The sequence below is a fragment of the Poecilia reticulata genome, linkage group LG11 (assembly GCF_000633615.1).
Source record: "Poecilia reticulata strain Guanapo linkage group LG11, Guppy_female_1.0+MT, whole genome shotgun sequence".
NCBI classification, from domain to species: domain Eukaryota; kingdom Metazoa; phylum Chordata; class Actinopteri; order Cyprinodontiformes; family Poeciliidae; genus Poecilia; species Poecilia reticulata.
In genome coordinates, this window is record NC_024341.1 from 13706780 (window position 1) to 13771526 (window position 64747).

A 64747-nucleotide genomic window follows, 5' to 3' on the forward strand; every position below is an offset into this window, starting at 1 on the left:
TTCTTGTAACCCAGCTACACGAGCCTCGGTGCCTCACCAAATCTCTCCATCAACAAAGAAAAATAAAACATGCTGCCCTCTACAGAGTGTGGCGTGTAACTAAAAATATGTGCCTAAATGAAACAACAGATTAAACATTGGTTCCACTCTGGTAACCTTTGCACAACTTATAATAAACATAAAATATTTTACATCAGTTTATCTACACCAACTTAAACCAAACTGTATAACTGCCGCCGATGGTAGCCACATGAAATATTTAGGCAATGAGTAAATATTTTTATTTACTAACTACAATGATACACAATGTAAAAAAATAAATAAAATAAAATAATTGCCTTTTTACCTTTAATTGTAGTCTGTAATGGTATTTCGCATTATTATTTTCAGCCATGGGCTGCACAGTGGCGCAGTAGATAGAGCTGTTGCCTTGCAGCAAGAAGGTTCTGGGTTCAATTCCCAGCCCCTGTCTTTCTGCATGGAGTTTGCATGTTCTCCCTGTGCATGCATGGGTTTTCTCTGGGTACTCCAGTTTTCTCCCACAGTCCAAAAACATGACTGTCAGGTTAATTGGCCTCTCTAAATTGCCCCTAGGTGTGAGTGTGTGCATGCATAGTTGTTTGTCCTGTGTGTCTCTGTGTTGCCCTGCAACAGACTGGCAACCTGTACAGGGTGACCCCGCCCCTCGCCCGGTACGCTAGCTGGAGATGGGCACCAGCAACCCTCCCGACCCCATTAGGAGACAAGGGTGTAAGAAAATGGATGGATGGATTTTCAGCCATATTAACATTTACAAAATGTATAAAGATATGAGATCTTGCTTTCAAATTGAAAATGTAAGCTCTTAATATTTTGCATTTTAATTCACTCTGAGCAAATCTGAGTAATTTGCTGAATTTATAGGAAAGAAACAACTACATGAGATCTGACACTAGTACTCACCTGGGTATCTATAACATTGTTACTTAGATCAATACACCCAGCCCTGTTATTTTGTTTCACCTAAGGGCTGAATTCATGCCACACTTCTCAGATTTTTATTTGCAAAGACAACTGATAACGATGCATTATTTTCCTTCATCTATCGTTGAAATTTTACTTTTATGTAAGAAAAAGTGAAAATGTGTGAGCAGCATTGATACCGTTGCAAAAGCAGAACTATTTATGCAACTCCACAGTAATGGACTTGCTTGAAAGCACATTCGAGCAGACCTGCTGAGCTCTTCGTTTTCCAGACCCACAGTCATGACCTTCATTCTTCTAACTTAACTTCCATTTCAGAACTAAGAAGCAGCCCTGTCTGAGAATCTGGATTCCTCATTGAGTGTTTCTCAGCTTTAACGGTGAACGTTTTCTCAGAAACGGCCTTCCTATAGTGGAAAAAGAAAAAAAATATATATTTTTTTACAAGGTTGTGTTATAAGATTTTTGGTCTTCCACGCGCAAAGCGAATGTGACAAGAATAACCGTTCTTCTATTAAAAAACTCTTTAAAATACAGCTTTCATGAGTTTCTGAGGTGAGGGAAGTGTGGCCAACCTAAATAAAAATTTTCCCCTTCCAGGGCTAGACTACTTCATCAGCCAGTGAGAAAACACGAGGGTTGAAGGTAGCCGTTTCTGCAGAAAACATTTCTTGGGAGCAGTGAACTGTCTAACCTCTTATGTTTTCTGCATTATGCTCTCTGAACATAGTTGCTCCGGGCAAGTCACCTGATGTCACTTGATGGAAATAAGTTTTTTTTTTTTTTTTTTGGTCAATATTTTGGAGTTTCAATCTGAAGTTTTTTGCTGAATGGCTGTGTGGGGAGACGTGAGTTCTCACAGAATAGACGATGAGCTGTCAGTGAAGACGGGTACATCAGATCAAGATCAATAAGTTGTGAAGGTTGCAAGAGTAGCAGTGAAGTCCACATCTTACTTTGCTGAGAAGTGCTGTCTGTCCTTTGGGAATAAGGCTGTAAGAAGTGAACAGTGAATAAAATACACGGTTAAAATTTATCTTGTTGCATGAGGCTAAGATGTTAGTCATGACAGACCTCAGATGTTCTGATGTTGGGACTTGCAGCTTCTAAAATTGCACCTCATAGATGTAATTATTCAGAGTCAAAATAACTCTAGCCTTGTGAAGTACTAAAATTTTACTTGATACAACAAAAAATGCATTATGATCCCCTTTTGAGACACATTAGTTGCTCCTAGATTACAGTACGTTTTGTTTTTTTTTGTCTGTAATTTCTCCTCAAACAAAACAATATTTATATTTAATATGTTGTCATATATGAAAAGGACAAAGTTAAGTTTGATAAAAACAAGAGCACTGGTGAAAATCGCCCTGTTTTTATTAAAAGGAGTGATTGTGGTTAGATTCTTGCTCCGCCTTCCTCTGTCGTTTGTGTCCTCTTTGGGCAAGACGTTTCACCCGCCTTGCATGCCGGTGTTGGTCCAAAAGGCTGATAGAGCAAAACGGGAGCCTCTCTTCTGTCCGACTGCCTCAGGGCAGCTGTGGCGACTATCAAGTCGCCATTATCTGTGTCTGAATGTGCACGTGAATGGAAAAAGTCTCTGAGAACCCTTGGAGGGCTGAAAAGAGCTATATAAACTGGATTTCATTTCATAATTGTTCATAAACTTAAAACAGACGCATAAGTAACTGCTCTTTCATTTTACAATAAGCTTTGTCTTTATTTATGGCACATGGTATAGAATGTGATCATTTTTTTTTGTCCTTTCTTAACGCTCAGTTCTCATCGACCACATCAGACACGGTCGTCGCCACAATACACACATCGTTTGTCACACACCAATGTGACATGGTGAGCAACACTGTGGCCGTCGACTTACAGACAAGCTGTAAATCTTCTGCGTTGAGGTAGGTGTCTGCATTTTTTTTAAAAATGTTTTAACTGCATTTGAATTTATCTGAAAGTGCACCTCTGCACAAGTATGTCGGTGTGTGTCTGCCAACAGTCATCTCTGTGTTTCAAAGAAAGGAGCGTTGGTTCACATGGAAAAAAACAAGGACACAAAGAGGAGAGGACCTGGATCTTATCACTCGGGGGTTTGAACACAAACCAGACCACCTCTCACCAACTCCAAACAGCAAATTAGGAGCTGGGAGCTGCCGACTGCACTTGTGACAAAGACGTGACGGAGAGCAGACGGGCTGGACTGTGTCACAGGTCACATGGGCCCCGATACGAGAGGAATGCTGACCATGTACAGCCAGAATAAGCAGAGATGTCCATACGTTTGTTTCAGTTCAAGCAGGCCTTCATAATGCATTCTTATTAATGTAGTAAATTCAGTTGTATCCAGTTGTAAACCCGTCCGTTCGTTTTCTGTATCAAACGTTTCAATGTGGTGGGTGGAGGGAATCAACAGGTGAGAGACAGAGCTTATAAAGTACCAGTCCATCACAGGATCAGTGCTGAGACACAACGTGGCAACGTCAGCATGCAAAGGTTCCAGCTGAGGTTGAAACTCGCAACCTTCCTGTACGCCTTAAGAGTTCTTTTATTTTTTTTCTATAAAGGAATCTAAACAGTGATTGGCTCTTTCTGTTTTTGCTCAAATATGCTGGCACAACCGTCGGCGTCTCTGGTTCTATTTAAGTTGATGAGCCATACGTTTGTTTACTCATTCATCAGTTCACACAATTATGGGTGTGAACTCACTGACTGCTTCAATAGATACGCCTTGCTGGTTACAGGTTTGTAGCTTTACCTTAATAATTTCCCCAGATCAACGTGGCAGAGTTCAGCATTTCTAAAATGTGCCGATTTGTTGGCTTCACATATATTTTGCACTGTTTGCACGGTGACCTATTTTTGTTGATATTTCCTAATATGCACTAGGGACAAGATACACATACAGGAGGCTTTGGTTGGAGTATTTCTTGCAAAAGTCGGATAGAGATTAAACAAAGATCCCTTTCTTTGTACACTCAAACTTTGTGAAAAGATGTATTGGTGTCACCAATAATATAGCACCATGTACATTTAAGATAAATATTACTTAATGTGGGGTTTTCCCTCTGAAAGAATGTAAAATAATTAATAGTTGGATTTTCCTGAATGACTTAGCATGCTGCTAATAAAACATTATTTTATGCATCTTTACCAAAGGTCAAAATGTAGAGGGCACTGCAGTCGATCTAATAAAAACTTTGGAGCAAATAAATGTTTTGGTTGCTTATTTTTATGTTAATAATGAACTAGTTGCTTGCCTAATTTTCCACTTGAGATATGTTTTGATTTTCTTTAATCAGATGGGAGCTGTATGTGTGAGTTTTAAGCATGAAAGTGTAATTTAGGACATTTCTTTTAGAATGTCATCTAACAGCAATATGAATCAGATTTCATAGTTTAAGAAATGTGAAATGTTAAGGGGTATATTTTAAAGACGATACTCATGGAGGAAATTTTAATTACAGCAGTAAACGTATGATTAAAATGAAGCAAAGTGACTAATTTTAGATTTGTTTGTTTGTTCATTTCAGTTTATCTTCACTGTGGTAGAAACAACTATCATTATAATGATAATCCTGAATTCATTTTATTGTGTAATTTAGTTTGTGTCTCCATGCAAATAAATATTTTGTAATATATAGTCATTTATTACTCAGTTTGTACAATCGTTTTCTTTTTTTTTTTTCAAATAGCCCTTTATTTGGAGTAGCTTTAGAACAAAATGTCCAGAGAACATAAATCTCATGATCTGGGATTTAACTTCTGGTCTGTTAAAGAGCTAAGGCTGCTTGAAGAATCCTACGAGGTCTCCGAGAGATGAACGTAAATCAACGCAACGCCCTCTGAAGTCATGGAAACATGACCGTGCGAGCGCGTGGAAGTGTATGCGAGTGTGTATTTACTTAGTTAAACAGGCTAAAGCCCAGTCGCCCCGTGTATGATTCTCTGTCTCCATTCCTTATCAACAGCACTTTGTCGTCCCTGCCTCGCTGTCAGGGCTGTGTGTCTGAACCACCTCTCTGCCTGATAGCCAGCAGCCGCCTAAATACACCTGCACTCTGTCAAGCTGCAGCTGCTTCCCCTCCCCTCCTCACACTGACTCATCAGACACAGTCACATGTGACTCGGTCCTATGAACATGTGTTTTCTGTTCGTTTCTTAGTCAGATATGACGTCTTCAATCAAACATCAGAAATATAAATACTTTGCGGTGTATTTAAAATGAGCGACGCCACCGTTGCACCTCTGCTGTAGTCGTGTAAACACGTGGATTGCGTCATCGACTCACCAAAAAAACTGTCCCGTCTAAGACGTCGAAAACCGGCATACGTTTTCAGATGACGTGGAACTCAATTCAACGGGGATCAACACGCAAACAGAGCCAGTCATTTATTAAGTGTGTTTCCACAAATGTCAGCATTCTGCAGAGACAAATTGGACAATTAAGCGTACCTGCATGTCTCTCTGTTGTAGCTGGGACTTGATTGTGACGAGGAAAACAGGAAAACGATTACGCTGGATTCGCATGCAACGCTTTAAGGGCTCCAGCTGTTTTTCTTCATTTGGAGTTCAAACAAGAAAAAAGATCAAAAACAATGTTTGACAGCTGCCATCAGTAAATTGTTGGGCTGACTGTAATGATGATGTCTTTAAATTGTTAAAACAAACCGTGGATTTTTCTTCCCGTCTCTTTTCTTTGCTGTTTAAGATGTCCTCCTGTCTTAATTTTCTCCACAAAAATATGTCTCTATTTGTCTACCTTTTACTCCAAATCACCAATATCCTCATATTTCTTTCTCAGATACCAAGTGCTCTACTCCACTGTGATGTGTGTATTTTCTCTCTGTCTCTTTCCCTCCTGCTCTTTGCTTCTTAGCCTTTCCCTGCCTGCTTTTCATCATGTCAGCCCTCCCGGTACCATATTGACACCTACCAGACGTACAACTTAGTAGCCTGATAACGTGTCCCGAGGCTGGCCTTTTCTTGACCTGAAGACACACCCTTCAAACATACCAGACGGTGAATAGGATTGTCCAAATGAAAGAGCTTTTTTTTTTATAGCAGCTTAAGCTATTTAAAATTTTATGCTTAACACCGTTGCTCACAACGACTCAATCTCAACTCTGTGCTGGAGAGCACAAGGTTCTACCGAGTACAATGTGAAAACGGTTAGAATTTCAGGGTTAAATTTTACTCCAGTCAGAGTTGATTTGAGTCATACATGTCATTTACACTGACAAGTGTTAATATGTCTTCAAGTAATATCCGCAGTATTATTTAAATAAAACACTACCACTTTTCAATTTATCATGGATCACTCTTCATAAGTGTAATAAGTTTGAGTTATAATGCATGACAGTGATACATAATACATGTTGATATGTAAAGAATCTTGTCAGTAGCTTAAGAAATTGAATCCTTTGATTACTACAGGTTTTGTCACCATAAACACATTGTTCGTGTTTCTCTTTTTTGGCACCTGCCAGCACAACCAAAAGTACCGATACCTGCTTTGATGGCCTCACTGGGCAGCAAACTAACTTAACCTGAACTCAAGAGAAAAACTAATAAGTTATTTTGTCTGAAAGAAAATGAGAGACTTTAGATCTAATGTGCAAATGAGCTGAAAGCCACGTTAAGCGATCTGGGCTTCCTTAACATCTCTTCAAAGAATCGGGCTGACCTCACCCACTTTGCATTAATGCAGGAATTTATGCAGAATCCCCGATCAAGTATTAAGAGCGTTCAGTGAACAATACATAGACATACTTTTCAGTCGGCTGAGACTTCCGTACTGCAATTCTTTTTGTGTCATTAGTCTCATGTAACAAAATAATCTCCAGAGAAAGTAGATTTTGGATATTCATTGGCTGTAATCAAAGTCAACAGAAATATATTTCTGTTAACTTTAGAGTCACTTCCTTCAATGACTTTATACAATGTATGATTTATCTTTTTAAACTAATATGCAGAAATATGCAAGACAGGCCAAATTTTAAAGTTGGATTGCTGTGTGACTTCCTTTGTTTTTCTTGATCTGTTGCTGCCAAGAAACACAAAAGAGTTTCCTGAAAGTCATTGATTACTGAGTCAAATTGGACCCAATCAATATTAGTGTAGACTGAAGAAATGCTGTGGATTATTATGTTGCATTTCAAAACTCTTGAGTTTTCAGCATATATATGTCGCTAATTTTAATGTAAATACAGTAGTGGGATTTGAAGCAGAATTGCCCATCAGTGCCTATTAAAATAACTCAAATATGTTTTATGGAAAACTTGAGTGTGGCTGTTCAGTCTCATGTTCTCGTTGCATTTATCAACAATTCACAGTCATTTGCATATTAGATCCTAACTCTGTGAATTCATAAGATTTAGTGGGGAACAGTGGTGGAGAATTGTGGGAATGAAATAGCATAGGATAGCAACACATAATGCAGCAGTGTCCTTGTCTCATGAAATTCAGACTAGACTGTAACAAAAATAAGTTACAAGTCCAAAATGAATAAAAATAGCTATTCTTTTCCTTTTGGCTTAACATTGGTCAGGTGTCAAATAAGAGAGAAGAACAGAGAAAAATGACCTGATACAAAGAAGGTTTATTGGTATAATACCTTTCACAGGCAAAGAAAGCCTGAAAGGGAAAGAAAGAGCATAAAAAGAAAAATTGCATTAGGAGACAGGAAACAGATCAAATGGAATAATAGCTAAATTTAAGTATTACATCAAAAGAAGCAGAAAGGTGCTCATTCAAAACAATTAAATTGCTAAGAGCTGATAAAATAAACAGATAAAATAAGCTTTTGCCTTTTTTGGAAAACTGTGGTACCTAATAATGCTTTGCAGGCTTGGTCGTTTTAAACACTGTTAGATTTGGAAAAGGATTTTATAAGTCCATATAAAGAAACCCATCAGGTCATTTTTGACTTTTGTTTACATTGTTTTGGTTGTAGGTTTTCATGTTTTTGATACAGTACGAAATACCAGTGAGACATATTTAGTTTATATTAATAACTTCCATGACTGTGGATGATAAAAGTCAAGGCGACTTTGGCTGCAGTGGTAGGAATTGATCCTGTAACAGGTGGGTCACAATGTAGTGGCCCATCAGCATCGGCGTGTGAATGAGTGTAAAGTGCTTTGGAGTTCTCTGGTCCAGGTAAACCATTAAAGAAGAACAGGCCACCTTAATAAAGAAAAACAACAACAGGAAGGAAGCACAAGCATAAACACAAACAACGACGAGCAAACTAGTGAGATGTCAATAAGACCAACAAAACAATTTCACAGCAACTGACTGCAAACCAGGAAAACAAATACTTTGGAGGGTGATTATTGAAACAATGAGCAAGTGAGACTAATCACATTGATGTAAAACAGCTGCAAGTGAAGCAGGAAGCTGAGGCACAAGAGAAAAAAAAAAGATTAATAAATACAGGAGAACCCGGAAAAAAAAAACCTGACCTGGGGAAACGGGGAAAACTTAGGACTTTAATTAAACCCAAGCAAGCTTATTTGTGTGTTTTCTACAGACAGTTTTTTTTATTCAGTACTTCTCAGAGTGTATTGAAAATATTAAACTGATTGCAATGTGCTTGTAATTCCCAAGTAACCAATCGGTTACTGCTTACTTCACTGGTAAGGAATGGACAAAAAGAAAAACAGATTGGTTGGAAAATTTCCAGTGAGCATTTCTGAGTTGAAAACAAAATCCAAACTATATCTAAATCATAGATGTCTAGGCGAGAATTGACAGATACTTGGCTTAAAATGAAAGTTTTGGAAACGTGTAGAATTAGTTTTAGATGTAGACCTAAAGCTTCATTTACTACTCCCTTTTTTGTCTTGCTGAGCTACGTTCATGCTACCTACTTTAATGCAAATAACATAAGTCCAGGGCCTTTTAACACGCATTCTTTGGATTTTTATTTTTGTTACTATTACATTATTACCTAAACACAAATTTAATTCCACTCCTCATTTGCCTCAGCAACATTTTGTCAGCACTGGACCAACTCGAATTCTGTCAAAATGACGTTGTGTGTAGCTCTGCATGAAAATTAAAAGTCTAGCTGCACAACTGATGTCTTTTTAATTGCCGCTATATGCAAAGCTATAAAAGCTTTGCATATTTGTTTAAGAACGGAGGATGCAAGCCAGCGCATTCTTCACTGAGGGCAGTTTTATAAAACAGATGAGGACGTGGGAACATGGTCGCACAAGAACTGAGTTCAGCAGAGAGACGGGACTCGATTCACAGTCAGAATCAGTTTGTACAACACAGTGATGTGGCAACAAGATCGCCAAGATCGCTCAGTCCATGTGGGATAACATAACTGGCCACTGTGTTAACTAGACACTTTGTTGACTCGGTTATGAACTAAGAGTGTCTGGAGACATTTCTGGGAAACGCAAAGAGAAAACTGTTTTTACTCTGGATCTCTAAATGTTCATTCAAAGAAGATGTTTAATTAAGCTTCAGCTCTGTGCAGTATCAGCTAGATGACCTTACTGTCTTCACACCATCTCACTGCACTGTGAGATGGCAACCAACCTGACCCGGTCTTGACCCATAGAGTGTCCCTCATGAAAGTATTCAGACCCTTCTTACAGGGTCTGAGCATCCTCCTCAAAATCACAATGTTTCTGCCTCCACAATTTGGGCTGTCAGTGCGCATCCTGTACAGCTTGACTGTTTGATGACACTATAGATAAAAAGAAAAAAAAAATCATGTTTGTGTCCATCAGTACAGTGTAAATATGTAAATATCTGAACAATAGTACATTTTCCTTTTTTTCCCAACAGAAGTAGAAAATGCTGCACATTTCTACACAAGATGTTACAGTAGCAGAAAAGAAAAAGTATGAAATTTGTTGGTAATAATTAGTCAAATTAAGCTTTACCTTTCATTTGACTGTTTCTGGTATTTATTTTTATTTGCTTTGCTCATTGATTTGTCATAGACCTGACAAATTTTCAATTTTAAAATGAAGTTTAGACTGCTTTCGGAGGAGAAAGTTTTGCTTCATTCTAAGCCTAAAAGAAAAACATTGGTCAAATCATAACCAGGAATAGCTGTACCAAGGAATCACGCCAAAATTAGGTTGATGTAGAGCTTCTGCTCTGTTGCTGACTGGGATGATTCAGGAGTGTAAAATAAAATGTGAAGTTTCAAAGCTGTTTGTCCAAATGTCCAAAGTCACAAACCTGCAGGACAAAATCCTTTCTATTTAGCTGTCAAAATTCAACTTTCTCATCTCAAGATGAGTTATGTACAAAATTCTTGGAGTGGAGATGAAAAACAATCACTGTTTCAAGTTGTATGAACGAAAACATCGTCAACGATCAATGCCATTTCTTTGCAGAGGTTGATTTCTTTTTTTTTTTTAGTGTGTTTTCTCTTGTCATTATCTGCACAAAAAAAAAAAGAAATGATTCATAAACTTTCAAGAAGCAATTCATAACCCATTTTCAGTCTGAACCACCACTGACAACATAACCCTTTCCACAGCTAAGCTTCTCTTTAAAATCAATCATGTGCCCTAAATCACTCTCTCATGCTTTCCCCATCATCCTCGGGGCCAACTATTTGTCATTCTCTCATGCAAAACCCCTGCACTATATAACACCGCAGACAGACCTGAATAGAAGACAGGAAGAGCACACAGGAGCCGTGAGAGTACTTTAGCAGAGTTTGTGGAACAATGGCGTGCTGTCCAGGATGCAACTCTCTGCTTTCTGCACTTTCACCAGCTAAAGGAAAAATACATCGCATTTGCTTTAAGAGGTTTAAGATGTGCTTGGTGGGATGTGAGCGGAGCATGCGTCTACGTGTGGCTCGAAGAGAAAGAATCCAATTTTATTGAGAGAACTGACTGTGTACATTTTCTTCCTTTCTGCCCTTACTTTTAAGGGCCCACGCTTCTTTGCATGTATGCATATATCTGTTTGCGTTTGCGAAAGCAAGAAGTCGGCCTACGTTGCGACGGCCCAGAGCCAGCTGTGAGCTCCACGTGGAGGATGATGCATCGGGGAGGGGGGGGTCAGGAGCTGGCAGCTGGCATGAGACAGAGAGCATCCAGCACTGGGTGTAGTGGCTCCAGCTATTGGAAGCTGCTTTAAGCACACATTCAGAGCTGTGTGTGTGTGTGCTGAAATAGGGAATTTAAGACAGAAAATATAAAGAGAGGAAACACGAGTTGTGTCCATAAAATCAGATAAGCACTTTAACACATTAGCAGCTCAAAAGAAAAAAACAAGAAAAAAAAACACATGGCCCAACCTCAGAGGAGTTCGCTCCCCGCCGTCAGCGCACACGCTCGGCAGCCTCGCTCTGTTCTGAGCAGTCATTAACACCTTCCCTGGGTGTCTGGCTTTCCTCTGACAAAGTTGATGGTTTTGACCTCAGGAGTGGAGAGGTCACGCAGAAACTCACATGTGCTGTTTCCAGGGACCACATAACAGCTTCCCAGCGTGTCTCGCAGAAGAGACAGGATCCTCCAGAACATCTCAAATCCAGATTATCCTGACTTATCACACAACACGGATCTCTGAGCACAGAGCACGGCTGTGTGAAATGCACCCAGACCACCAGGAAATAGTTTGTGAAGAAATGAACCAAACAAAATAAGTCAAAGGAATTTGCAAAGACAGTAAACACGTTTTATTTGTTGTGGGATGGATAAAATGTTAAGGGGGAAACAAACTTTAAAAGCATAGATATTATTCAGCGTAGGCATGAGCTACTTTAACTTTTCTCATGGTATGATAATGTTAGAGCTAGAAAAAAAAAATCCTTCAATTTCATAGCATCTACCCAAACATTTAAACCAAAAACATATTTCGTGATACATGTCATGATAATCAAAATGTAATTCATATGAGTCTCTGTTGAACAGTCTCACCCTCCACAATGTTTAAGCATGGCTTCCGCATAAGTCTTCACATGCAAAATGGTTGAAAATGTTTCTGTAATAAGTCAAGCATATTGCTATTCATTTCCATTGGACCCTTTTTCTAAATCTGTCCTGATTTGGTAAATTACTTTTGGGTGAATGTGGAGGCAGCGGACATGATCCGGTTTCCATCATCAGGCTGATGGAGTTCCTCTCACTTTACTCTTCCTTACTTAACCCCATTGAAGATTTATTTTATTATTTTTTTTTAAGCAGGCATGGAAAGAATATGATCACCAGCCACATGCACAGACGATCCTTCTGGGTGCCGTGGCTGCAGCGTGACATGACATGACATCCCAGCAGATGCCTGCAGAGGCTGGATAAGACACTGAAAGATTCCTTTCACACTGCATTGCAAAAGAAGGTATTTTTTGTGACGTAGATGAGAATTTGTGGCCCAACTGTCAGCAACGTCAAGAGGTGTAGGAAGACTGGACTGTTAATTCCCACAACACTGCATGTACACTGAGAAGTGTTTCAGATCCTATCTTACAAATCAAGATGAAAAATAATATTCTTTATTGACTTTAATGGTATATACACCTCCAGTCATAAACCCCATAATAAAAACAGTGGCATATGTGAAACATATTAAATTCAAGTGATAGCTGCTGCATCATTATGCTGTGCAAATTGTAAGTTACAACTAAATGGACAGACGGTAAAAATGAAAAACGTCTCTCACTTTGGATCAGCGAATAATTATTTAAGATGCAAAAGACATTTCGCAGATAATACTGACCCAAGTAGGACTCCATGAAATCTCTACTTGAACAACAACGAGCACATATGGTGAAACTGTTAGCTACTGCAAGCAAAAGCTTCCATAGACGTGTCACTATCCGCAGCGTTAGTTCGCTTCGACATGGCGACCTGAGTGACAGAAACGATGAGTGTAAGTTATGGAGGAGATTCTACACGACTGTTAGAAACATTTGCTGATTGGTCGCAAGATGTTATACGAATAAATATCAGCGTAAATCTTGAGTGTTATGCAATATTTTGTAGCAAACCAAAGGATATTCCAGTCAAAGCACCTTTAATCATGACTGTCAGTCACTCCCTGAGGTGGAATGTATGCGCCTCGCTCTGTTATAAAATATGCCACAACATCTGTGAAGCTACTTGGGGTCCTAACATTTCAGCACACTCCCAGCTAAAGCAAACAATTGGGAAGCATATTGGGAAGGAATTAGGCACAGATTCGAGACAGGCTGTATTGTTAAGCCTCCGCTGGTGACATGTCTGTTTCAGTCTACAGATGGTCGGACCTGGCGGACCCCGCCAAGATCTGAAAAGCATCGACCGCGCAGGACCTGGTAGTTTTAAAAGTCCATCTATCAGGGAACAGTTTCAAGGTAACCTGTCAGGGTGAAATTTAGGTGGCCGTTGCTCAAGAGAGTATGGGACAATTCAAAAAGGGGAGAAAAGCAGATGACGTTGCGGGTACTTTTCTTCATGGCTTACTTTATAAGCTAATCAGAGTCGTTGTCCCATCCGATCAGGGCTATCCTCTCACTTACAAAAACAAAAGCTCCAGTGCGCAAGAACACACACACACGCATGCAAACCAGCAAACAAACCCACACCTGCTCATTTGCTCATTTTCAGGCTAAAAAAAACCTAACAGACGCGGACGTCTCCTTCCGGCACAGTGCCGGCCGTGGTGGCAGCAGCAGAGGTTGGCAGCAGCACGCTCATCATTCCGTAAAACCCCGGACAGATGTCCCAGAGCCTGGGAGGCAGGTGGGCCGGGCTGCTCTCCCTCCATCGCCCCTCTCTCGCTCTGCTCCGCCACAGCGATGCTGGCAGCTCTTCAGACCTGCTGGGTATAACCTTTAATTCACATGCTTTTCCTGGCACAGTGGGCAAAGGGGCTGCCATCTGCCTGGCCTGCTACAGAGAGAGAGAGAGAGAGAGAGAGTGGAGTGAGTGAGAGAGGCTGAGAACAAAATCAGAAGGGGACAAGAGTGTCTGCCTGGGGAGACGCACCACGGCGTGTTGTTGTGGCTGCCCATCGGTTTGTGGTTCACATGTTAAACCCCACATGTGACCAGAAAAAAAAAAAAAGACACATCACTTCTATGACGTTGTCGTTACTTAAAACTCTTACTACGCTGTTGACAGGAAAACACGTCAAACTTAAACATTATCCTGCTGATAGTAGCCATTAGGAAAGGGGATGACTGTTGTTACCTGCTGTGTTTACGCAATGCTCGAATGTTCAGGGGCTCAAAATGCTGGAAGAAAAATTTTCCACATCGTTGACATACGGACAAATGGACAAACTGTCGGACTGATAGAATGTAAGCTCAGCTTTAATCAAAAAGTACTCAAATAAGTATTGGTAAAAGGCCATAGGAAGCTACCCAGTCTGGTTATGGCAGCTTTTTAGTTTTTACGTTTGGTTGTTCTTTGGCTTTAAATAGAGAGCACTAAGTAAAATCAACTTTTTTGAGCTTTATATAAAGTTATTTCCTCATCAAAAACATACTTAAGTGTTGCTTTGCTTCTTTCACGCATGTCTAACTCTGACAGTCTTAGCCTGACGCTCAGGAGGATCGCGGCTCTGCCTTGGAGACTCCAGTTGAGTCTCGGAGCTTGGGGGCAGGTGCTCACAGAGCAGCTCCTGCAGACTAGCGGCAGCAGAAGTTAGTAAATACCTCGAGGAACTGTGGGTCTGCTGAGCTCATCATACAATCTGTTTCTCAATCCAACCTGCTTCTTAAAGACACAGATGTCCAATTTCAAGGCATCAAATTACAAAGTAACATTTCTTTAAAGTTAAGCCTTTTAAGTTTTACTACTGATTTTACTGCCAAAAAATGATGTATATATTTCTACTGTGGTGTCTGCCTGAATTTTCTCAGTTTAAACTAAATCTTGCCTTAAGCTTAATAAGACATTAGAGTTTTCAGAAGAAAAAAAAAGCCATCTCTGGTGAAGCGAGGAAAAGGGAAAAGACAGAAGATAGAGCATCTAGATTAAATATATTTTTTTGAACTAAATGAAGAGAAAGAATCACAAAGAGGAAGCGGGCGAGTCTGACAGAGGTTATAAATGATGAGCGATATGCAACGCATGCGACAGACAATGAATCGAGAGAAAATGTTCGAAAGAGAAAAAGAAACAAGGGAGACGCAGATTAAACGGCGAGAGGAGTTGGGGGAAAGGAAAAGAGGGGCGCTGCAGAGACGCAGCCACAGGCCCGCTGCGTGGTGCATGGCAGAGACTCATCATTCAGCTAATTATGATCAGGCTTTTCCCTGCAGGCACAGCAGCGCTGCAAATGGAAAGCCTTTGTTCTTACACAGCCCCGTGGAAGCGATGGGGCATGGCGCCATGCAGATGAGACGTGTGTGTGTGTGTGCAAACACATAAACACGTGCACGGAGGCGCGCACGCACGGAAACGGAGAAACACAAGCCAGCGTAGCGGCTCATTAACACTACGTGCACACTTTACATTCACTCCTACGCAAACACACCGAGTCCCCGTTCACACTGATGAACTCCTCTCTCAATGCTCCTTGCCAGTTATTTGCGCGCGCCGTCGTACGCAGACTCACACCTCTCCCTCTCACCCTCGCTCATAATCGCTACACAAACACTGAAGAAAGGCAACACACAAACATCATCATCATCATCAGATTCAGCTTCGGAACATTACGGCGATGCCATCAATTAAGTTTGCACCTACTGAGCCAAGTTATTCATCTCTATTAAAGAAGATGGGACTCTTCTAGAAAGACCAGCAGGGTATTCAATTAGAAAACGGAAGAAAACAAAAGATTTATATCCAACGAGGAATAAAGACGCAGTAAAATTAGTAGATTCTTGCTTTAAATTAATTAGGCAGACTTTTGTGCCAAGTTTAAGCAAAACTTGTGGGTCACATAGAAAGCAAAGCTTATTAAAAAAGGAAATGTGTTTACTGGCTTCTATTAATTGAAATCTTGGACATTTCAAAGATTTTAACAAAGACATTTGATACATAATCAGCTTCCTTGTTTCAAACATTTCAGTGGTTCTTTAAAACTTTAAATCAAATTTCATTTCCAGTATTTCTCAGTCCAACTCCCCCTTTATTTGGATCGAATTGTACAAAGAGTACAGCTCAATCCAAATAAAAATCTAAAAAAAAAAACCTCTGTTCATGAAAAGTTATCCCTCCAAAGGGGCTTTAATGAGTGCATCAAGTCATCGATTTCTCAGTAAATCCTCAAACCGAAGCATTCGACAAGAACCCTCAATCAGAACCGGGCTCAGTGTACAGCGATCAATCTGCTGTACCTAACTGGGGATTGAGAAAACAGAAAAGAAAAGGAATGCGGAGTACTTTCTGCTAGAATGAAAAACAAAGAGTTCTCTGCATTTATGGCACCAATAGCTCTGTCAGTGGCTTTGTCCAGGAAAGTGACACAACTAAAAACAGGAGCACTGACCCACAAGTACTTCCTTCTGGACAAGAAATGCAGAGAACACAAAAAGGCAGCAAATGGTTCTGCCAGAGGCATCGTCCAGATTGTGACGGAGCTAAACGCACCGAGTCAGGGCTACGTTTTATGAGACAGAAAAATAAACAAAATACACAATGACATGACAGCAATGCCTTTACTAATTCGCCCCCCCAAAAAGAGAGCACACATAGTGAAACACACAAAGAAGCACTTAGCAAAGATTTCTTTCTGTGAGGCAGAAAAACAAAGTATGCAGAATTAAAAACAGCTTAAATTCTGTCCGAGGCTTTGTCCATTCGTCAGTCAGTAGAAACATGCAAATTCTATAGCTGTACAACAGAACCTTAATGTTTTTGTCATATTGAGTCGAGCTATTTATGAGGCCACTATTGACATACGCTCCCCGTCAAAACTTGTATTAGGAGTTTTGTTCTTTGATATCAGTGACTTATTTCAGCGCATGTTGCTACGTTTAAAGTCGTAAAAGTTGGAGGAATTTAACTGAAATCCTTGGACACAGAGAGAGAGTTTTTCAATGAAATCCCCCACATCTTAGTTTGACTGGGCATTTACAGGATGCACAAAGCAATAAACCAACATGGCTACTTTTGTAGTTCCATCCCCATAAATAACATGTGTGCTCCTACTCTAAAATTACAGTTATCGTAATTTAATCCAAGTTAGGATGGCTGCATGTTTAACTCATGTTCACATTGGTCCCACTGGGACGAATGCGATCTGGCAAAGAGAAGTATCACAGATATTCCCAGGCAAGTTGAATGTGAGAAACAGTACAATCCAAGGACACAAAGTACCTCATTATTGTACATTTAATGTGTTCAGTGCACAGTTAAACTTAAGTTAACATAAGATGGGTACACGGCTGAATGCTTTTGAAAAGAAAAAAGAAAAAAGAAATCATTACCTTTTAAGTAATGGTGTTTTTGTGTTTTTACGCATGGCATTCTTCCTGGACGCATTTTGGTGTGAAGCCCAGCACTGCAGCCCCTTGGCAGGCACAAAGGATCTCTTGGCATGGCTCGGCACTGCTCTTCGTCTCTCCTCTCTTGTTTACAGCATAAACACATCTGCCTTTCACGCACAAGTGGCTCCTCGGAGTTGTACAGCAGTAAATGATACCCCCCTTTTCTCCTCTTCAGCTCCCAGATAGAGCTGTGGATCCTAGAATAACGTCCCCGAAGCTGAGAGGAATTGGCAGAAACACACAGGTTGTTTTAATGAGCTGCACATCAGTGCTCGGGCGCATATTACTTGTCGTATGCATGTCTAGTGTGTGTAGTCATATAGCCAGCTACTCAACAGAGGGAGAAACATACAAATGCAATTAAAATTTTTAGCATTAATAGGATTAATTAGGTGAGCAGCATCATTTTATGCAGCAGAGGTGATAGATCTGCTATTTAAGCAGCATAATAACAATAAAAGAACTTCAGAATCGCTGCACTAATGGCTAAAATGCAGTAAACGAATGATGGTTACAACAGAAATGTATTAAATGAACAGTGACAGATTTTTTTTTTTACTTTCACCAGATCGTTGAACACTTTAATTTCCTTGTTAGCCAGTCATTTTGTTTAAAATGTAAAAAAAAGATGTGCTTAACATTGTTCGCCTCTGTCGATCTATTTAGAGACACGTTTAACTTTTGTTTAACACGTTTATTTTCTCGTGCAGAGAAGCTAATTCCATAGCGACAAGACTCCCATTTCCCAAGTTTGCAAAATGAGCCATAATCCTCTTTTGCCTCTCATCAGAGTCTCTCCGTCAGTCGTTGCACCCATTATGTCCAGTTACAGGAGACTGGAATAAACCCTGGACAGAATGTGACCGTTTGACAGATGTGTGTTGGATTTGGGTCACATGTAAAATTTATGACACTTCCAAGTTGACACACCAGGCCTTGCTAGTCTATTTTAAAATCCAGGTGTTTGCAGATGAGATGGTTGTTCCTCCAGACTTATTTTTTGAGCAGGGATGTCAAACTTCTGTCCTTCAGCGCCAGCGATAAGCAAACTTTACACCCGAACCAAATGGCTGGAATCCCTTATCAGCTGACATCCCCAGCTAAATGCCTTTTGACGAATAGTTTTTGCTTTGAATGTGATAACAAGCCGAATAGCCTCATTTAAAACCACTTGAGATCTTCTTGTTGCTGAGCAGATTATTAAACTTCAGGAAGTGTTGCTGCAAAAATGCCGGAACTGCTGTGAAACAGAATATTAGAAAATAATAATAAACCAGAGATCGAAACACTCTTGGAACTTAATCATGTTAAATCTTGAAGGTGAGGATCATCTGTCCTGTCCAAATTTAACCTGTGCAGAAATATTGAAAGTGAGGTGGGATAAGTTATTTGATTTAAAATGTTTAGGAAAAAGGATCCTCAACTTTCAAAAAAACTCAATATTGCAGCAGTAAAAGCACTTTTATGTTGTCCTATCTGACCAGTAAGACACCATTCTCACTATCTGCAAATCTCCACCATCTAAATTAACCAAGACCACCAGAGACTTACAGGAGATGGTGACATTATGTTGAACATTGCTGCTTTTAAAAAACGTTCTCGTCACTTTAACTTTGTCATCAGACCCCTTAATGTCTTTAATTAAATTACATTGCACAAGCCATTTCACAAATGGAAGTCCTTAAATCAACACTTAATTGATTGTAGGGCGATGAATGGTAAGACTGTAACCGAGCCGCCCGGCAACGCTGCAGACCAGATAGTTTAGTAGCTGTCTTCAGAGCAAACAGACCAGTCAGGCAGCCAGTGAAGCCGAGCGTTTCGTTCTCGCTGCCAGCTCTCTGTTTCCTCCCAGTAGCTTCAATGTGGGATTGTTTACAGCTCTTTTTATAGTCCAGTGAATAAGCCCTTATTTTCTCCCAATCTACCCCTGCTGGGAGAGCCAGCCCAGACAGTGGGAAGTAGCCCTGGGAAGTCATAATTACATTTGGCAAAGTGTTCACAGCCACACAAAAACATACACTTGTACAAATACATAGAGAGAAAAAACACACACACAAAGAAAGCAAGAAAGAATGTGTTTAGTTGTGATCCCTTGAATCATTGTAAAAAATAAAAACTCTGAGAAATATTATGTTCTTACAAGAACACCGTTAAGACGCTAGTGAAACTACCAAACTTTTCACTCGTGGGCGACATGAAACACTTCGCCAAAACCCATTCATCATATAATGAAATGAAGGCAAATTATGAAGGGGGAATTGACAACTATTAGGGGCTAAATCTTTTTTAACCAATTTTAACCAATATTGATTAACATCTTAAGACTGTGAAAAAAGCAGGAAATATTCACATTTTAGATGTTAAATTGTAACTCTCCAGAACCCAAGGCTATTCTAAGACACTCATTTATTGTACTCCTTGTTATGACTTGTTTCATTACAATACTTATTTTTTGTCAAGTGTCACCAATTAATATGGATTTCAGTTGAAGTTCTGAAACATAATTCTTGGGTCAGACTATTGCAGATCAGATTTGTATTCTGAGTCTGAGTGGGAAACAACATACAGCAAATAACCTCTTCTGGAAAATATGTCCAGGCATAGACTAATGTGTCTGATGGTGACTTTTGATTAGTGAAATGAGAGAAATGGCCAAATTAGCATTGAGATAGTACTTTATTGTACAAATGGGCATGACTCCAAAAACACTACGCATTCCTTTTAACGTACAGGGTGGTATCATGTACTTTTCAGGCACATTCTGCCATTTTGTGGCACAGTCAAGTAGCAACACCTTCATTTTGTTTATAAAAGTCTGATACATGTCAAGCATAACTCAAATGAAATTGGGCCTCTGCCTCTTTAAGAAGTTCCTGCTCTTTCCTTCAGCATGTCAGGCGTTTGCTAACTGCTGCTGCCACTAGTCTGGAGGAGCCGTGTGGAGAATGTGCACCTCCAGTGAGGTGGAAGCTCAGCTGGAGATTGCAGCTCCAAGAAGGAGCTTTGCATAAAAAGACAGCGATTTGTGAGAGCAAGTGTTTAGGCGCCCCCGAAAGGCTGCATGAGAGAATCAAAGCAATAAGCCAGGTATGTTTTGATGAGAGAATAACATTATACTATTATGTAAAGCTCAAAAAACTCAATTTTACGTAACAGTCACACTATTGCATTGCAGAAAGGATTACACTGTACACTACTTAATAAACTAATTACGGTAATTAATACATTTCTTCTGGATTTGATGTCATTTTTCAGATCAGCTAAGTTTACCTAAAAGTAAAGTGCAACAATGTATAAAAGAAAAATGACTAAAAGTACGAAAGTATGTATTGTGCAAGCGTTACCATGGAGTCCGCATATTAAACTGATTTGTGAGAAATAAGCTCAAGGGTCAAAGCAAACAAAGCAGGAATGTGAACTAATTTAGCTTTTTTACTGTAGCAGTAACTTCAGGCAAGGTCTCTCTCAGAATTTCTTTGTGTCTCTTTTATATCAGCAAATAAAGCATAATCCATTTTTATCAAAGCTGGCATTCAAGGTAACAACAGTAAAATAGATTAATAAGCTGTCAACTGTGACAATTAATCTTTTTTTTAAGTGTAGAATTGTACAAAATGTAATAGAAATGTTACTGAAATGCAACAAGAGTTGTTTCTTGTCTGTCTTCATCCACCCTTTGGGTCTTTGTTTAAAACCCCTTTAATAGATAAACTTGAAGAAAACCAAAGCAAATACAATAGAAGAAGGAATACATCTAGAGACTCGGCTGCTGCTTTAACACCACAATAGCTCTGGCAGAGAATCAATAGTTTCTACAAAGAAACTCTAAGAGCGAAAAAGAAATTGGTGCTTTTGATCATCTGCTTTTGATCTTTGTGGTACAGCTAAGATGTGATCCAAAAAAAAATGAGCTGATAAAGTAATCTATGACCTTTACGGGACCAAGTGCAGTAAAGAGTAATGTTTTCACACCTGATCCAAATGAGCCCAGTTTCTATGCACTTCCCAGATTTTCAGGAAGTTGGGAGTGGAGATAAATAACAGAGAAACCAAATACTGCTTCCCGAGGTTTAGCGCTGATCTTGGGAACATTTAAAAGAACAAGTTTCTGAAATAGTTCACGTCTGACCAGCAACAAATACTTTTTGAGCTGAGATCTTTCCGTGCTGCAGATCAGAAACGAGCAGCAGGAACTACATGTAGGGATTTTCTGGTGTTTATTAAGACTCATGCTGCAGGAATTTTGGATTTACTGAGCTGGAGCTACATTTGTTATTATTATGCTATTACATTTCTTATATGATTTATATTTCCTAGCATTTTGAGGCTAGTTTTTGTTTTTAGTGAATAAAAACCAAAAAAACGCAATAACATGTTAAAGCTAGCAGAATTGTTTGTTATAAAATTCAGTGTGTGCCATATATATTTTTTTAAACAGTGTTAATATTCAAAAAGGTAAATAATAATAAAAAAAATGCAACTACATAAAGCTCTATTCTCCTCTGTGTTATGAGGAAATGAGGAATGAGGTATGAGGAAAACAGAAAGGGGCTTCTATACAAAGTGCTTAACTGCGCACATTTTTAAAGTGATTTATTTCGTCACCGTTCATTGTGCTCAATGAAAGGTACTCTCAACCCTGAAACACGAGTGCTAGGGGATGTGGGTGAGCTGAATGAGTTCACCTCAGGCCGAGGTGAGTCACAGGACGGCGCTCCATGAGTCACCTTCATGTTAGCATTTTTCAGAGGCCCGGAACCCATCTGGCTCACCTCCATTATACACTATTTGTGGTCAAGAGGGAGTAGCGGGGTCAGGGAGCGATGTGAGGCAGTGGGATTATTTACCGTCCCTGTTAGGGGTGGTTGGAAATAAGAAAAAGTGTGACAATGGGCTTAACTGGCAACGAGCGCTTGTATGCAGCAGCTTTGAACGGTGTAAAGATCACACAGGCGATTTGAAAAGCTCAAAAAAGACTTTACAGTTTTGAGGTGCAAGCAGAATACAAAAGCATGTGTCCACATAATATCAAGAGGCACGGTGTTCGTAAATAATTTTTGCTCTTCAAGTTTTGTGTTCTGTGTGATAAAATAAAGAGGACCAGTTAAACAAAGCAAAGCACTTCTGGAAATACGGTACTGGACTTTTACTGGCGTCTGCGGAAAGAGGGATTATTTATCGATCCTCTTGCTCTCGGCTCGCTTAAAGGGTTTGTGACGCACTCTAAAAAAACATTCCTAAGGCCTTTCAAAGTGAAGTCAGGCCACAGGATCATAGATCCTCTACCAAACAGTGGGAATCGGGTCCATTTCAGGTTCATCCTTTATTTCATATCAGATCAATCTGGAGCGTTTGATGCTTAAAAATTCAATCTTCATCTGATCTGAGCAAATGGTTTCCTGTAGAGGTTTGGCAAAATTAACATTAGTGATGGTACAAAAGAAAAGACTGCACTCGCGTTGGCAAATATGAAGTGTCTGTTCGTATAGATAATTTATGCTGCAGTTATGTAATAGTTGGTCCACCGTAACAAGATAAATAAGGCTCCTTGTCCAGCACAGCGGCCATCGATTGAAACAAATTGGCCTGTTTGTCATCGTATTTATACTCCAGGGGAATACGCTTCTTTTTTTTCTTTCTGAGAGATTATGGTTGTGCAATAAAATGTTAATTTATTTTAAGATTTTATAAACATCTTTAATTGAGCTACATAAAGAAAATTTAACTGAAAAACATAATTCATTTTACTTTTCAAACAAACAGAATAATAATAATAATAATAATAATAATAATAATAATAATAATAATAATAATAATAATAATAATAATAATAATAATAAACAGTCCTAAGAAAATATATTAGAGGTTTAATAATAGCTCATCAGTTGATATTTTTCACCAGGTCACACCTGAACTACATTTGAATACTCAATCACTTTTCGGTCCGGAAATACTCGGCGACCAGTCTTAAAATTAAGCCAAATGCGATTTGCAGCAGACTGAAAACTATAATTAGCTTTGAAAACAACAAATCTGTACAAACCCTTGTGTACAGTAGATTATTTGTAGCAGAGTGTCATAGTCGGATCCAGGGACATTGTTGTTCTTTTGTGGGCTCGCTCCCGCATCCAGCTGTCTTATTCATGCCGAAGAGATAATTATAATGAGGATTTGGGTGTTTGCAAAGCTGAAAAGGGAAGGAGCGTTTTGTGCTTTGCATTATCTGCTGTATTCACTACTGAAAAGCAAACGCCTGGTCACACTGAATGCAATAATGCAAATAAAGATATGGCCAACGTATGTTTGTGGGTAGAAGAGCCGAAGCTGAATGAGACGAGTGCAGCAGTGATAAACACTGGATCAGCTCAGCTGCCCGTCTTAGCGACGGTGTTTAAAAAAAGAAAAAAGAAAGAAAGAGAGCGAGGAAAGGCCACAGGTGTGTATTCTTTAATCCTATCATTAAAAACAGATCCGGCTCAGGAAGGTGTCACCCAAACTCACACAGTTCCCTCTGATGTGAATTCGATATAATGACACAATGCCTCTGTGGTTTAAAAAAAAAAAAAAGCCTGCTTCAGAGTAAGATTGGTTTTTGGGCCTGTTTGTGTAAAATGCCACTTTTGCCCCAAGGCCTGTTAGCTCATTGTCACTCCCTGTTTCACACTTAGTCATAGCGTGTGGGTGCGTGTGCTTGTGCGTGCATGTGTGTGTGAGTGTGTTACAGGGCAGGATGTGTGGAAGTGAAATGTAAATATCACAGGAAGTTATTTCACGCCGCTCATTTAAACCGACAGAACTTGTGTAAACTGCCACACAGCCAGAACTGCTGCTGTGTGCGGATGGGCACTTTTTAATGCAAACTGAATTCCCTCAGAGTTTTTAAGCATCTTCACAGTTTGACGGCCAATTCCAACAATATTATTTACAGAATTGAATCTGTCTGAATGAATGGCAATAGCATTTCTATGTCATGTTTTGTAATGAGAATGGCATGATGGCGCTTCACAAGCTGTGATGTTTTCTAGCTTGTTTTTTAATTGGTTACAGTAAGGTCTGTAAGTCTTAAAGCACATTGAACTACCCTGTTGCTGAAATGTGCCATGCTAACAAAGTTAACTTGACTTAAAGTGAATATCTGATTTATTTATTTTTTCGTCTTTACAATACCTGTTGTCCAGGCAGGGTCACTGGGGGGAATGATGCTTATCTCCAGAGGTCAATGGGCAAGAGGCAGGGCACACCCTGGAGAGGTCTCCAGCCCATTATGAAGCAACACAAAGACTAAAAATAATAATGCATGCATTCATTGCCCCATAAGGAACATTTAGAATAGCCAATCTACCCTTTTCTTGTTTTTGAATCGTGGAAGGAAACCAGACTACCTGTCGTCGTGTCCTTGGGTAAGACACTTTATCTCTCTATCATGCTGGTGATGGTCAGAAAAGCCGGTGGCATCCCAAGTAAAAAATAAGTATACTTTCATGTGTTAAATTTGAACATACTTTAGCATACTTTGATTAATGTACTTTAACTGTACTATTTTGGAACAACTAATTTTGTGCTTAGTATACTTTAGTAGTATTTAAATAGTATTAATATGGCCTGAAATGAGTGAGAATATGAAGTCATGTCACATCTTTGAAGTATGTGTCAACCAAGATAACAACAAAAGGGTCCAGAGCCACACGGGAAAGTTAAGACAATGTCTCAAAAGATGTGTAACTTTGATGTGCATCTGGTATGAATAGTTCATGTGTATTGAGATGAAGAGTATGGATTTAAATGTACTGGTGTATCAGATAAAAAGTATGTTACTATCTTGTTATATTTATTTATTTCGAGATTTAATGAACACCTGAGCATGAAATTTGTAAACTGTACGAGAGTTTGCAAATAGTCGGGTGTTTATTACCCTAATTAATCATAAAGCAGAGAAAGCCCTTAGTTTCCCACAGACAAGTTTGGTAACAAGGGGCAGCAGCACTACTGGAGTCCAAGACTTACTTTTCCCAGGCTTGAATTGGTCTCAAGGACAAAATAACTTTCGCTTTGGTTGTGCAGGGACCGGATGGTTCCTGAGTGACCTTTGGATCAGCCCCACAGGGTTCTCTTAGGTGCAGAGCCAAAAGTATTCAGTTTGTACTGAATTTAAATTATGCAGGGCCTTTTCTTTCAAAATGTGATTCATAAATATTTCAAACACACTTTCACAGATACTACACCTTGGACCTCTACGCCACTTCAACAGATGTGTCCACTAAGAGAACTACAAAGTGTTCAGAGCCCCTTAGGCCTCTTAAGACAAAGTCCATTAACACCTTGCAGACAGACAAAAGTGCCTTTTTTATTTTTTACTGCATGAAACTCTTTCAAGGTTTTAGGTTCTCTTGCCTCTCCTGAGTCTTCACACAGCACAGTGGTTCTTTAACACCGGACAATGTGGTTCGATGAAGAGATCTTCTAATTTCTTCTTAAGTTGTGCCTCCCTAAAAGTTTCACTGGCCTGGTTTAGTCGTCCATATGAACATTTTTGGCGGGGGCCCACTGAAAGGTGCTGCTTTGTTTTAACTACGCAAACCGAATGCTCGATAGAAATGTACTTCAGCAGGCTAGAAGATGTTCTCCAGGGATCTTTGGTTAAGCAAACACTGAATTTGCAGCACACATGGACAACTGGTAAAGTAGCGACCCATGGGAAGGCCAAACACCAAATTCCGCCTTTATATTAATAGCTTTACAGACTTCCTATTGCAATAGTGATTTTCCTAAGATGATGTCATACCTTCCATTCAACCGAACCATCTATTCAAAATGTAAAGGCTACGGATGACTGATGACCTTCTGAAAACACCTGGACGTTTTCTGCGCTTAAAAAATAAAAGATTACAGAAAATGCCTCGGTCTCCTGGATCTCCCAACCTCGCTGTTTTATTTAAAACCAACTTAAAAGTGTGATGCAATGCATTTGCAATGGTAAAATTAGAGTGCAACCTCCAAACTTCTTTAATATTTAAAGAATATCCAGCATCTGGCTTGTGCATAAACATTTTTTTCTACTTGTGTCAGTTACTTGAGGCTCTTTAGACGGAAAATATGGAGTTTTTATTAAAAATGTGAAAATAAAAACAAATTCCTAAAAATGTTTTCTGCTCTCTTGATGATATTTGAACTGAATATAATCTGCGCTGACCTTTGGTGATATATAGCCTAAGGGGACGAGAAAGATAAAGGCTGGAAAGTGGTGTGCAAATAGAGAATGATGTGTTTTTCAGAAAGAAGAGAAGGGAAGGGGAGAAAGCATCGTAAAGCATCCGTGTTGTTGCCTGTTGACCTTTTGACCTGGGGTCACAGTGATACGACTACGTCTTCTCAGCAGCTGTGCTGAGAAGAGATAACATATCTCCCTGAGTGGCGTCAAATATTTTGAAAAGTGTTTTTGGTATGTGCCATATTTTCTGGACTGCAAGTTGCTGTAGAGTATAAATCGCATCAATCAATCAAGCTATGTCGCAAAGAGGGAAAAAACTACAGATGTAAGTTGCATGTATTTAGAAGTGCATTTCACAGAGTCCAAGAACAGACATCTAATCTGGAATTACCCACAGCTGGGATGCCAAACAGACTTACTTAACATAACAAGGCAGAAAGTCTCAAAAACATGTTATGGGCAAGTTCACCAGTCTCATTCCACGCCACTGAATCCATTCAATTCTTAATTTTCTGCGTCACTTCTGGACGACCCCACCAGCTCTGGAGGAAGATGGAGCGCCATCATTTCTCAGTCCATCCACCCTTTCTTATTCAGAGCCACAAACTGTGCGGGAGGCGAATTTGTTTTGTTGTCTTCATTCCATGAAATGTTCCCTTGAAAGAAATAAGTAATTAAGTGGCTCTGAATGTTTTTGTGTCAACTTCTAAGCAAAAGAGACAACACTTTTTTATTGTAGATTTACAAACCACTGTGCACTTAAAAATAAAATAAAGACTTCTTACGTGGACTTTTGGATTTAATATCTTCACTATCGCTGCTTTAAATACACGTCGTGGTTTAACGCGAGTTGCTTTCATTGCAGCACCGTGGTCTGTCAACATTTTGTTCCTATTGAACAAAAGAAGGCTTCATTAAGGATAATGGAGGTAGTCTGTTTAATTATTTGAAGTGACTTAACGTTGATGTGGGTACCGTCTTTCTGCAGTTCTTCTGTTTCATTTAGGTTTGTTGTAAGACTGAAGTCTGTTCTGCCAATCCTTGGCAATGAAACGATAAATACAGCAGGAGACCTTCTTAAGTTCCCATCAGTCCCAAACTGATTGACCTCCAACTCATGCAGAATGGTTCATCAAGAGACCTGACACACTGAACGACAGACTTTCTGCATCTCTGAGCTGAAGCGAATATACTTTAAAATCCCCTTAGGAGTGAGTAGCTACAGCAGACATATAAGTTATAAAGGTATCGAGAGGCCAAGCTGTAGCTATGCCTGTAGCCTGTAAATAAGCTATGATAAACTAGAAACCTCATAGAAATATTAAATTGTTTTCACAAGCACATCGTCAGGTCATGAAGGTTTTAAAGTCTGGGATTTCGTTTTTCCTCGTGTTGTCAGCCTGATATTTGAGAAACAATCAAGTGCTAAGCTAACGCACACATCGCTGCCTGCTTTCTGGAACAGTGATTGGAAGAGGGAGAAGAGAGGAGCCTTAAGATCACATTACTTATTGGAATAAACAGCATAACTGTTGGAGAAAACATGTGGATGTTATTCCCTCAGGTAATTCCACGCTCACTGATGCATGGCCAAACACAACGCTCTGAGGAGCACAGCAACTTATCTCTCTCTCTCTCTTTCTTTCTTTCTTTGTCGGCTCAGTGGATTTCATTTCTCCTTTTTATACACGCTGTGGACCTGGAGCTTTTTTAATGTTATTTATCATACATACTCACATATCAGACGTTGGAACTATGCGTTTTTTTAGTGTTCTCAGAGCTTTTAGAGATGGATTATAATACAGATTATGATTCAGAAGCAACAGCTTGCACATTACTTTTTGTCTAAGGTTTAAAAAAAATTTTTGAAACAGAGACATATTAATAACCTATGCATTGGATCTCAAACATGTATGGAATCAAAATAAAGTTTCAGGGTTTTTTTGTTTTTTTTTTACTTAAAAATGAAATCAGAATGAATTTTCTTATTTTTTCTGCCTTTAATGTCATATTTGTCATATACTATTCGACTTAGAAATGATCAAGTCTGTCATATTATTGAAGGACCTTCGGATCCAACTTCAGCATTCGGTGTTGATTGAAGTCTGTCAGGATGTTACATCTCGATGATGTAGTAATGTTCAGCTTTTCTATTTGCAAAGACTTTTTCCAAATCTCGAATTATGATAACATCTCCTCCTCTTAAGACATATCATATTATTAAGTTCTGATCTCCAGAAATCTTGATCTTAAAGTTTATCCTGACTGGCTGTGATGTTGAAAATTGAAATGCCTGTTTCGATTTCGAGCTGCACTTAAATGCTTGGGATTAAAATTTGTTGGTATTTGCAACAGTTTATCAGTTTATTAGCTTTGGCAAAAAAAAAAATAATAATAATAATAACAAAAATAATAATAATAATAACAGGAACTTCTGAAGGACAGAGACCCCACGGCATGATGCTGCCACTGGCGTGTTTGACTGTGTTGTAATTTTTTTGCGCCAAAAACAAATTTGTTTTTTGTCAGATATATATATATATATATAAGAAAAAAGTTCTACAGAGTTTTAGCTGATTTTAGCCTGGTTTGGTGTTAAAGCTGTGGCCCCAAAAACATTAAGTAAATTTTATCAGACCTTTTAAAATTACACCACAAGATTCTTCTCCTGACTGACACCTTTACATAAAGTCACTTTTTTTAATTCTTTGTAAACTCCCTGCAAGTAATGGCTCTAGATAAAAGATGCAAAATACAAAAAAATAAAAAATCAACTGAGGAAAGCTGAGATTTTTACCCTCAAATTAACCAGCTTCACTGGGATTTTTGTTTGTTTTTTACAGTTTTATTTGCTCGTTTTACAGGTGAATTGTAGGCATCGTTAAAAGCAACAATAGAACATTTTTGGACATGATCCATCGTGGTTTCACTTTCTTTTACTGTCTACGCTTTTCAAGGCTTATGACTTTAAATGCAAACCAGGTTGTTGGCATGCCCCGATTTCTTAAATAATCTCCCCCAAGTGGCTCTGAGTTAGTCGGTTTACCCGAGGTGTCGAGTCTCCTGGGAGCCGCCGGATAGGATGTCAGCTGCTGCTTCCTCCTTTAGCCGGTAACAGGAACTGGCTGTGTTCCAGTGCACGCCTGTTTGTGTGTGAGCGCTCACTGTCAGATGGAGGGACTGGGCAACGAGCCCAGGTGCAGCTGAGCCCAGGTGTTCCCCTGTGAGAAACACAAACAGCACGTGCAAACACGAAGGGACACAAACAGAGAGGGACTGGTATCAGAGCTCGCACCTGTTGATCACCTGTTCTACCTGCACACGAAGCACCGACTACAGTTGTAGCAATCGTGAACATGCGGCTGAAGACCCCAACAACAACAACAAAAAAAAAACTCTGATGTGCACATATGCTTTAGATTAGAGTTGTGCCAGGCTAAAATGAAAAGAAAGTCATGTTTTAATATGAAGAGGTTCCATATTAGTCTTTGATTTGTGTAACCTTTCTGCCCGTCTGCCTCTGTCCTCCCTGACATTTTCTGGTCTCCCGCTGAGTACTTCAGTCTCTGTCGTTAGGCCACGCATCACGGATTAAAAGCCCGATCGCAGGGTGCGGTTTGGAGCAGGAACATCTAAGTCTGATATTACTACACACCTCACAAGGCACCGGGGAGTTTCTAATCCACTGCGCAGCGCAATCCTGCTAATGCATTCACATCGGACCCACAGAAAACCGATTCAGGCAGCGAATTAGACTCTGATGCTGACATGTTCGTTTTTGACATTAATGTCTGTAGATATGTGCATTTCATTGAGGTTTTGAACGTGATGGAAGGTCATTTCAGGATAAATATCTATGGTGGTGTGTGCAAAGTTTTGATTTCAGACTTTCAGGATTTTTATGACAGTTTTCCCGTTAAGCCAGAACGTCTATAGTTGGATCTCAAAAGTGAACGGATCCCTGTTAAACTGTCAGATTGTTTTGGGGTGGGATACAAAATAATGAGAGCAAGAAATAAAAAAATACAAAAAAGTGACAACTTATGTCCTTTGCAATTAAACTAAAAATTAACTGTGCATTTGTAGGAGTACTGCAGCATGAGGCCACAAGCCTGAATTTCACACATTAGTTAAAAGACGTTGTTACGACGTTGTTCCTAGTCCCAGAAAGTAATTTGCACATGCCAAGCCGGAGCTGCTCAGCGCCACGTCAGTCTGGTCACAATGAAAACAAACTGAATCACAAGAACGACCTGCTTGACAACGGAGTCTGTGTTTGGAAAGCAGACTGTTCAGAAGACGGATCGACATAGACCTCTTGTTCACCTTCGCTGCTGCGCTCGCATTGCGACGGCGTTGTGCGGCCGAGGTGTGTGAGCTTCCACTTCAGAGGTGATGCTTTGACTTGTAGTAAAAAGGGCTTGTGTGTGTTTGCACAACCGTCGTGTTCCCCACCTTTCATCATCTCTTGCCAGCAGGGACAGGCTCTTACACAAACTGATGAAATAATGTGAATGTGAAAAGAGGGAGAGAAAAATCCTGAAAGTAAAAAAAGGTCATAAAGATACGAAACAGAAAATGCGCTTCATTTAATTCAGTGACAAAATCTAAACATATATTCATGATCAAGATTGCACTATATTCGGAAAATATACAATTAGCGTTTAATTTTTGTTTTTGTTTTACTCCTTCTTTCTTTTCTTCTCATTGCAATGTCCTTAGCACCTTCTGTGAGATTTAGCAACCTCATTAATGATGTGTCTCATTAAAATCGGACTGTTTTAGGCAATGAATTTGTAACACAGAATATTTATCCTTTGCAAATCTGCATATGATTCTTTTTTTTTTTTTCCACTTTAAATTCATCACCAAACAATTAGGCTGCAAAAATTCGCCTGCAAATGCGACGACCATCTGATGACCCAGTCCAAAACAAACAGCACTAGATGAAGTCCAGTCGCTTTGGCATTCAGATTACCTTCGACAACGTGACACTAGTGTATCGGCCTGGACCAGAGGCGCCTGTAGGGGTTTTTGTTTTTTGAAGGTTCACCCATTCATCTGAATGATATTAGTATTGATATACTTCCTAAATCAGTTTGCTTTTTAAGGACGCGTGTGCAGACAAAGATCTTTCGCACCTTACAGCAACAATAAACCTTGTTTCACTTCACATCCGAGGAAACAGCAAAAGAACAAGGAAGAGGCTTACACAGCAGGGAGCGGGCAAGACAGACAAACTGACCAAGGAGATCAGGGCAGCTAAGAGAAGCTACGACGACAAGCTGAAAAAGAAAAAGAGCATTTTTGCATCAAAAAAAAAAAAAAAAAAAAGAGTCCGGTGAGTTGGTTTGCACATGTGATCAGGATGCTTCTCAAAAGTTTTTCTGGCACATCCCAAGACCCTCGTCACACGGGAGGCGAGATGGATCCTTTCTGCACTGGGAACACCAAGAGATCTCCAACAACGAGCTGCAGAGAGGCAACGGATGGATGGGTGAGACAACACAGTGACAACAGCATTGAATATTGGAACTAGAATCCACATCTTCACGTGAAACCTTGTTTCTATCGGTCATGAAATTCCTCATTTGGCATGCACAAACAATTGTCAAATACATATTGCGTTTGTTATTGCAAGGTAGAAACGGGAACATGAAGCTGGAGTCTGAGCGAACCACTGGCAAGTAGAAAATAATGAATGACGGTGGGGAAGAAAGAGGGAGAAGACATTAGTGTGAGCCCAGCAGTAGTGCTGTGTGACACGCATCATCAGCCCTGTCTTCACCATATCTCCCTAATGGGACCGCAACAGTGTATGTCTGCATGTGTGTGTGTGTGTGAGAGAGAGAGAGAGAGAGAGAGAGAGAGAGAGAGAGAGAGAGAGAGAGAGAGAGAGACGCTTTGTCAGAGAAGCTCAGAGAAACTGCGTACACATGCATGCGTGTGTGTGTGTGTGTGTGTGTGTGTTTGATAGAGATAGGAACTAAATGAGCTTCTGGAGGAACTGACCCTCCTCACTTCCCACTAGTCTGTCAGAGAGACTGACTGCTTCACTGGAGCATGGCCACAGCCACGGTTCTGAGAGCTGAAAATACCACACACACACGCACACACACACACGCATGCAGGTGGACGCTGGAGAGAGAGAGGCTTTTCAGGATTGATGTGTTGCTTTACAAAAATGGAACCAAACCAGAGGAACACACCATTTAAAAGCTGAAGTGAAAATAAATTGAGGTCAATCCGCATTTACATCCACTAGAGAGAATGCGACCAAACACATTTGTTTAAGGCAAAGGCAAATAATCACCAAACCAAACCCTGGCATACTCATCATTTATAATTATGATTCGTGTCAAGATAAGCACATATTAGAATGCCTCACATTGTTTTAAATGTGGCGAAGTGCGGAGCACGACGTGCTGTTCTCGTGTGCAAGCTGGTGTAAACGCAGGTTTCAGGCGAGGCGTAATTACTCTTGGTGACGTACCTTACATGACTAATGAGCAAAGTTTGGGTGCTGGGCTTCTGGCTCATTTGTCACAGGATGGTGGGTAAGGCTTCAGCTCCGGCAAAATGCTGTTGACATATAAAGGCTAAATACTCACTCAGAGCTACTGATTAATACCCCATGCAAATGCAAGACAGGGAGAACTCATGGATGGTAGAAACATGTCATGACATCAAATTATGTCTTTCCTATGTCTATCCTTGTGAATTAATGTGCCGCACTAAGCAGCATGTCCTTTAAGACGCTGCAGCTCATCCCAGGGGACTCCAACAGAACCTACTGACGTACAAACAGTAATCTTCAAAAGACATCAAGTAACTGCGGTTTTAATCAAATAGTAACATACAAATGGCATAATCATGAATGTTATTAGGCTTGGGAATTTAGAAATGTATTCAAATCAATTCCACAGTGGAATGATGCTGGAACCTTTAACGTCAAGCATTTAAAAAAGAAAACTAAAACTGGTGTAACAGTGAAAATCATTTCATTTATATTCGTTTCAATGTGCATCTGGCTTTTGTAGCCTCTGACTTTGGTAAGTGAATCACAGCAGCACCAGTTTTCATTATCATTATTTTTATTCCATCATTAGATTTAAAAGATTACTCAAAACCTGCTGTACAAATTTATTGATGCTATTGTTTTTTGCATAAAAAAACAACCACTGCAATCAGGAGGAAAGCAATACTTTCTGTAAGAAAACCATTTGAAGACATTTTACACAAAAATATTTTTGACACACATTTTCTAATTTAACGTCAATACAATTGTTGCAGTGGCAATAACTGCCACTACAGAAGACAAGAAGTAGCAGTCAAAGTCTAACATTAACATAACGTAAAGAAAAGCAACCATGACTGTTCTATGGGCTTATGATCAGGGCCATACGTGTGTGTTTGGAAGAGCATATTGGTATGAAACCTTTAAACTGATATCATAGTCGGCCTTAGTGGATTAGAGAAACGGCAATAATAAATTCAAACTTGTGCATCCTATTCTAAAATTGTTGCTGCATAATTTTCCCACAGATTGATGGAAGTTAAACAATGAAAAACATAAATATTACCTCAATTCACCGCTTTATTTTTGCATCAACTTTAAAGGCTCGTCATAATGAAACCAACACGCAAGGACAGCAAACGAATAATAAAATACTACAGGAAATAAAGTGTGTCATCCAAAGTTCAGACTGCTTGATGAACTTTCATTGAGTTTAAATGCAACTTTGCTTTAATTACTGCGATTAAAGTAATACTTTTACCACAGACACCAGTCTGATCGGTATGCTGACGCTCTGCAAGGCTTAAGCTGGAAAAGTTTCCGACAGAAAGGTTTACATTTCAGGAGAGGAAAAACGAGGTTTAGTTCACACAAAGTCAATGATTTCATGAAACTGTGACTATCAGGCAGTATTTTTTTTATATTTATTTAACAGCAGATCAATTTACATTCCACAGTAGAAAATTTGAGAAAATCCAAATATTCACAACCCCTTTAAAAACCCCCCCACTAATGTTCATGCACTCTTCTAACAGGCTTAACAATAGCAGAAACCATTACACAAATATTAAACATATCATCGGAACCAATACAAAAAAAAAGCACACAGTCTTTCCATTATTCTGATGTCAGAGCTCTTGTAGCTGTAATGGTGAGCTTTTAGATAACAGGTGTCATGTTTGAAGGTCTATTAGTCACGGCTCTCCATTGTTACACATGTGAGCGAGTCGCAGTGCAGGAGGAGGAGGGTCCCGATGTACCAAAGCGTGATAAAAGCCCCCCCCCCACAGTTGAGGGTACGAGTGTGTTCTAATCATAATGGTTTCTTTGACATGTAGTCTTTTTTTTTTTTTTACAAGAGGTCGCAAGGTTGTGGGAGAAAACATAAGCTGAGAGCTGGAAAATCTGTCTCACATTTCACAAGGCATTTCAGCAGCAGAACACAATCAGACTCAGACTTTAAGACCTTCATTCAATTGGAAAGAAGAAGAAAAAAAGGTTAGGAATGAGAGGCTGCTTATGTATTTGGTATTGCCTTTTGTGTATTTTGCAAAAAATATAATAAAGAAGCAAGCGGAAAAAAAAACTTTTCCAAGAAAAACCATCATCAGAAACCCTTGACTACTTACTTTCTTGCTAACAAAACAGAATAGGAGAATTCCTTACATCTTGGAGCCCAGATGCATAAAGAGAGAAGTGGTAGAAAAAAAAATAAAGTTCTGGACAACCTTCATATCGCTTAATACAAATAAAAAGGGAAAAGAAAACAATTCTGGGTTCTCTGCTCCACTCTTTAAGCACTTTAATTTCAGTTTAAATAAAAGAACAGGATTGCATTTGCAGCAGTTCTCCTGTACGCGTCTGCCTGCGTGCAGCAGGTGCACCGTGGCGTTCTGTATTCTGCGCACATGTTCAATCAGGACGAGGGCTTTGTGGATTCTAATCTCACACTTTGTGATCTCGAGATATCCACGAGGAAAGCTTTGTGCACTGGAATGTGAGGAAGGGGGTTTTGTCTGTAGCTGCAGCAGCGGCAGATTTACATTTTTCTATTAGCGGTGGAAAACAAAGGGACGTGACTGCGCGGGGTATGACTGGCACGGCTCAGAGGTGTAAAAAGAAGCTCATTGTCTTTGCTGGATGAAGATTTAGCAGGGGAATTATTGCAGAAGTGACGCACCAATCAATCGGCGTAGCGACTGGAAGTCCTCTCTTTAAGTTTGTCGCTTGTTCAGATACTGAAAATTTGAATTTCTTTCGCAATTTATTCATTGAATGCATGACAATTAAAATATATATTTTTTTAAATGTACATTTCTTGTACAAATCTACTTTGTAAAAAGTTTACATTCAGCTGTTGAAACAAAACAAGGGTTTGAGTTTTAGTCCTTCGAAAAGCAGAGATTGGTCAGAATCAAAAAAACCAAACCACACAGAGAAAAACGACAAAAAAACAAAACAAAAATAGTATTGACCCAGAAAAAAACTAATCAATACACTTGTATTCCAGAGTATAAGTACTAAAATTTCATTCAAATTCAAAAATACTTTTGAATTAAGAGGATGAAGACAAACTGTTCCAAGGCTAAACAGCAAATATGACTGTAAAAATTAACCAAACCCGAGAAACTGCAAACGTTTGATGTGTTTACCCCCCACAGAGTCACAGTCTCCTTACTGCATATAAAGTGTAGAATATGACTGCTTGCCATATTCAAACAGCCAAAGCTGAGGGGAATTATACCTGGGTCTGAATGAGCGGTAACTATCAAATTTGCAAAAGGCGTCGTCTACTTCACATATTGGTCTTCGGCCATAAAAGGAAAGAATCAAAGGCTTTGGTTTGCTGACCACAACTCGTTAATCCATGTCCAGATCCAGGTTGATCTCTGTGCTCAGGTTCAGGTAGAAGAAGGCGTAAACGCAGAGCACAAAGAACAAAATCGCTGCAACAACCAGGAAGGCATCCTAAAGAGAAAAAGAAAAGGTTTACATATTACTTATTTATGCAAATTGTGCACACATTTTTCTTTCCATCTAATTTCACAGCACAAAAGCCTGCAAAATAAAAAGCAATTTAAAAAAAAGTCAAAATGAAAGTGCCATTTCAATGAAGCAAAAGCAAAAACTAAATTGATTTGTCCCTTGGTTCTCTGATGTCTTTTTGAGGAGAAACAGCATGGATTCAGAAGAACAGCACCACTTTGGAGAATGCTGTCCGGAAGAACACGAGAGGTCCATCCAACTATCTTTATTTGCAAAATCAGACAAACAGTACAAAGGACTCATGGTGTTTAGATTACACAATTTACTTACAGGAACACACACTCGTGCAGAATCTAGCCGCCTTTTGGCACGGCTCTAAAGGGATTCCTCCATAATAATCACTTCTTTATTCTTCCCACCGCAGAGGAAAAACAGAAGCTACTGGGCTGACAGAAAGCCAAAACGAAAGCAGATGTGTTTTCTTGTGTATACCTGTGTGTTTGCATGGAGATGGCTTTGCTTTCTTTTAAGTAAAAACAAGCCTCCGCAGTGGGAGTTCTGTTTCTGATGGCTCCATCTGCGCATTAATGACACAAACACACCCGGCCGATTCGTGGCAGGAAATCTTCGCGGCGAAATGGAAGCGAGTAGGTGATGGAGGTTCGTAATGAACCAAAAAAATAAATAAATGCAAACGCCCTTCATGAAAGACGAGGAATTGCGAAGCTCATTTCACGAGAAAAATGTGTACAATGATAATGGACTTTTACTGAAAGATTTAATGAACGTTTTCTTTGCATAATAATTCAAAAGTTGTAGGAGATCTATTTTAACAATTTCTTCTTTTAAAAACAACAAAAAAAAACTAAAGCTGAAGCATGCAAATGTGATGTGGGGCCAATTTTTAGTCTTCAAGATGGGGAAGACAGGAGAACATACCATTCAGTTAGATCAATGTTTGTTGATCTTCTTGTGCAACGAGGACAAATCTACTGATCTAAACTTGCTCACATCAGGCTATGATTCCACAGGCAGAGCAACAATTAAGACATTAAAACGAGCTGGAGTTGTGACAAACAAAGCCAGATCGCAACCCAAGTTTATCTCATCACTACAGACAGTTGGGGAATGGAAAATTAGTTAAAAAGGGGGGTAAAACTCTACAAAGCACACTGTAAAAAAAGAAAAAAGAAAAAAAAAAAAACTGCAGCAAATAATGACACCTCAGTCCCCATTACAATTATTAAATTCTATCTGCATGTTTCGAAGAAACGTCAAACCTCATGACCCAACGTGGGTCAGGAAACGCATATTATATAGTTCCTTAAAGTAACTGCATTAGCAAATCATTTAACTTTCACCGAGACAGATTTTAAACATCACATGCTTTTTTTTTTTTTATTCAGGAAAGTTAATAAAAATCGGAATTTTTTTGCTTTCAAAACACACTGTTGTGTTTCTACTCCGTTGCTGCAGCTCTCTGCCAGTGACCCACCCACAATTCAACACAGAACAGCTTCAGAAGGCAAATTCTAGTTTTTCTTCTTCTGAGGAAGAACCGCTGAAGATATCAAAACATTAATGTTCCCCTAGAACAGGAGTATCATAAGAGTTGCACAGCTGCTCTTTAAACTGGTATGCAGTCTAGTCTAGGGCTCAATACGTCTCACAATTAAAACCTCTGCAGAGAGTTGGAAGAATTAGAGATGCATACCTGTTGGATTCAGGGTTTTTTTTTCCTCCCCGATAAGTATTATAAAAGAAGTAAGTGCAGTACAAGTTCTTTGATACAAGTAATTTTGAATGCAGCAAAGCATAAATCCCAAACCTCTCTCGGTTTTTATGCATTTATAGATTTTTGATACATTAAATTGTCAGGTGGAAAAGGTTATTTTCCAGTATTCCACCTGCTGGTCACCAGTAATAGCAGATGAAGAAAACAGTGGTGGATCCATACAGAATACATCTGAACGTACTTGTAAAATTAAGTTTTGCAAAACAAGTGATGCAGTCGCTGTATACATTTTAAATTAATACTCAAATAAAAATCTAATTTCACAAGTAATGAAATTCAGCGTCCAGGGCGCTGAACTCCACCTCTGATCTTCACAGTAAAACTTTTTTTTTCCCCTTACAGAAATGGCCTAATTTTTTTTCTAAAGATTTTCTATTGGTTAATTGTCAAACAAATTGAGGCTTTCCAACAAAGTGGTATTCAAGTTGAAAATGGGAATTTGGAGCGCTTGTTCATTATGTGCAGCTCAGACGATTACAATCTTCATCAGCTGGAGTTTCATTAGGGGCACTCAGAGTATTGAACAATGCCAGTAATTCTTTATCAAGAGAACTCATTAGCCGCAAACTTTCTAATCAGCACCAGAGAGCTTGGAGGGCTGGGAAAGAGTGCAGCCTGATTAAAGGTTATTCAAAAAAGAAACATTTAGTTTTCAGAAAACGAATGTGACCCTGGGAAAGTCAAAGTTACAACATGATTAAAACCTCTTCATTTTTTTTTTTAGATTTATTTTTTATCTGTTTTTTTTTTTTTATATATTATTTTTTGATGCACTTGATCTGTTTGTAGGCATGGGGGGGTTAATGGTATGAAGTAGAGGTGTGCCCATCGATCGGCCACCGATCATAATCAGCCGATTTCCGTGAAAAAGTGTATGATTGGTGATCGGGGTCTCTTGTTGCCGATACCAATCACCTGCATCTCATTTTGCAGCCTGCCTGTGCAGCTGGTCTCCTCTTTCCTTCACACTGCGCAAACGCGCAGCAACAAATCCTAAGCGATGTGGAACTATAACGCACTGAGTGAATGGGGAAGTTTGTGTGTTGCGGCGGAAAATTGAAGCACGTCAAAATGCATCAACATAACGAAGCTAATGCGACATAAAAACAATGCCATACTTGACGGAGTTTGGCTACATCGAGGCTCACTGCAGTAAAAAAGACATACGGAGGATCAGATAGCAGGTAAAGCAGCGCACAGCTACAAACACTCACCCGGGTTAGCATGATAGTCAGAAAGCTAAACTAATAACCCGCAAAATTATTTAAGTCTTCGAGCTGCGATGTAAGACGCTGGTTCTGCTCTCGCTGTTGAACCGCTGCTACGTGCTACGGGTAGTAATATTTCACAGACGGAGCGCGGCTTCTGCTCCACCTGGTAGTGACTCTCACACTGAACCTCTGCTTAAAGCTGCAGCATCTGACTTAAAAAAATACATTTTACATACGTATTAAAACTTTCGCTGTCCTAACATGTGACAGATAATCTCTTAAAAAAATAATCGATGTCCTCCCTGCTTTCCATAATTACTCCGCTCAGTCAGAAACAGCCAATCAGAACTACCAGTAATCAGCTAGCCGCCATGCTATCAGGAAGTTTTCATTCAGTAACTCTGGATTGTTTATTGTAATGAAACTTGTATTTGCCTTTGAATGTTAAGTTTTATACTTGAACTTTTTTGGCAATGTTGAGAGGTTTTATTTTGGCTCTTTGCTCTTCAGAGCCTTCATATGTTACCAGTCTGTTAAAGATAGTATTACTGATAGGAGTACAATTTGCACAATGCCTGTTTTGTTTAGTTTTCTTCTTGGAAAAAGTTATTAAAAACAAGTCTTTGTCTAAATTAAGGTGAATTCATGGTTCCTTTTTCCACATAATGTAACCAATAGTGTTTATGATAAAAAACCCCAAAAAACCCCAAACAATTATGTGATCGGGATCGGTGATCGGCCCTCATGGGTGATCGGTATCGGTATTGGCAGGAAAAAACCTGACCGGCACATCTCTAGTATGAAGTATGCCAAGGTTTACAAATATTACCGTTTCTTAGCCTCTTTCATTTGATCCAAGTGAGATGAGAGAGAACGTCCAGTAGTGACCAGAGTTTTTGATAGATATGTGAAACATAGATTAAATCTACCCTCTTTCCCCTCCCCAACTCGTTGCTGTGTACTGCCGGTCACCTGGCTGACAACTTTTGAGCTGTCTGCAACTATTTTTAGCCCCTAAAAAGGGGCCATTTGGGCAAAGCTTAGCTTCTATTTTTTTAAAGTTTGCTTCACCAGCAAGTCTGTTAAACGCCTGACTGATGGACAGCTACCTGATCAGATAGTCTGGTTAATTATCCAGTTAATACACATTTGTTATTTAAATGGAGCTATATGAAGGTAATGACAATAAAAATGTAAAATATTCAGTCATTGGGAGATCTACTTGAAAGCTGCAATAAAATTTAGCAGGTGTATTTTCAGTGGGCTAAAATCATCAATAAATACCTATAAATGTCCCATTATAAGGAATAGTATATATACATACATATTTTTAAATATATAAAATAAGTGACTCATGTTTTGCACTTTTTCTTTTGTTTAAATGTTTGAGTAAATACAGTAAAAATATGTTTTTTGTTGGGGTTTTTTTTACTCAAGGTTATAATCTTGTTAGACTCTCTGGCGGTTCACAGGTTTCATAATCAAAAGTAAACAGAAAATAAAAAAAAAAAAACAAGAAAAAAAACCCACATTTAGTAAGCAGACAAAAAGCACCATAGAAATTCGACCCGACGGCCAAATTGCAGAGAGAAATGACAAATGAAAAACAACAGAATGAAAGAGAAAACAACAAAGAGATAAGACTGAGCACAAATGAGAGGTGGCAGGGGGCTAATAATAATAACTCCTCTCTGACTAAGACGATGGGGGTTGGGGGCTTGACAATTAAAAAGCATCAGCCTCAACCCAGCTATCTGTGTACACGTTGCAGCGTCTTGTCATCAGCCGCATTGGTCTTCATTAGCCTTGGCCCGCATTTATCTCCAACCCAGCAGCCACCAAACAGCTTAAAGTCCTCTCTTAATTGGAAAACTTTTAAATTTCATGCACTTTAGCTTCATATATTACCCGCCGGGCTCCTGCCGCTTGATTTACTTTTCCATTTTGCCCGGGCCTCGGAGAAAAAGGAAAGGGTGATCAAATCGCGGAGCCTTGATTGTTTTCTGCTTTTCTCTTTTCTGTGCTGGCAGCTTTGAAAATATAATAAAGACAGAGGCTATTTGACACGCAAAAAAAACACATCAGAAAGAAAGCAGTTCGCTCCAGATACACACATTTTACCAAATCTGCCGAAACAAAAGGAGACGCGATATTCCCTCCCCCTACTTCTTTATGAGAACAGCTGGTTACAGTAACTCGACTATGAAAACAAGCTGGAGGGGTTTCACTGCAAACACTCAAGTCGTACAAAGCACCTGCACTTGATTGAGATCATTGTTTTCGAGGAGAGCGGCACACTGAGTCTAGGCTCGCAAACACTTGTGTGTGCAGCCAGCAACACAAGTACACACACACACACCCTCAGACACAAACTCGCAGCCTCTCTGCCCACATTTTGATGGAAACCACTGGATGGGGGCCTGAGCACATCATCATCTTCATCACACGGCTCCCTTCAGCTCCGGCGGCAGCTGCAGCAAACTCAGTGTGCTGGGAGCGCAAGTGCCCGTCGCCCTGGCGACGAGCCACAGCTCAGCAGACGTCCTCTCATCTGGTCTGATTTTCATTCCCCTCCTGGGTTTGTTTGTGCGAGCCTGTGTGGGAATGTGTACATCAATCTGGACGCACCTACGTTTGTTTGTGTCTGCAAGTGGATAGACGCAGAAGCTGCTGGGACATCTGTCCTGCAGTCACAAAGCACGAGTTGAACTCCACGAGTTCAAGGAACACACAAATTATTTTAGAGTTTCTTTCCGTGTGATTTAAATGTCTGGCTTTTACACAAGCTCTGACTGGCTAATTTAGATTTAACTTGAAGGAGGCACAAAAAATTATCTCTCTTTCCTAATCTAAGCCATTTATGGAATATAAATGAAATGTGGGCAAGACCAACTCTTCATATTCTCCAAAACAGGTTAAGAATCCTTTCATGCATTGTGGTCACTACAGTGGACAGCTATCTAACAGCCATTTTCTGGTTCTACTTGTGGATTTTTATGTTATAAATGCACACAGACCATTGAAGTGGACATTAATGGATCATCCAATACACTATCAACTACTGGCTATCAGCTGCAAATGCAAGAAATTATTTTTGTTAAATCCAATATGGCAGACAGACAAAAAAGCATGCCAACTGACCCGGTCCCTCCTTCTACCGCAGACGACTGTTGCAGGTTAAAAAAAAAAAATTGTGCATCAGATATGTATTTTTCAAATAACTTTGCATTTGGAGAAAATTACAATTGATCACCTAAAAAAAAATATCCTAAATTTTTTTTTTTTATAAAAAAAACGGGAAAAAAAATCCTGACACAAAGGAACATAATTCATGCTTAAAAATGTTAAAATTAACTACAACTACATTCAACTTGTCCAATAAAAAAAAATCAAGATTTGCTGTCTTACATTGTGAAAACAGGGAGTGAGAAGGTGTTACAGTAACATACTTTTCAACCTTTGAGTCAGAAATGTTGGCAACCTTTTGGAAATCTCTGAGATAAGACAAGTATCCACAATCTTTAGAAAATATTTACAAAGAATACCACTTAGTTACAAATGCTAACACAAATAAGCTTGCAAATCACATAACAAACACCAAAGGAAACAGAACATAGCACAATTTTAGAAAGTAAGAGGAGGTGGTGAAGTGATTAAAGGTTCTCCTATACATCGTGGGAGAACCGAAATCAGCTCTCACTGATGGAAAAGCATGGTGAAACTAAACTGAATCATTTTGTACGCATCCGCCTCCCCTTCGCGACGCCAAAGCCAGGTTGAATTATTTCACACGTAGCATGTCTTGTGTGACAGGTCAGAGGTGTGTGTCAGAGTTTACACCCGAATGCTGGGTTGTGTGATGTAGACATTTACCAAGATATACTGACCAAAAGAAAAAATTACCTAAGGAACTTATTTAGACTGGTTATCTGTAGGGATTTACTTACACTTTAGTTAAGACGTGACCAAATTCTTTCCTACTTGGTATGCTTTTTGCGATATTGAGTTTAGTTTACCTTGTGTTGCCACCCGCAATAGTAATTTTCTTGTTGGCCAGTTACCAGTTTTACATCCAATGCCAAATCGACACTCTGTACTTATTTTCTATCTTCACTACCTTTACAAAACAGACAAAAAAAAAACAAAATAAAGAACTGCAACTTAGTTTCCACACAACACAAATTCACAAATGACAGATGGAGTATACCCAGAGTCATCATCTGTACTCTCCATCCTCTGCCAATTCTATGAGCAATTTCCCCCACCCAACTTTCTAGACTCGGTAGCTAAATAAGACTGCGGGAAAAGCTGTGCAGAAGTGAACAGAAGGTTGTTTGTGCCAATTAGACGAGGCAGGAGGCTTGTTTCCTGTGCTGCAGGAGAATGCTGCTGGAGCTACTCTGAAGGCTCTGCTTCTTCTCCAGGCAATCTGAAGGGAGAGACCGTAGACTGATCTTCTTGCCAGTTTCTTCCTCACTGCTGTCAGATCCCGACGCAGGGAAGAGGACTTATATTTCAGCTACATGTTATTTTTGCAAAACCACGCAGAATGAGTGTGCTGGTGTCTTCATTAATACTGCAGGCAGGTTGTTTACTTGAGCAGAAAACATAATAAATAGTTACTGTTCGTCAGGCACCTTCTTAGCTCGTCTGCCCTGCCTCCATCCTCCGTTTTGCCAACTTATCCAGACTGTCCTGTTACTAGGACAGCCCTGAGACAGGCTGCCCTGGCAGCTGCCAGATTCTCCATGCCTGCATGTCTGCTGGCCCTTCTGAGATACCATCTGCATCCGTTATAGCCGTCTCATTCAAAGAAGAAAAGAGGTACGGATACAGGTGCATCTAAAAATATTAACCATCAAAAAGTCACCGTAATTTATTTTGGTTCTTTTATTCATAAGATATTTTACACACCAAATACGTCCACATTTATTCCACACACACACAGATTATACTTCATTAATTAAAGAAAAAGAAACGACGCGTGATACTGCAGTCAAACCCATAAAAGCAAAAAGGAAAAAAAAAAATGCATGCAAACATGAAAGGACGCTAGAGTGTCTATCCCAACACTGAAAGTATCCCTGCTTCAACAAGACACGCATCAGGCCCATATAGTGCTCTAAACCAATCAGAGACAGAATCACCGTACCCCTCTTCACCTGTCATGACTGGTTGGCTGCGCTCCAGTGTTCCTGTGCGTCGGTGTCCTGCAGCCGGTCAGAAATGAGCAGGCTAGGCTACTTGGATAATCTGAGTAGTTGCAGTGCGGGCGAGGAGAGAGAATATACAAAAGATAAGGCCTGAAAAAAAATCTTAACCAATATTGTGACATGCAGCTATCAACCTCTCAGTTCAGAGTGAACAACAGATAACAACATATATGATCGCTTCTTACTGTAAAGAGTTATCTCGACAGATTTAAGCATCACAAGCCAAAGTGACACTTTTACCACACATCTGGTTAAAAAGGTGCAAATGGGGCACACAGTTAGTTCATAGCGCTGATTAACCAAAATAATAATAATAAAAAAATTACTTGACTAAACATACAGATCTAATTGAATAAATTCTGTGAACCCAGACCTACTACTACTGATGGAGGAGGTAAAATGACCTTAACGATAGCTAGCAGAAATAGCTTCCAATAATATGCAGTAAAGACAGTGTGGTTGAATAAACCTGCTGCTGGCTCTTTGTCCAGCACGTCTTGACATGATGAGTCATTTTGAAGAGTTGGGAGCAGTTTTGTCAGCAGCTGTTGCAATCCTTGTTTTTAGCCACTGTTTTAATCCAACAAAAACATCAAAACCCCAGGCTAAAAATGAAGCACTTTTTAGCCTAAATGGTTCAAAAATAATTTTTTAAATGAAAGCAAATTGTGCACTTAATTTGGAAATCAATGTCCCAGAGACTGAGAGAAGAGTCTAGAGTCACAGACTGTGCCTCACCTCAGGTCCGGTGTAAAGTTTCAACATTCGGTGATTATTCGGGTAAGTCATTTGGGTATTGAAGCAGATGATAAAGTCAGATTGTCTCCAAGCTACACCACATGGATGCAGTAATTCAAGCAAATAAAGCCCTGGTCAAGTACAGGTTGCATAAGCTGTACAGCACATGGAGGTAGCTTTCAGCAGGCCTCCATTTCTGCATTATCGTTTGCAGAAATGCAAACGATATTAATGAAAACTGAATATTCAGTTTTCATTAACTGTTAGTCGTAAACATCACTTGAGGTATATCAAATAAATCTACTAATTATCTTTTGATTGATTTACTGAAATAAATGAACTTTTAAAAAAAAAAAAATTCACTGAGGTACACCTGCAACATACTCCTGCACCCAAACCTAAAGTACAAGCACCAATGGAAATGTGATGCCGTCAGCCAGAGATGTAGAGGCCAGTGAAAGCTTTCTGAATTCAACGTAAGGCTGTGTGAAAGCAGAGAAAAAAAAGAAACACGTTTTCAACTTAACATCACGCTAAAAAGAACTTGATGGGAAAGCAAGCATGACCAAATATCCATTACATTTAGGCGGAATTTCAATCAAACTCTCGGCCAAGAGGTCCAAGTCAGTTTAATATCCTCATCCCGGAGGTATTTTTAATCCGACCTCTGAAAATTCCCCTCGTCTTGGGCACGAAAAACATAAATTATTCATGACCGATATCAATATTTCAAGATATGGACTAATCTAATTGGATTAAAGACGTGGTTAATGAGGCCCTGCATGTCTAAGAGATGCATATTTTAAAACCTGACCATTTCACCCAGTGTGTAATGCTGGATGTGATTTGCCCATTCTTTAAGCTCCTTGTGGCCTGCTGAGGCTTAATGAGGAAAAGAAGGGGCTGGCTTGTTATGAGTGTAAACAGAACAACTTTTTAATTGGCTAAAGAAAAACAACCGGTGAAAGGGAGGCTGGGGTGTTCACGAACTGCTCATTTACATACACTCTGCGGATGCAGACGTCAGGCCAAGGAGCAGAGCTGGAGAGGACCGGGTGCCAGGACACACCAGGCCCATGCATTTTGAGATATAAAACACAGTCGCCACAAATTGTTTCTTCACTTGGATATGTGCTTACATCAGTCTCAGTGAGCCTTCAGGTCGGTGGCACAAAATATAATGCCATAACTATTAGCAGCACAATCTGGGGCGACTGGGCTGGAAGGGCGGTTTTTCTCACATGGAAAAAAAAGCGGCGTTAAAACACCCACGTATCCATGAATGTTACACACAAAACTGGAAGACTGATGGTTTCGTGTCAGAGCAGTGGTAATGACTTTTGGACTGCTCAGGCCTCAACTTTTCCATATTTTCTCCTCGTCTGCGCTGCATCTACTCTGTATATCTGACTAGCCTGGCCCACACGACACAGACATGTACATGAACAGCTGGACCAAATTGGTGGCACTCTAGAGCCCTGAACTGAGGTTACTGTGTGCTGCTTAGCGATACAATTGCACAACTTAATGTAGCTGGTGTCCTATGGCAGCCTAGATCATAATCAGCATGTTGTTATTCAATTTCATTTGCCAAAAAGACTGCAGAGACTTTAACACACTTTTTATCTTTTCTTTTTTGTAACAATAACAAATAACACAATGAACTTTTAAGGGTGATTCATATGTCTCCACCTCCCCAGAGTCCCACATGCTTTAAAATAGCTTCGTAGCGTCTTTCAGACTGTTGCACGTGAACAAACAGAATATCACTTCCCTGCTATTAGAGAAACGTTTAGCATTCCTGTATACACAATACCACAGCTGCATTTTTCATACCATGTAGAACATTGCAATTTCCTTTGAAGCCCACAATTCTTCCGTGGGTGTGGGGCCACATCACATAATTACAGGTGAATCTGGTACATATCATTTCCTTCCCAAAAGGCCTACAGTGAGTTCCTGAGCCAGTACAGTAAAGAGTCTGGAATATTAAAAATGAGCCAGAGAGGCACACTCTCAATCAGACAGTTAGACAGACAAATAGGAAAAAAAAAAAAGGTAGGCAGGCAGACAAGAGGAATTCCAGATAGACTGAGACAAAGAGGCAGACTGGAGTGTAATATACACTCAAATTACACTGGAGGAGACAGAGAGGTTGCGTAATCTTACCCTAAATCCGGAGGAGTTTTTCTTTGCTTCAGCTTTCAATCGTGTCGCCTTTAAGACAGATTTTGTCTTTTTGTAGTCCTGCTTGCCTAAAATTTAGAGAACACGGGAGAAAAAAAAAACTGATCAGTGAGTGAAAGTATGAAAAAAAAAAAAACGGGTCTATGAGGCGGCACGTTCCCGCCAGCATCAGTATGCGTAAGGTAGGAAACCACTAGATATGGAAAATTTCCAATGAATTGCCTAAAATTTTGGGTGTAGTTTAAACAAGCTTTTGCTTCAAACCGTAAAAGATAAATGTGAACCTCTTGTAACTTAAACGCAACAGTCGTGAGTGAAACATTAATACATAAAAAAAAAATATTTAACCAATAATAGCCCATAAAAAAGGCCTACATAGTGGAACAACGATTGGCATTGCAGCAACCTGAGTCTGAATCCTGACCTGGGCTCTCTGTAGATAGAGTTTGCATGTCCTTGTGAATAGATGAGTTCTCTCCAGGTACTCTGGCTTCCTCCCTCAGTGAAATTAATACGACCGTGTTTGTCGTTTTAATTGGTCTCTCTACATTGACTTTACTTTTGAGTGTTTGTCCCGTGTTGCCCTGTGATGGACTGACGTGCTGTCCCGGGCGTACGCCACATACTCATGTTTTTCATGTCTATAACTCAGTGTCTGTCAAATAGAACAAAATCTTTCTAATCTGAACCACCCACCTAAGCTTACTTGACATCCTTTGGGGATTGACTCCCACAAGTGATATTTATAGGCAAACTTGCCAACTGGAAAAGCAAGTGCAAATATGATTAATGTGAGGCAAAGCCTTGGTAACATCAAACATTGAAAGCCAGCAACTTACTGAACAGTGAGTGGTTGTAGTTGTGAGAGAGAGTCGTTTGGTGCTTCAAATTTTGTCAAAAACTGCTGAAAATTTGAGAAACCCAAAATTGGTGTAGAAGCTTAGTTTAGTTCAGGTTCCCACATGAATTAAATCATTGTGTATTTTTGTTAAGGCCAGTCTTGCAAAGCACTGTCCATTTCCTGTCAGTGTACGGTAACCTCTGTCTGGTAAAATAAGTGAAAAGTTAAATAAGAATTGTGGCCTCCACTTTAGTATGTACTGTGAAGAAAGACAGTAGAGATGAATAGCTTGTGAACAATTTACATGCTTAAAAACAATCTGCTGATGCCTGAAACCAAATACAGTGTATAACAGAATTTACTTAACTTTGACAGATGAGTTGAGGTGATGGTTAAAATCCATTACAGGAAGGAGTTCTGATTGGTCAGGGGTTATTATCAACATCACGTTTTGGAAAAACAGGGTTAAATCAATTATTTTAGAGTAAAGTTTAGTCCGTTATACTTCCATAAAAATAAATGCAAACAGCTTCGCACTATACTTATCGCTAAAGCTTCAGAAGAATAACAGTATTTTAGTATGAAGCAGAAAAACATCCTTTGTAATGTCACATGAGGACTCCTGCATGTGACATGCAGAGAGAAGTCTCATTTCATTTAGGATGGAAGCATAATCCAGGAGAAAGTGTTTGAAGAAAATCTCCTTATTTTTTTTTTTGCACCAATAAAAAGGTGAAAAATAAATAGAAATTTGCATAAGATTCTAAAATCAAGTTTTCTCTTTATTATATAGACAGTAAAGAGAAATGACCATGAGCTCTGTGTTAAGGCTCGATCTCACAAGATGTTTGTTTTTTTTGTGTGTGGTTTATATTCATCATTCTCCCCTATGACTTTTTCTGAAATTTCAAATTCATTCCACCTCCTTTTCTCTTTCCATTCCTTCAGGTGCTACACCCTTCCTTCGCCTCCCGCTGACTCTGTGTGGGACTAATAAAAATGGGGAGCGTGTTGCCAGAAGCAGGCAGTGAGCAAGTGGGAATTCATTAGGGGGCACTGGATGTCTCCTTCACTTGACAGAAAATGGAAAGGGGAAATTTGGTTGGAGAGAATTGCTCTCACCTCGCTATTCACACAAACGGTACAAAGCTTTGCAGACCGCAAACAACCAAATGTAAAATCGCATCAGAAAGCAACATCAAATCAGTAAAGACAGAGACACTGTAAAAAAAAAAAAAAAAAAAAAAAAAAAGACAGCCAAATCAACTCATCTTCATCTGTTGCTGATGAAGATAATTCTAGAATTATTGAAGGTACGAAGAATCACAACCATTTTCATTGTTTTTTTGTTTGTTTTTTTAAGTAAGCAAGCCAATTATAAATGCACCTTATTCCAACAAAATGTTTTCTATTTAAAAATAGAATGGAGTCCCATATATGAATAATGTGTCATATGGATCCGCTGTGTCTTCTGGTTATTTTGATAGAAAATTGTACACTGCACTCAGTTTGTTTTCTTGATTTTAAAAGTTGTAAAAACAACAGTGTATATCCTTTAACACGTTGTGTATAGTTTATATTTGCAAATCTACCAATGTGGGTTTGTTTTGACACATTTTATATATATATATATATTTATATATTTATATATATACACATACATACATACATACACGCACACACACACAATATTTTAATTACTTTGATTATGTTTTGTAAAATTATATCACGATCACTAGATCATGCAGAATGTGGAACAAGAAAAATAAACCTGGCATACCTTTTTATAATTTTATTCTCCCCTCTGGTTATTTATTACTCCAAAAAGTCACTCCATTTTACAACTTTATGTTCTTTGTGAGTGCTGGCAAAAGCCAGTTCTTGGCTCTACATTATGAAAAAAAAAAACCATAAGAATCAGATGGTTCTTATTCACTAATAAAATGAAGCAGATGTTTTAAGCAGGTTTTATGCTCCTATGCAAGACAACTGGACTAGCAGATGTGGTAAATGAGGATTTAAATGTTGCAGATTTGCGCCGCATCCGAGTAGGACGGGTTTTCAGACCTGCAATTGCTTTGGTTGGTGTAGAGCAGAAAAGGGGAGAAGAGTGCATACATGCAAATATACCCAAAACTGGAAATAGTTGCTAGGAGACCGAAAAGTTACCCAAAAAGTGCAGAGTTTTTCAGCTGGAGACGTGAATGCAGAAAGTATCTGTCAAGCTGTCATGCGCGAGCCCTGGCATTACTTTTACAGATGAGGAGGAGGAGGAGGAGGAGAAAAAGGAGGGGAAGGAAGAGACAACCAGCAGCTAAAAGGGTTTGGGTTTATAAGATCCTCGGAGTCAGGGAAGCTGAGGCTCATGCAGAAGCTGCACTTATTCAGTGACTGGTTCAACAACTCCTTCACACAGAGCAGGGAAGCAAGTTGACAACCTGTTGAGGAGAGGTGCAGTAAAAAAATAAAAAAAAACATGGAACAAGGGAGTGATCTCTGTACTCACACAGTGTGGGAAGCTCTCAGATTGGAAATGTCAAATAAACATTTTGCTGGTCAAAAGATGAAATGTCAGTCTACTGCTGCTTCCTGTGGATTGATCTCACCAGACTTGCTCAACGGTTTTTTATTATTTTTTTTTTATTATTATTATTTTGGCTACAGTTGAAGTTCTCTCTTCTTATGTGAATCACAGCTATGCTAATGTCTTGGTCTTCTAGTGCCTGGATTAGCTATGACACATGTTAACGTCAGGTCTGAAAAGACCATCAAAGTCTTAAGATCAGACCAGTTCATGATAGGTCTGGAAGTTGATGGGTTCAAGTTGAGGTGTAGAACTAGCACCTGGCTCAAATGGAGTATGACCGTACCTGCCGCTGAAGTAATCTCTAATTAAATGTCAAAGGAAGAGTAGGAGGATAAAAGTGGCTTGGCCTGCCAATCCACTTAGTGTTTCGTGTTTTTTTTTTTTTTTTTTCACCTCTACTGGCTTGACATTGCATTTAAATGGTGTCTGATGAGAGTGTGGAGAAATTAGTTTTTATCTTGATCCATTCCTCTGCTTAGCATAATGAGACAGGTAAGGGGGTATTAGCTAAAATTAATCACATTTGATTGAGCACTCGGGGGAAGGAGAAGGAAGGGGTGTGTGACTTGCATATCATACAAATTTGCTATTTAACTGAAACCAGAACAGGAGTAGACATCTAAGAATATCACAGTTTGTTTGAATGATAAGGAAATGAGATCACTACTGTTGCAGCCCTACATGACATCTTCATTTTCCTGACTGGCTGAAAGCTCATCCAGTTATATTCAGGAGAATACGGGTCATTTGCCAATGGACTCAGGCAATTGAAAAATGAGTTGAGGGGTTTCAGATCAGTTTGCATTTCCCAATAAGTCTGCCCGTGCTCCATAACCCAAAACAATTATACGTTTTGGTAACAATATTCCGACTAGGACATAGCTTTATTATTAATTAGATTTTGTTTAATCTGGAGCAGTAGATTAAGAAGTAGTGCTGTTACTGGATTGGTTGCTAGTTGCGTATTTGGTTTGTGTTGGTTCATCTGTAGAAAATACATTTTAGTGGGTTAAAACTAGCGTTAACTCTTAATTTGAGTGATTAAATCTCGCCAATTCTTTTTACAATCTTGAGCTGGAATTAAAATTTTTCTGCTGAGTTTTTATAAATACTGACTTTATGAAATGCTTACAACTCTTTTCATGTAACAGAAAGTATTGATTCTTTCAAATGAATTCTGATTGACCAGTCATCTTATGGATAATGATACAAATTTAATCCAACTGAATGTCACTGCAGTGCGGTAATGAGAGGAGTTATGTCTAACATACACAGCTTATACATATATATATTTACATATTTTTTCCAAGTGTATGAAATGATGGGTTAAAGTTTTTGACAGGTTACAGTATGACAGTTAACATAACTATGCTGCACATGCAACAAGCACACAGTAGAGATTTTATCACCAAGCCAACACTGGAGTTCAACATGTCCACTTTGATCAACTTTGAAATATAGGCGTCCATCTGTGTGGACAACTTCCAGAAGTTTTCAACAGGCAGCAGCAATTACTGAATGGACTGAGTAAACGCTTGCAGTTCCACATAAATACGCGTCCCACCCAGAGGCCAGTCAATTATAACAAGGTTAATAATGGTATTTAGAGGAAAAGTGTCAAAGCAGCCTTTGATTGGCCATCAGATATGGCAAAAGCACTCCAGCAGAGATGATGGAGCAGCTCAACAATCACTCCAGAGTACTGATAAATGAATACGCCACATTTTACCATTTCAAAATACTACGTGCCGCCAATTCCATCTTAGATAAATTTGCGCTATCGTAGAAGATGGCAATTTTCCACATTAACTACACACTTTTTGTGTTTGTTTTGAAGCCTTCTTGTTAAACAGTGGTATAATAGGATATTTATTCCTATAAAAAAAAGGGACAAAACTTAAATGTGCCACAAAACACCACACACAAAACACAACAAAAAAAAAGGGAAGGAAAGAAAAAATAATTTTCTTCACTTCTTCTTGAATGTGACTGCAGGAGCTGAGCTTGTTATGTTTGTTGAACCTGAACGATTTAGCATAATGGCAAATGGTTAGGGAATATCAGGAGACTAAATTGTCTTATTCATCTGTCACTACATGAAAACACGACAGAGCCTGCAGAGTGAAGAAAGAATGGACATTTCTCAACAGGCTGTCGCAAGACGCAGAAAAACAAATATTTTAGTCTGAATAGAAAGTCTTTTTTTTTTTTCCTTCAACAATAGGAAAGAAAATCACAGGTTAGCAATAAAATAGTTTAAAAAAATTAATCAATTGCAAAACAAGCCACTAAAAATTATTTTGCTTAATAAAGATGAAGACCTCAGTGACTCTTGTTAACACAAAAGAAACACCAGGAACAACAGAATAATCTGAGGACGTGACTCAGCAGGGGGGCAAAAAGCAATCATCCGCTGAGGGGAAGTGTGTCAGAACAATACAATAAATGGTGCAGCAAAGACGTAGCTGAAAACATCTTCTGGAGAATGTACGTCCCTTGGGAAGGTTTACCTTTAAAGGCACTTAAATAAGTTGCATGCAAATATGTGCAATTCTTCTGTTCTGTAGAACGGTCATAAAAAATTTAAATTGTGACATGTGGATTTTATTTGCTTTTGTTTCAGTGAATGAAAACAAATAAATTGAGACCCCTTCTCAACCTGTTTGATGAGAGGTATTTGTATGAAGGCTATATGTATTTAAAGGCCTCACATCTCACCAGGCACTTCTTTTAACGTTATTTATATTTAGTTTTAATCCAAGAAGAAATTTTTATACTACCTAACCAGCTAGAACATTAGTATAGAAAAAAGGACAAGAAAAATATAACCAGGAAATGGACAAGCGCTCGCCTAAGGTTGTTGACTTGTGGCACTATAGCATAGCAAACAAGGCAGCATAATGATTTTCTGCTTATAAAGACAGCAAGGAGAAGGTCTACAGTGTAGCAGTACATCTATGAACCAAAACAACACCAAAATAGACTTGATTAAACAGCTGACATCTGGGATTTAAAAAAAAAAAATCAAGCTGAAGCAGAACTGTACTTTACAACACGACAATGGCATGAAACATCCCAGTAGATCCACCAACGACTGGTTGAAAATTAAGGAATATAATGTTGTATACAAAGTCAAAACCAAGATCTTGGTATGATAGAAATTCTTGGCCTTAGGTTCTATAAACGCCTCAGCACAGCTATGATAAAAACGAGGACTTAGACAGAGACTAGTTAATAGCTACAAAAAACATCTCACTAAAACGATTTCAAGCAAAGACATAACACTAGCCAATAGTATGGCGTCCTAAATGTATCCCTCAGAATATTAATTTATGTTGATGTCTTTTATTTTATAACTAAAACAATGTGGTGTTTTTATGTTTAGCTTTAATTAACCAACTTTCTTTTTCAGTGAAAGATGAAGCGTATGAACATAGACACATATAAGAACTGCACAAGACTGTATATGTTGGGGAAATATCTCTAATCAAAATATGTTAAAATATATTTCCAGCAAGTAGATTCCACTAATCCCTATTTTCCAATCAAAAGATCGTTGCATTGTTGCAACTCCAGTGTATTCTTTCACTTTTGTCTATACCAACATGTAAACCATCTGCTGTGCATCATTAATTCCTGCTCAACATGCACAGATACAGTTGCTGTTGCCTAGTGATCGCAGTTGCTGATCAAAACCAACCATGGATGTCTCTCCATTAAATAGAGGGGCGGGGGGGAGAAATCATCTTTGTCTCAGGACTCTGGAAGAAACTCACATAATGAGATAATGAAATTGTATTTTTAATAAATATTAAAAACTGTTTTCAAGGTTTATTTTATAAGTTAATGCCTATTCTCACAATTATCCAGCCAAGCAGAAAAAAAAAAACAGCACAAAGGATTTGGCATGAGCCATGGGTATATAAGTACTTCATTCAAACCTTTCGCCTAATTTTAGTCAGGATTTTTGTCCAGGTTGTACCAATAACCCAATGACTTCCACAGACACCAGCCCCTGTCAGAACCCTAAGGAGAACTGGGTATAAACTATGGATGGATGATGAGCACAAGTACTGCCAAATTAAAGCAGTATTAAACATGAACAAAACAGTAGCACACACAATATCATAGAGGCCGTGATATAAGCACAGTAACATCCTTCAACAGAGAACTGTGTCCAGGGCGTAATAGTTTCAGTGAACCAATTTGATACAGGCCTTTGTGAAAGTATGTATCCAAGTGAAAGTATGTATCCAATCACAGATTTTTATTTTTTTGTCACAATTGAATATTTAAAATCATCACCAGAAACTTTTCCTCTGAAATACTTCAATACTTGAATAAATAAAGCTCTTTGGAGATACCAGGTAAGAGTAATTACTTAAATCCAGGTAGGATGCATGACCTTAAAGAGGCCAGTCAGGCTTAAATAAATAAATAAATAAATAAATAAATAAATAAATAAATAAATAAATAAATAAATAAACTTCAAATATTCTGAGATTAAACCAATTCTGTCAATAAGACTGAAATACAATTACTCTTTAGTAAAAACACCTAAGCCCAGTTATTACAAATGCTTGGCTGTTCTTGCTGGCAATGGAAGCAAAATCAGACATTAGGTTTGGGGGTTCATCACTTTTTCCACATACAGTTGGTTTGGATGGCTATTCTTTGAGTATTTAATGAAATACTAGATTGAAAACTCCATTTTATATTTGTGGAAGTTATCTTTGATTAATATTTTTTAAAAATCTGATGATCTGAAACTTTTACATGTGACAAAAAAAGTGAAAACAGAAAAAATAAGTAAGAGAGCAAATATGTTTTCACCTGATATTATGTGGAACTAACACACAACAGAAAACAAAAAATATGTTTTGGGACTCTGGAAATATGAAACTTAATTGCAGAAACCACAAGCAGGATAAGATATAAGAAACCAAAAGGACTTTGGGATAATTGTGGAATCTTTCCTAAAAGCTTCTTATTAAACCTACATTATAGTTAGTTATGAATGATTAAAACATAACAGTTTAGAATAAAACAACAAGTAAAAGATCAACTTTATGAGTCAGATGAGCATCAGGAACTCATTTTCAAAACTTGGTCTTTTGATTATTATATGACCTTGCTATAAAGTCTTTTATAAAAAAAATTAAAATTAAAAAAAGAATATCACGATCTCTTCAAACTGTTACTTAAATGCTAGTTCTACTTTATTTTGATCTTCTAAAATTAATTAAACAATTCCTTTAAATCTCTGCTACATTCATACTGATTGTGTCATGCGAATCCATCCATCTGGAAACTTACCGATCTGCTTTCTGTATTGATCAACTGGTAACTTGGTGGCACCGGCATCCTTCTTGCCCATCCTTCTTCGGCTGTCTGAGAGGAAATAAAAATGAAAAAAAAAAAAAGAACATTTTACAGCTGCTTTCACTGCTCACACCTAAGCATTTAGCTTAATCAAATTTAGCTCCTTCATCCATTTTCTGCTGCGGTAAGACATAACTCACAAAATGTGCCGAAAAGCTTCAAGTAATTGCACAATCGTATACGGAGACAGAGTAAGTCAGTTTTGATCAGCCAGATGGTTTATCTTTTCACATACATCTGGCGCACATAATTAAATTAATTCTCACCACCTTCCATGTGCGCTCGGTTCGCAGTGTGCGCTTCCTATCAGTCTCATTTAGCATAGCGCCGTTTCTCTTCACACCATGAGTTCTCTTTGATTACTCTGACAGCTCAGAGGTAAAATATATAAAGAAAAAGAGCTAAGAATAACACAGACAGTATCCTGCTGGTGACTACATTTGTGTTAAGAAATAAACACCTCCCTGTAGTTTTTATGAATTGTTGTCAAACCATATGTTTGTAATGTTTTAATAGTGCTTTTTTCCCCACTGTTTAAACTTAAAATGCCCTAAAAATAACATTCATATCCCTTGACTTTTTCACATTTTATCACATGACAACCTTCCATATATTTCATTGGGATATTATTTCATAGGCCAATTCATTGTAGAAGATCACAGAATGACACATGGTTTTTGACATTTGCCACAATAAAAATCTGTCATTAGTCATCTTTTCTCTGACACTCCTAGCGTAACAGACTGCCTTGAGGAGTCACATAATTATTAAACACTGTGTGTGTTTTTAATAACTTCAGCTGTTCTATGGAGGCCTCAGAAGTTTGTTAGAGAACATTAGTTAACAAACAGCTTTATGACAACCAAGGAGCACAATAGAAAAGATCAGGAATAAAGTTAGAGAAGCCTAAAACAGGATTACATTGCAAAACAATATTCCAATTTTTCAACATCTCATAGTTTGCTATGCAAAAGTAAAAAACACCAATGTACCAAGAAGTGGCCGTCTAAATAAACTGACTGGCCAGAAGAAGAAAGGTGCAAAGATCCACAGTTGTTGATGACAGGATAATCATTTGTCATGCTCTCCACAAATATGGGAAATGTTGAAGTGTGACAAGCTATAACAAGTACAGTATGGAGTTTTTCACATAGGCGTCAAATCAATCATTCTGTGGGGATGATTTCTTCAACAGGGACCAAGAAGTATTGATGAACTAAATATAGCTCCCATCCATAGCTAAATAGTACTCAACAGCTACAAATGAAAAGGAAAATAAAATGATTGTATTTAAAAGTAAGAGAGAGGAAAATGTGTACATGCAGGCGAGTACATGGCGAGAATAGAGAAAAACAACTATCCGCATCCAAAAGGAACAGAAGCAGCGGGACAGTCTGGAGTAGCAGCTGGGGAATAGGAAGAGAGAGAACCCGAATTAGCATGTTCAAGTAGCGTGGCTGGCTGTTGCTCCCGACTGATACCTTCTCATGGGAGACCGCTGCTGCTGCCACCTGAATTTTACCTCCTGCTAACAACATTGTTCACAAGCGCATTTCTAACCCGATAGGGGCTAGCAAGTGTGCAGCTATTGTTCTGAGGTAGTCGGAAACCAGAGTCAGCAAGTTAAAGGAAACAGGAGAAAGAGAGAGAGAGAGAGAGGGAGAGAGAGAAAAGGTAAAAATCTTAATATTTAAAGTTAGAAAGAGTGAAAGTACTGAGCTGCTTTACTGTGTTGCAACATGACAATATTATATCTGCACCTAAAAAATATAAAATAATTCAGCAGCATTTATTTTCGTGTGCACAAAAATCACTTCCTCGGATTTTATGGATGTCCAAATCAGGTTTTTTTGCCGCCGAGTTCAAATCATTTGATTTTTGTGTCCGGCATTGCACAGTCCCAATCCTATACTTCAAAATTACATTTGAAAAATTAAGAAAAGCGAAGAAACAGATCCAGAATGTCCCTGATTTTTAACTTTATTCTCCTTATTTATCCTGTGAAATCTAACCCAAAAAAGAGAGAGAGATCAAGCAATACAAAGCTTCTGAATTCTTGGTAGGATCAGTTAAAAATAAAAATAAAGTGTGTTGGAAATAGAGCTAATATTAGATTAGAAGTCCTTTTTAGTGCAGTTTATTTCTATGTCTGCTTCTCTGCACTTCTGTGTTTTCATGAAGTTGTAAGCTTCATGCATCCAAAAACAACACGTTAATGTCATGTTGGTCCCCTGCAGCGGTCATTTACCTAGCCAAGTAGCCAATCAGTGATCTTACTGCAAGATCAAACATTCTCTATCTGGGCCTTTTCAGAACTAGAATACTAATATTTGCTTATAATTTTGCCCACCAAAAATGAAGCAGGATTCCTGCTATTTGAAGGGAAAGTGTGCGTGCACATCTGCATAACCATGTCCCTTAAATCAATGTCTCTGGCTTTCTCCTAGCGGGTTTGTGACAATCAAAGAGCTCTCGCAAGAAACGTGATCATGAAAAGTTGCAGTAGAGCAAACATAGGATCCAGGAGTCCAATTTCCATGAGAATATGTGGGACCAAAGGCGCTCAACACAAACAAAAATCAGAGTAGGTACTTTTTGTGTTTGACTAAATGCATTAAATAAAGTTATGGAGTCTATCAAATAACAAGATGTTATAAAGATATATTTATTAAATGAGTGAATTATTTTTAGAAGTAATAATTTGCACTTTTAATAATATTTCTGTGAACTATAGCTAATAATTTTTTCTTTTATTAACATGTACACAACATACAAGTATTTATATTAACTAGAGAGTAAATGTGCACATAACACAACTTTGCAAAAGGTAACAACACATTCTAACTGCAACAGCTTCTATTCACTGCATCATCGTGTATACTTACAGTTATCCTTTTAGTCGAGAAAACGAGTTATTTAGGCGATGTTCCTCTGCATTATACTTCCCCTGGTTGACGTACGTGAGAAGCAGAGCCGTTGAAATGTCTGTTTAGATGTACTTCGATCCAAATTTCTCCAAAATGCCAACACACCACTACTTCCTGAAACAATTCCTGCTTTACGTGACGGACATAATTTTGTCCAATCAGAAGCGAGATCTCTTGACTTTGACCAATAACGTGAAGCCGGGTGGGAGAGCGGAGGAGCAGAGAGCGCAGCAGGAGCGCGTGATTCTAACTTATCCCAACACAGATGATGTTCAAAACCATCAGGATTTTTTTCATTTCAGTAGTTATGGATCCGAACCACATTCTGATTGACACGCACAGTGTCTGTACTTAAAAACAACCCATCAAAACTCAAGACTTCTCTGTTGTACACAAAATAACACAAGAAGGTAGCTATCTTAGTGTCATTTTACATTTTATTTCATTTATTTATGTATTTCAAACATGTTCTCTCGTTTAAAAAAAAGAGAGAGAGAGAGAAAGAGAGAGAGAGAAAAAAAACAATCAGTGGGACAGAGAAAAACGTGTGCATATGTAAGAACAAAATTATTTGTTTACCACTTTTCTGTTTGAAAAGGAGTAGGAAGAAGTGACACTTATTTACCGTAATCCTATCCCCAGGGCCAGCCCAAGCCTCCATGGGTCTCTAAGCAAAATTTGGTTTTGGGGCCCTCTATTTCTGCTAATAATCTGGTTTGCTGCAATCAACAGTCAGATGATTAGGTCATTCACACACCCACTATAAACTTATCATATCTGATAGTGCTCAATTTAATGACATATACTGACTCAATAATTGTCAAAATTTGTAAATAAATAAGAAAAATATGCTGACAGTGGCAATAATCCATAGTTACTGATTTTCTTTGTAAGACCCGAAGCAGGAAAGCAGTCCCAGACCATCATGCTGCCATCACTTTAACAGTCAGTAAGATGTTTCTTTTCTAAAATATTGGATTGATGACAGGACTAATAGGATGTTCACCTCCCAAAAGTTCCATCGATTGGTCAGAAACAATCAGTCAGAGCCAGGATGAAGGTTTTAGTACTGTCAATCACCCTTGTGTATGCACTGCTCTCACCTCCCCCTTGCTTTCTGCTGAGCTGCAGTTTCTTTCCAACAGCGAAGCCTGCAGTGAGTCCTCAGGATAGTTAGAATGGTCACTGATGACAGTGAATAAACTTTTTTCCTCTAACAGTAAGTTGTTTTTTCGCCATTAGCACGTTGAGCAGCATTTACATGAGAATCATTGGCAGCTCTATGACCTTTCCCCTGTCTCTGGTTGGTTGTTTCTGAATGGTAGCGGCACATTCCTGCAGATGATAATAGGAAGGGGGTGGAGGAGTTAGATTTTTTTCACAGATTATTATTGCAGCATAAACAATATTATGATGTCCGTGTGACAATATTTTATTAAAATTCATAAAAGCTAAACAGGCTGCAGTATTACAGGGTTTCCCCCGGAAAACTTGCTAAAGCCAGTGCTTGGGGCGCTAGGGTCTTTCAGCCGGCCGCCAAGCTTTTGAGTTAAAATAATTTAGAAAGTTGACAGGAAATTTGAACATATTACTTGAGAGTTATGCATTTTTAGAAGACTGGAAGATTAATACCTAAAAACCAACTATAAAGTATTAAAAATGCAATAATTTAGAAATATCTAAGATACACTAACAATGGTAAGCCTGATGGGGGCACAAGTAAAGCCTGGTGGCCTGCCAGGCTTATGATACACTGAGGGAAACCCTGGTATTATTACCATACTGTTATAAAATAAATATTTTTCAAATAAAATCTATTGTTACAACTAATTGTGGATCCCTTTAAGTGAAATGTGTGACCATATGTTGTGGAAAAATGTTAGCATGATAGTGACCCAAAATATTAAATTAAATATAGCAATGACTGAGTGAGAAGAACTGCACTGAAATACTGAACTAACTATAATGGGAGGGCTGTTCTAATCTTCTTATCTTTTATTGATATTTTTGTTCAAAGTTTTAATGAGTACAAGGTTTATTTTTGTTGTAAATGTGTAAATAAATAAAATCATGAAAATAGACACATGAGTCAAACAAGCATTACAAAATTAGATTTGACACCATAATGTGACTGTTTAATGTGGTTTTGTAACTATTTCAGATGACTGTAAATTCCTGACAAGGCATCCGTATGACAGGTCATAAATCTAAGGGTTGCAAAAAGGTAATGAAACTCACCAAAATGATTGTATGAAAGAGAAATCTCAGCATTTTCATAACTCACATTACATCAGTTAAATAGTCACCCTATTTTATCGCTACCAATGACCAGCAGGTGGATTGAACAATGACAATTAAAATAAACCAATCCATCTCAATTCGCAATGCTCATTTCACTTCCACCAGTCTTGTCTTTTTTTACTTTCTCTTTATTTACAGTATAGAAATTTATTTCCTCTCTAATTGCATCCAGTCTTGCTGCTGCCTGGGGCTTTGTGCAGATTATGGCTCGGCTTACCGCCGCTCGTAACTTATTGAAGTTTAAAGCGATTTTCTGGTCTCCCATGGGCATGCCATTTGCATGCAGCTCAGCAGCAACTAATAGATGTAATCTGCCTATAATGTGCTTGTATTATGATTTGCTTTACACGGGAGCTGCCATTTGCTGGGACCACTTTAACACTGTCCTTTCATGGAGGAACACGTTGAGAAAAAAAAAGTTGTTGGTGATATTTTTACTCACAGGAAGGCTGTCAGGGGAAAAGGGAAACTGCCACACATGTCCACACAGTGGCATTTTTAAAAGTTTGACAGGGAAATAACTTGGAAAAACTTGACGTGTGCTGTTCACAACATGTACTGTAAACGTACACAGGCATACAAAGCACGTAGAAAGGAGTCTGCTCTGACAGTTAAGTTAGAACTGTTAACAAATAGCCGCAATAAGAAGTCGGAGACTATTGTCTTAATATGGCCATCAAAAGCAGCGTGAGTGCAGTTAATGCAGAGCTCAAATGTTCTCTTGTTGTACTAAATGTGTGTGATTAATTTCTCCCGTTGAGTGAAACAAACCAACATGCTGTGCCTGTCAGTCTGATAGATATGTAAAGCATTAGCATCAACTGCTACTGAGAGTGAAAACTAGGCACGATAGATTTGCCTGTCGAATAGCTTTTCTGCTGTGCAGCTTGTATGAGACATGCAGAAGACACTGGAAGGTAGCGTGGATGCAACAAGACGACAAACTCTCTCGCTGTGAGGTGGAATTTTTCACTAATTGGACAATCGAAGAGAGTTTCGGCTTCTGAAAGTCAAAGTTAGTTGTTTTACCATTGACTTATTGTTGAGAGCGTCATAAAAAATATTAAAGCATTTTTTTTTCCACTTTACAACCAAGCACTAAAATGTATTGAAGTTTTTATAGACAAACACAAAAAAGCGTATGCTGCTTTAATTGACAGTGTCATTATTGCAAATATTCATTTGAAAAACGCTTTAATTTTACTTCAGAATAAATCCTCCAGAGGTTTTTCAGAGAACAATGTTGAACCAAGAGCATCACAAAGACCAAGGGACACAGCAGACACCTCAAGAGGAAAGTTGTGGAGATGTCTAAAGCAGTATTAGATTTAAAACAATATGAAGTCTGAAGAAGCTGTAATCAGCTACAGTCTGGGTGGGGGAATCTGTGGACAGAACAAACTTAGCTTAACTTAGTTAAGCTAAGTTAAGCTTAACTAAGCTTAACTTAGCTTAAGCTTAGTTAAGCTTAAGATAACTAAGCTTAAGCTTAGTTAAGCTTAGTTAAATCTCCTCAGATTTGAGGAGATTTGAGCACTCCTCAAATCTGGTCTGTCTAGGGAGAGCTTCACCAAAGACAAGACAAAACTATGCATATGACCAAATTACAATGCAATGGTCTAGGTCAACATATAAACTTTGACTAGTTTAAAACTAAACCAGTCAAAGTTTAGGCCTAATTCCAAGATAATCTCTGGCAAGCCTTGAAAACTTATGTTTGTCCCAATTAGTTACTTTGCAAATTGCTTTTCTCTAGATGTGCAAAGCTGATGGAAACACAATCTAAAAGTCTTGTAGTTGTAACAGCAGCAATGAGTGGCTCTATAAAGAATTGACTGGTAGACACAAATGTACACAACCCTTTTTAAGTTCTTCATTGTAAAGAAAACTGAAAGCCATGTGACTGTTTTGATTTCACTTCACAGATAGTCACTTATTTCTGTTGGTCTGTGAAAAAAAAACATACAATGAAATGCATTATAATACTGCAGTCTTTGGGGTGTACACTAACAAAATGTGAAGAACTTCAATAGGTCTTAGTAATTTTGTGAGGTGCTGTACATCTATTTATATACCTGCTTCCTTATTCTTTTCCCTTTGTGCTTCTGTCTCCTTGAAACTCATTTCATTTGCACTCCGTCTCCCCAGTCATCCTCCCTCTCCGGCAGTTCGACGGCCTTTAATTGCCAGACATTAAAAAGAATACTGCAGAAGAAGAATCCCCCGGGGCTGCCGGCGGGATAAATGGCACCACTGCCGCTATCGAACCCCCTCCTACATGCGGCAATGAAGATGTGTCAACATAATCTTGGGCAATTTGCAGTTATCATCAGGGGTACTGATTAACTATCCTACTGTCAGATTTAAATAGCCAAATTGTCTTCGACATTTTCGGGTTTCAGTAGCACTTTGGTGATAAACAGTAAACCAAAAGCATTCATGTTGACATGGACAATAATTCACCTGTTTAATAAGTGGTTATTTGGAGGGTTAAGGCCAGATTTTATGATAATAGAGAAATTAAGGATTTATTAAATGTCACGCTGTGTGATTTGGGGCCATAAACTTTCAGTCACAGTGTCCATCAAACTTTACTGTAACCGAAGCTTTAATATCCTTGTATTTTTTTTCCAAACGCAGATGCCATTTTCTTGTAGTCCTGAAGAGAGCAAATTATATTTTATTCATCTTAGGATGCAGTGCTTAGCAAAAATAGTCATAATGCTCAAAACTTTGCACATTTTGAAATGTTACAGCCACAAAGCTCAGTGTATTTTACTAGGAATTAATGTAATGGACCAACAAAAAGTAACATGCACAAGGAGGATGCAATAGCTGGAAAGGTGCGGCATGTATTCTGCACCCGAGTCTGGTCCTTTCACTCCAATTAAAACTGAAAAACCTTTGAGGTATGTCTCCACCAGCTGTGTACATCTAGAGCTGAAGTTTTCATAAGGCTCAGTCACCAAGGCGTATATTA

The 64747-nt window shown here is 38.8% G+C and overlaps 1 protein-coding gene and 1 long non-coding RNA gene across 2 annotated transcripts in view; one reads left to right on the forward strand and one right to left on the reverse strand.

Annotated features, from left to right (window-relative positions):
• The window catches only part of LOC108166731 (uncharacterized), a 54933-nt gene extending 51371 nt beyond the window's left edge, over positions 1-3562 (forward strand). The window contains exons 2-3 of the long non-coding RNA XR_001777100.1: positions 2743-2870; positions 2988-3562. This is a non-coding gene — a long non-coding RNA (uncharacterized LOC108166731). The remainder of the gene's footprint in view (positions 1-2742; positions 2871-2987) is intronic.
• A 30944-nt stretch (positions 3563-34506) lies between these two features.
• Positions 34507-59602, reverse strand: triqk (triple QxxK/R motif containing). The gene is made up of 4 exons (XM_008421962.1): positions 59425-59602; positions 56474-56548; positions 47712-47797; positions 34507-36567 (listed from the first exon to the last, which is right to left on the reverse strand). Exons 2-4 carry the CDS (start codon positions 56532-56534, stop codon positions 36460-36462), a joined length of 255 nt encoding a protein of 84 aa, XP_008420184.1. The 5' UTR covers positions 56535-56548; positions 59425-59602; the 3' UTR covers positions 34507-36459.
• Between the last annotated feature and the right edge of the window lie 5145 nt (positions 59603-64747).

Excerpts from the sequence above, each read along its gene's own strand:
- triqk (XM_008421962.1), bottom strand. The coding sequence starts at position 56,534 with ATGGGCAAGAAGGATGCCGGTGCCACCAAGTTACCAGTTGATCAATAC. Across the intron at positions 47,798-56,473 it reads TCAATACAGAAAGCAGATCG|GCAAGCAGGACTACAAAAAG; the intron begins GTAAGTTTCCAG and ends TCTAAATTTTAG. Across the intron at positions 36,568-47,711 it reads AAAACTCCTCCGGATTTAGG|GATGCCTTCCTGGTTGTTGC; the intron begins GTAAGATTACGC and ends TTTTCTCTTTAG.